The sequence below is a fragment of the Lynx canadensis genome, chromosome C2 (assembly GCF_007474595.2).
Source record: "Lynx canadensis isolate LIC74 chromosome C2, mLynCan4.pri.v2, whole genome shotgun sequence".
NCBI lineage: Eukaryota > Metazoa > Chordata > Mammalia > Carnivora > Felidae > Lynx > Lynx canadensis.
The window spans coordinates 99,601,844-99,662,791 of NC_044311.2; the positions used below are offsets into that span (position 1 = coordinate 99,601,844).

The 60,948-nt window shown below is 37.8% G+C and overlaps 2 protein-coding genes across 3 annotated transcripts in view; one reads left to right on the forward strand and one right to left on the reverse strand.

Annotated features, from left to right (window-relative positions):
- GTPBP8 (GTP binding protein 8 (putative)) overlaps positions 1–446 on the reverse strand; it is a 13,849-nt gene extending 13,403 nt beyond the window's left edge. For both annotated transcript variants that reach the window (XM_030329588.1, XM_030329587.1), the window contains exon 1: positions 51–446. In XM_030329588.1, the coding sequence (XP_030185448.1) occupies positions 51–386 (336 nt within the window). In that variant the 5' untranslated portion in view covers positions 387–446. The remainder of the gene's footprint in view (positions 1–50) is intronic.
- A 20,283-nt stretch (positions 447–20,729) lies between these two features.
- Positions 20,730–47,664, forward strand: CD200R1 (CD200 receptor 1). The gene is made up of 8 exons (XM_030330645.1): positions 20,730–21,090; positions 37,168–37,236; positions 40,450–40,509; positions 43,483–43,803; positions 43,922–44,170; positions 45,781–45,886; positions 46,424–46,469; positions 47,135–47,664. Exons 1-8 carry the CDS (start codon positions 21,024–21,026, stop codon positions 47,273–47,275), a joined length of 1,059 nt encoding a protein of 352 aa, XP_030186505.1. The 5' UTR covers positions 20,730–21,023; the 3' UTR covers positions 47,276–47,664.
- The last annotated feature ends 13,284 nt before the right edge of the window (positions 47,665–60,948 follow it).

Genomic DNA, 60,948 nt, shown 5'->3' on the forward strand with positions numbered 1-60,948 from the left:
CAATATGCCTGTCCAAGTCTTCACGACCAGAGGGCGGCGGTGGCTCTCACCTCAGGGCTGGGGAGGTCTGGGGCGTGGTCGAGACGCACCGCGGAGCTGAGGTAGCTGATGCGGTTCCGGGACGTGGCCGTGAAGACGGCCTCCGCCTTGGAGATGTCCTCCAGGCTCGGGTCGAAGATCTTCACGTGAAGGTCCAACCTCGAGTCTGGTGTGAGCTGCCGCTCGAGTTCCTGCAGTGGGAACACGAGCTTCGTCATTTGTCTCTTAGGCAGCCTGAGCACGTCCGTGAAGGCGTGGAACGTGCTGCAAGCTCGGCTCAAGAGCCGCAGCGCCGCTGGCACCTCAAATAGCGTCCTCACGGCGTGCCGCAGCCTCGGTATTGCCATTTTCTTCTCCAAGAAGCCCCGCGGCTGGGCAACAGGGCCAGGGTCTGGTCTGCGCGTGCGTGATCCCGCTCCCGCTACGCCTGATGGGAATTGTAGTCTCATCTGGACTCACCCGTTTCCTTCTGAGCTTTGATTCCAGGGAGAAGGGGGCTGGGGTTTCCTGGCGCAGGGCAGGCAGGTGGGGGCGGGGGATTGGAGGCTGGTGGTTGACTTTCACACGCAGGCCCGCTGACTACTGTGCCTTTGACTTGTGTATCACTGTGGGGAGGCCGTTTAACGGTTTACAGAGGTGAAAAGATACCTGGGCTGTGTGCCCCTTGAGTGTCAAACGAAGGAGCAAACGTGTGAAGCTCTGGTGGATTCCGGGCCCATTTACTCCTCGCGGTATCTGATAGTCTCACGGATCATTGGCGTTGATGTTGATGTAGACATCACCAGGCAAAACTAATTCCCTTGTAGAGCTGTAATGGGAATTATATATAGAGTCCAAGAGGGAACTGTCAAAGTCCAGGAAAATCCGCCAAATCAGTACTAAAGGGGATTCAGTCCGGTGGATGGGATGTTGCAATAGTACTTTCTGTGTTCTTATAATATTCTGACTGACATCATGTTTCCAGGTGATCTGGGTGAAGTAGCATTCTCTCCAAAGGATCTAGCTTCCTGCTAGGCAGCGTGTCAGGGTTTAGATTCAGAATAGGATTTAAATCCCAGTGGAGAAAAGGAATGTGGATTGGGGAACCAAGCAGCTACTTAGTCTTGCAGATTGCGCAAACAGAACATGGAAGTGAGACAGGACTTGAATTGATCCAAGGGCATCGCTCCTCCCAGAGAACTGTGGAAATCCCACCCTTGGTCTAGTTGCACAGCAAGGAGGTTAGGATGTATTTTGCTAAACTGTAGAAGCCAGGGGAGGCCAATAAATGAGGACTGTATTCATATACTGTACTATTATCTACCCTCCTGTATAATACTGTAGTGTATGTTATCCAATAGATGATAAGGCATCCCTGCTAGATTCCATCATTTGTTAATTCATCAAATATGTAATGAGCACCTATTATATGCCAGGCACTGCACTAGGTGCTGGAGATATGATCAGTGAGTAAATAAAAAGAGTTTCTGTCCTCATGTTATTGTCTTGATAATAATATGATAAATACTAATTAATTTACAATAAATAAGTAAAAGACTATATTAGATAACAAATACTTAGGAAATAGCTAAAGCTGAGTCACATGGGTGTTGTGTGTGTGTGTGTGTGTGTGTGTGTGTGTGTGTGTGTAGAGTTGTCAGGGTGTTGCATTTTAGTGTGATCCTCACCGAACAGGTATTATTTGAGTGCAGACTGATGGAGATGAGAGAAACATTCCAGATGTAAATGCAAAGGCTCAGAGGCAAGAGTGTGTATGGCTTATTTGAAGAACAGCAAGGAGGCCAATGCGGCCAGAATGGAGTAAACGAGGATGGATGTTGGCAGTGACTCTAGCTATCCCTATCAACTTAGTCTGTATATAAACATTTGAAGTGAATTATGTTGTTTTTCACTGTTCGGCATCCCTTGCACATAGAGGAACCATCTGCTCCCACTCTATGTAGTTCTGTTGGGACTATCGATAATAGAACTCCTCCTGATTACAGGAGATCGGGTTTGGCCATATATTGTATGTATTATGAGAATAATGACTATGTGAGTAATGTGCAAGTGACCCCAACCGAACCAGTCATTATGTTGAAGTTGGATGGGCAGCTGGCTCTGCTATTGAGTCAGAGCTGAAATGTGAGTCCAGCACTCATGATGGCCATTCTCCCTAGCTATGTGGAGGACACCCACAGTGCTTTAAGAGACAATGACACAAACATACAAAGAAAAACAATATTGAGAGGCAGCGTGACTCCTGATGAACTACGTTGAATATCATGTTCTGTCCCTCAGCTCTTCAATCACACAAGTCAATATGTTCCTCTCCTTGCTTTTACTGGACCTGATTTGACATGGATTTGACTGCAACCAAGACTCCTGATGAATACAGTATTATAAAATGCTGTGTGGTTCCTCATGTAAATCCACAGCCATCAGACTACAATGTGGGATAGTTGGACGGTCCTATGTAAATTTCAACCCTATTAAAGAGGAGACATGGTAAAGCTTTAGGGCTGCTGGTTCGGCAGGCCAAAGTGTTATTTTCCTGGGGTTCCTGGGTGGCTCAGTTGGTTAAGCATCCGACTCTTGATCTCCTCTGGGGTCATGATCTCATGGTTCTTGGGATCGGGCCCTGAGTCAGGTGCTGTGCTAGCAGTGCAGAGTCTGCTTGGGATTCTTTCTCTGCTCCCCCCCTCCTCTTTCTCAAAATAAACAAATAAACTTAAAAACAAATGTTACTCTCCCTAATGTAATGGCTGGACTTCAGGGAGTTCAAGTCTCCCTTCCACTTAGGATATTTCCTCATTCAGTGGGTATTTATGATCTTCGGTAAACATCAGTAATCAAGTACACTGTAAAAATTAACTGAGTTATCCTCCTGAGAAAAACTACCTTCTGTTTGACAGCTTAGGAGATAGTTACCGCAAAGTTAACAAGATTTTACTATTTAGTATGACTTGAAGAGGTATTACATACTTTGCATACATTCCTTAGCATCAGCTTTTATTGCTACAGTCTATCCGGCCTAAATGCCATACTGTTACTCTGCCATGTTCATCTAATGAGGATGAGAGGAACAGAAGTAGAACAGTGGCAAGATCTTATCATTAGGACAGGGTTATCTCAAGTGTTCCATCAGTGACATCTGTCTCTATAATGATTGGCCATTAGTTCCAGAGTGATCTCAATTTATGTTCAAATTCTATAGGTGTCAAGTTTAGGGAATTCATCTAAGATGCCAAGAAGGCAAACAATGTATGCCTAAATAGAATCAACGACATCAGAGAGTCAGCAAGTCATACACATAGATTAACTCTTATCTTGGACTAAAGTGATTTGGGTGCTCTGACAGAAGCCAAGGCAGGGATTCTAGGAAAACTGACTTCTAGATGCAATATTCTAGGTAATAGATACAGTTAATCTAGGTAATAGATTAGGTCTCAGTGCCCAGTTTACACAATACATTTTCCTACCATACTCTCCCCTTGCTTTAACAACAGTAATTAACATGTATTAAGTGCCTGCTATGCATTTACCCAGAATACCCAGAATTGATCTAGGTGCCAGGAATAAAATATAAGAACAACATGGGCACAACCTAATTGGGACTCAAACTCTTGTATTAGGAGGAAAATACTGGGGGGAAGGAAGAAAGAAGAGGCATTAAATGAATGAGAGTAACATGAAAGAACTTATCACCTGTATCTTAAGTTGCTTAAATTGTAATAACTACCATCTGAATGAATGCTATAAATTAAAAAAAATTTTTTTAACATTTTTTTTATTTTTGAGGGACAAAGAGACAAAGCATGAGCAGGAAAGGGGCAGAGAAAGAGGAAGACACAGAGGAAAGAGGAAGACACAGAGGAAAGAGGAAGACAAAGCAGGTTCCAGGCTTCGAGTTGTCAACACAGAGCCCAATGCAGGGCTCGAACCCATGAACCATAAGATCATGACCTGAGCTGAAGTTGAACACTCGACCGACTGAGCCACCCAGGTACCCTGAATGCCATAAATTTAAAATGCATTTAATTATGTTTTTCTCAAGTTTTCTGTGCAACAGCTCATTTCATTTAAAAAAAATGTACATTAGATATCCCTTAACATGTTGACCCAAATTCATGGTGCACACATGCAACATGATGTATGATTTATTTCTCTAATTTTCTGACTGGATTATAAATTATTATTCATGAAATTTATTATTTTGCCATTACTCAAAAACCAGCAGAGATGTATTTCCTGTGATCCTCTTCTTTGGGAACTCAACAAATAATTTAGTTTCACTTTATATTTCATTAATGTATCTTTAGAGAATATCTCTAACTTCAGAAAGGGTATTTCCTTCAGAGAAGCCTTTTGAGCTTTCTTTTAAGGTTGTGCCTGCTGTACCACCAGATTTCTTTAAAGCGATGTGGAGATTAAATAGCAGACAGTGCTCATGTGTAGGAGGTGAGTTCTTAGAATGATTTGGGTTTGGAGGAAGGGTAGTGTAGAGCTTCACTTCCTTCAGGGTTGTTTTTCTCAATAGAAAAAAATTGTTTTAGGTAGTCAATTTTTCTCATTGGTAATTGTGTTTGATCTTCCTGCCATATTACTGCTATTAAAATATTTTTGAACACTCTTCAACTTGTGTTTTTATATTATTCAGGGCGTTTTTTTTTTTTTTTTTTTTTTTGCCAGAAAAAAGAAAAAAAACACATGGATTTTCCTGTTCTCACGGATAACTTCCTTAACATTTAAATTATTATTGCCTAAGAGACAAGGTTATTTTAATGGGTAAATTTACCTTATAGTATATCTCTAATCTATATCTTCATTGCTTTATTGTGAATGAATGGTTTGTCCTCTGGCACCCTGGGTAGATCAGATGGCTTTCCAGAGGCAGAGATGTTGACATGCATTCAGACTGTTTAATCCACTTACAGATAGATTTTGTTAGGGGTCCTCAAGACTACTACTCCCCAGATTTGGTGATTCACTAGGACTCCCAGGACTCAGCATGTGATTGTACTTGTGGCTATGACTCGTCATAGTGAAAGTATACAAAGCAAAACTGTTAAAGGGAAAGGTACTCAAGGTAAAGTCTGGAAGAAATGAGCCACAAACTTCTATGAGTCCTCTCCCAGTGAGTTGCATAGGATCCACCTGGTTCTTCCAGTATTGTGTGAAATGTCTACCAGGAATGCTTGCTTGAGCCTAGACTCCAGCATTTGTATCACAGGCTGGTCATGTAGGCACACAGTGCCTGTGAAACTGACTGTACTCACTGAAATTCCAGATTCTCAGAAGGAATGCCAGTGCACGGCGTAAACCTTATTGTTTGTACAAACAACAGAGGTACAGTGAGCCACTGTTATCACTTAGGGAAAGTTTTCTAATCATGTTCCCAGACACCGGCCAAGCACCAATCTGTAAACAAGCCTTTCTGGGGACTACAGTCACAAGCCTGCTATGTTAACTCTTTTCCGTACGTAGATTAAAAGGTAAACAATTTAAAAACGAGAAGTTTCTCATCTACACTTACGATGAGACTGTTTACTCGCAGGGTAAGTTATATTCCGGGTTCTGCTCTAAATACAAATGATTTCTCTGGAAATTTTCGAGAAAAGTGAGACAAACCTGCTCTAGTCTTTTTAGCGGAACATGGAAAAACTAGAGCTTTGTGGGAGGTAGTTGCATCAGCTCCCTGTAATGAAGTATGGGACCTCTAAACAGCAGTTTGCACTAAACATTGGTGGTTGACTTGGTAGGAACAGCAGATCCTAGGTTGACTAGGTATTTCCTGGTGTATTTAGCTGGAGTTGAGTGCACCTAGGTCCTTGAACATTCCCTCCAATCTGCTTACTCACCCCCTTCATGGGTTGGATAATACATTATAAAAGATTTTTTATGATTACTTTTAGAAAACAGTAACACCTAGGGTAGAGATACCACACAGTTAGTTACCTGATAGGCAGGGTCTCATGGGTGGAGGGCAAAGAAGGAGTGGTTAAGCATAGAATGTAATGCTAGATAGTCTTCATGCTGTGATGTACCCTTCTATTGCCTAAACCAGTACAAACCAGGGCCCAGACTTTTACTCTTCTCCCTAGATATTTGTTATTTGCTAGGGTAGCTAACTGATTTTACCACTATCATATGAACTCACAGACTCACTTTATGAACGCAGAAGGAAAAAAAAATCATTCTAGATGTAGTAGAGTGCACAGACCTGGTGCACAAAGAATTTAAAATAAAAGCAGTAAATATCCTCTGAGAGATATGGGAGAATATAGGAAATATGAAACAGAAAACTTCAAAGAAGAACCAATTAGAGATACTGGATATCAATATATTATTGTTGAAGTAAAGATATCAGTGGATGGGTTTAATTATTGGATAGCAGAGTGAATACAGCTAAAGAGCAAAATTGGTGGACAATCACATTGGAGAATCTTTTAAGGAAGAGATAAAATTAGGAAGCAGTAATAAGATAAAAAATAAAAAAGCTAAGAACTGCTGGGGATAGGAGAGGAAATGTTAATATTGGTATGATTGGAGTCACTGTAAAATAAATGGAGGGATGTTAGTATTTGAAAAATAATTATTGAAAATTTCTGGAATGGAAGATGTAAGAACCTTGGTTTGAAATGGTTCATACAGGGGCCCCTAGGTGGCTGGCTCTGTACAGGGGCCCCTGGATGGCTGGCTCAATCGGTTAAGCATCTGACTCGGTTTCGGCTCAGGCCATGATCTCATGGTTTTGTAAGTTTGAGTCCCTCATTGGGCTCCATGCTGACAGTGCCGAGCCTGCTTGGATTCTCTGTCTCCCTCTCTCTCTCTGCCCCTCTCCCACTCGCACTGTCTCTGTGTCTCTCTCAAAATAAATAAATAAACTTAAGAAATAAGAGCTCATACAACAGAATAGATGAGAAAACTTTATACCTAGATATATTAAAATTGACACTTCAGAGCACCAAAGCCAAAAAGCAACTTAAAAGTTTCTAGAGGATAAATACAGGTCAACTACTAAGCAACAAAAGTCAGCCTGAACTTTCTGAGTAGCAACACTGGATGCAAGAAAAGACTAAGTAGCATTTTTAAAGTGTTGAAGAAAACGAAAATCAAACTTAGTAAATTTCATTGACTAAGCAGTGACATCCAAAAACATATTCTAAAATCCAGAACTAAAACTCTAGTCTAGACCAACGCTACTTAAAGGGTCAATCCAAGAATAGTTTGTTATCCGTCTGGATGAGATAAGGGGCTTAGGCAGGAATGTAAATCAATATGTTGTTTCTTTTATTGAGAAAATCTTGCTAAGAAAAAAACAAAAGTCAGCAAGACTAAATTGTATGCTTGGTAATACAGTTGATTTACATCACTCGAAGCCTTTTTTTTTTTTTTTTTATCACAAAGTGGTATCAGTTTGTGGACCAGTGCTGGTTCATGGACCACATTTTCAGTAGCACTGCTCTGATGATATTAGCATAGGATGAGTGTGGATGGTTGTATACAAAACCATAAGGACAATAGAGTGAGCTTAGAGATTTGTCTTGGTTTTTTGGTGGAGAGATTTAGATACTGATAAACTCTAAAACTTCATAGGGAAAAAAATAATAAATATGAACTTATTAAGTTGGACTACCCACCATAAGACTATAAACAGGAAGTATTAGGAAAAGATAAGTAAATAAACTTAAAAAGTATGAGAAATAGATAATTAGAAATATCATGGCTGAAATAAGACCTAATATCACAGCAATATAATAAATATAGTCTAAACCAATAAAATGATGACTTTTATATTGATAAAAAAAACACGACAGCAAAATACCAGTTTCAAATTTACTGGACATATCCATATGTTGTCTTGGAGTCAAAGTTTAAAATAAAAATATGTAGACTTTTATCTTCTTTTAAACTATTTCATAAACATAAATAGGAGGCAGCTGAGGTGATTAATATCTAGAAAAAAAGGAAATTTACTATTTTATATATATGTATATATGTATATATATATACATATATATGTATATATTTGGGTTAAATATATATATATATACATATATATGTATATATATATATACACATATATATATGTGTATATATATACACATATATATGTGTATATATATACACATATATATATGTGTATATATATATATACATATATATGTATATATATATATATATATATATATATATATATATATATTTAACCCAAATAGAGAAGAAGCTAGGCAAAGCATATGAATGGTCAGTTCACTAAGGGGGAAACTAAATTGTGTAGAAATAAGAAAAGGATTTATGACATAATTATATAATGGCTTATGAGTTATATATGTTTTATGACTTCCAAACACAGACCATTAAGAGAACACCCAGCCTTACATAATAGTAATTAAATTTGTCTATCTTTGATTTCTTGCCAGCATATGTTCTTATACAAACCACAGGTTTACATTAGAAAAAATTTTGTTTCAAAGGTATATTTATTAAGGTAGGAGGATAGAACATATTTTATTTAACAATTTTTTACCTTGACTTATAACTTTAAAATACTCAGATATAGATATGTGGGCCTATACCTGCACTCTCACCTGACTCCACAAATATTAGGGGTGGGGCTGATAAAGGAAGTAGAATTATAAAAGAAAATCATAGCAGGCTTTTATAGACACTGTGGAGGCTATACAATTACCACAGTGTTAAATGATGTATTAATTTCCTATTGCTGCTGCAACAAAGTACCACAAACTTAGCGACTTATAACAACACAGATTTATTGTCTTACAGTTCTGGAAGTCAGAAGTCTGAAACGGCTTTAACTGGGTTACAATCAAGGTGCCAGCAAGGCTGTGTTCCTTCTGGAAGCTCTAGAGGAGAATCGGCTTCCTTGCCTTTACCGGCTTCTAGAGCAGCCTGAAGTCCCTGGCTCATGATTCCTTCTTTCATCTTCCTCCATGATGCCTACAGCATCTTCCATCTCTCTTTTTGACGCTGCCTTTCTGTCCTCCCCCTTTCCCTTATGAGGACCTTTATGGTTATATCGGACCCACCCAGATAAGACAAAATAATCTCCCCCTTTCAAACTCCTTAATTTAATCACATTTGCAAAATCCCTTTTGCCATGTCAGGTAACACATGCATGTGTTCTAGGGAATAGGACCTGTATGTCTTTCGTGAAGACATTACTATGTTCGCCACAAATGGAGTACGGAATGGGAAGGCAAGTGGAAATTGGAGACCTTAGAGGAATATTTTCACTTTTTACTTTAAAAAAAAATTTTTTTTTTAACGTTTATTTATTTTTTGAGACAGAGAGAGACAGAGCATGAACGGGGGAGGGTCAGAGAGAGGGAGACACAGAATCTGAAACAGGCTCCAGGCTCTGAGCTGTCAGCACAGAGCCCGACGCAGGGCTCGAACTCACGGACCCCGAGATCATGACCTGAGCAGAAGTCGGACGCTTAACTGACTGAGCCACCCAGGTGCCCCTTCACTTTTTACTTTATATCATTTTATACTACAGTTTAAATTGTTTTTGCCAAGAAGATGTTACTTTTATAATAATAGCTATTTAAACAATATTTGCGCCCTCAGTCATTTTTGTTTCTTTTTATAGAAAGTAAATTTTATATCATGCATCTCTTTGCTTTGTAGAAACATTATTTCTATGGACTCTTGAAGTCATCGGGCTGGAATAATCCCACTTAAGAGACACCCAAATTGGTGTATATAGAGCATAATTGAATTACTTAATATTTGTACTTCCAGGGAATATCTTTTGGAAGAAGAAAAATAGTAAGACATTAAAAAATGAAAAAGATGTTTAGGAAATATTTGAGCATGTTGCTTTCCCCAAACTAGTTCCAATGTGTGTATTGAATCTTATTCATTAATACTGATATCTCAGGAGACAAGGAGTTGTTATTTGCTTCCAAATAGGCCTAAAACAAGTATTAAGTTTTGTACTCAATGACATATTCCTAACGCCATCTTGGACAATTCTGCCTCGATGACTGCTCTGTGACCTGAAGCCTTCTTGGGTACAGGACTTCCACTCCCACATTCTTTCCTTTTGTTCAGCCACAACCTTAAGTATACCCTCCAGGCATAACACTGTGATCTGCTCTTAGCCGTCATTATAGTGTATTTTCCTCTTTTCCTGATCTTTTCTTATCATCAGCCAGATTTAAAAGTCATAAAACACATTATCTTGAAACAGAAAATTTTTAAAACATGTACAATGAACAAAGATAAGCAAAGCAGCCAGCTCTTCAGGTCATTACCTACTTCCTTTCTCGCAAAAGTAGCTCCCCAAAGTCAGGGAGTCCTCCATCTGGATGGAGGTGTCTTGAGATAGATATTGGGATAGTGATTGGCCTTTGAAGATAGAGGGATGATGGCTTGTGTTTCCGGTGCTGTTGTTTCTGGGGTTCTCATTTTGAAGAATTAGAGTTTATAGATCAGCTTGTGGTGTAAGCTCATCTTTTGGTTCATTCTCACCAGGGTTGCTGAAACCAGTAGGGGCTCAGTCATAATTGGTTGACTCACTTTTTGGACAAATATGTTAGAAACAGGGCCTGCTTCTCATTGGTCTGATTGCTTTATCACTGTCAGCCAACTAAAATATAGAAACACTAAATAATAATAATAAAAAAAGATCTTATCTACCTTTTCTCAGCACGGCAAATTCAACATGTGAACATTAAAAAAAAATTTTTTTTTACATTTATTTATTTTTGAGAGACAGAGAGAGACAGAAAGTGGGGGAGGGCAGGAAGAGAGAGGGAGACACAGAATCTGAAGCAGGCTCCAGGCTGTGAGCTGTCAGCACAGAGCCTGACACGGGGCTCGAACTCACAAACCTTGAGATCATGACCTGAGCTGAAGCTGGACGCTTAACCACCCAGGCACCCCAACATCTAAACCTTTTTAAGTCTCGTAACCTGTTTCTTTCCCCCCAAAGGTAAGATAATCTTAAGAGTATTCTTTAGAAAATTCCCCTAGACACACTTTCAAATCATGTTAAACCACTCCAAAACTATTGGCAGCATAGTAAATAAAAATAATTTAGGAAGAAGAAATGAAGCATACAAGAAAGATCGCTAGTAGGAAAGCAGTCAATGAAAAATAATTTAGAGAGATGTTAATGCAGCAAAAGCTATTCAAGGAAAAACATCTTAATGTAGGACTTCTGACTTTAAATTTTTTTACATTTGTTGAATGGAATAGCTGAGCTTTTACATTTCATTGACATAATCAATGCAACAGGTGACCAAAATAAACAAAGATTTGAATAGAGCAGACTGAGGGAAGTTGTATGAAATGCAGCTGATGCCAAACACAGGGTTATTCAGCTCCTGTTGTATATCTTTTTGCTGCTGTCCAAAAGTTAAGTGACATAGTGACTGATTTTTAAAAGCCATGCTTTTGAATTCATAATTTTATCCTCTTTTCCTTTCTTCCTTCTTTCTTCTTTCTTTCTTTCTTTCTTTCTTTCTTTCTTTCTTTCTTTCTTTCTTTCTCTTTCTTTCTTTCTTTCTTTCTTTTTCTTTCTTTCTTTTCTTTCTAATCCAATATAGTGGAGACTGGTAAAGTGTTCAAGTTCAGGAAATATTTAGATGCATAATCAAAAAGAGTTGTTGAGGGGCTTTGAGAGATGAGGAATAGTAAAGAAGCAAGGGATGAGACTTCTATATCTGGAAATGGCAGACAGAAATTTAGACCAACTTTCCCAGTGAAGAAATGTAGAAAATAATAATAATTATTATGAGTATAATTCCGCTGGAATTTATCTGGGAACCTGCAAGCTAACAAAGAATTACCTGGTCACAATCGAGAAAAAAAAAATACGGATTGGGGCAGATGGCATTTGGAACTGCTTTTACTTTGGGATATTTCTTGATATAGACAAACTGACTAAAAGATTAAGGAGTGTTTTGACAGCTTCTTGGGGCAAGAGAGAGGAGGGAAGAAGGGGGAGAAAATAAAACCATTCCTCACATAGACTGCAATCTAGCTTTGAGACATCTGGTGGTTTATAAAATCCATCTTTAAAATTGGATTAAGACAGGGACGCCTGGGTGGCTCAGTCAGTTGAGAGTCCAACTTCGGCTCAGGTCATGATCTCACAGTCTGTGAGTTCGAGCCCTGCCTTGGGCTCTGTGCTGACAGTTCAGAACCTGGAGCCTGCTTCAGATTCTGTGTCTCCCTCTCTCTCTACCCTTCTCCTGCTCGTGCTCTGTCTCTGTCAAAAATAAATAAACATTAAAAAAATTTTTTTAAATAAAAAAAAATTGGATTAAGATGATCCCAGGTTGCTAAATTCACAGATAACTGGCAGAAATAAATGAAATTTGTCTCTGGAGGAAGATAAAATCATTATGGGGCCTCAAATTATTTCCACGGTTTGAAAAACAAAACTCATTAACCGGCACATGAGGAGATCAACTTCACAGAAGGAACCAGAAGAAACAATGGATAATATTTATCCACACCCACTCTCAATATTGGAATTATCAGCAACTTTAAAATATCCTTTTAGTGTTCAAAGAGACAAAAAGTAAAATTAAAAGGTTTGGTGGAGAACTAGAAATTATGACAATGACAGCAGATTTGAAAAAAAAAATCAAATAAACATAGATAGAACAGGAAAAAAAAAGTGATAGTAACCAAAAACTAAGTGGCAAAACTGAAGTGTGAATTGGAGTTCAACTTCAGGGGCCATATCTTAACAGCTACTTTCAAAACTAGGAAAAAATTTCTAACATTTTTTAAACTTCCAAATTTAACTCCTTAAAGTTCAACCGACTTAGACTGCTTTCTAGTTATTCATTGAAAACATGACATCATCTTATAAAAGATAGGCAGCATGGTGAAAATGTAATTTGGAAACAAAAATTTTAGGTTGCTGATATAGTAAAAACATGACAGTTCAACAAAACATTTGTTATTCTCCTGAAAAAGGTCCATTATAAATTAAGTGAAATCACAGACAGGTATCAGCTTTTCATGTTTCACATTATTTTACTAGAAAGACAAAAATCATTTATTATTAACTTAATACTGTCTGAGATATTTAAGGTGATCCCATTTGACTCATTCTGGAGTATTTCTTTCTCAAATTTCCTGTCCCTTCTTGACTCTAGTAATTGGGGCATTTTAGAGATCAGATGATACCTGTCTTTTTTTAGAATAATTTGCCTGAATGTTAGTTTTTAGCTAAGGTATATGACTTAGCTTTTCATTCTTTTCAGTTCATTTTTGTATTCTTCTGGACTTCCCCTTCCCAGTTGTCACTCATAGATGAAAATAACATAACTGCCTCTGAAGTCCACCCTCATCCCCCACTGTGAGAATTGCCATCTGTTCCTGAAGTTGCCAAAATCATCACTGAAGATTCACCCAAGGGTGCCCAAAGGGAATGAAGAGTCTCAAACACTTGATTGAGGGGCTGGCTGGGAATGTTTAGAAAGGGGTAATGGTGGAGGGACTCCCAGCTATCCTTCCTTCTAATGCCATGGGAAAGTCCTCCTCTGGCCAACTCCCCTCCCCATCCCGCATGTCTAGTTTCTCTTTGGGGAGGTGGAATGTGGGGACATGGGAAGAAGCTGTAGTGTGAGTAGCCCCTGGGAAGGGGAGGGTCTTGGGATCAGGTGGAATCACTTTTTCCTCTGCATCTTAATGCAGAGCTCTCCAAGCTCACATTTTCAAGATTTCTATTCAGTAATTTGGTTTCTTGGGAATGAAAGACAATTTGTTGAGTGGCATACTACTGTACTTGAGACCAGAGTTAGATTACATTATTTTCCAACATTTATCCACATGGCAGATGTTGTGAGGTACCACCCGATTCCTTCAGTGAAGGATTTTTTGCTCCAGTGTTGGTAGTATTGTCAGTTAAAGTCAGCCCCTTCATGGATTGCCTCAGCCAAGGCCATGCTCTTTCTTAGAGCTATATCTAATGACTGATTAATGTGGTAGTATAAAAATAGGCCCGTTTTAGCATAACAGAGGGCAACTCTAAAGGGCAGTTCAAGCTCCAAAGCTCCCCATGGGGTTAGCTGAACTTGTTGTGGGCCTACCTTATAGTTTTATTTCTGGCTCTGCCCACCCCAATTTCTGTTCCTTCATTTTCACAAGTGATGAGTTCAAAGTTATTCCTTAATAAACATCTTTCACACTAAACTCCGTTTTAGAGCTTGTTTTCCAGGATACTCGACCTATGACAATTTTACTTCGAATTTTCATGGAATGAGGCATGGAATCTATATTCCATCCACCCATCCATCCATGCATCCATCCACCTAACCATCCATCTATTCACCAATCCATCCATTTCTTTACACTACTGTTTTTATTAAGCCATCCTGACATCTCAGAAGATTATTATTCTTTTCAATAATATTTCTTTAGGTCATAATATCTATACTACTCATCAAATAGTCATTTGTTATGTTTAACTAGCTTCCAAAATATGTAAATAAATATGCAGTGTGAGGTATGCAATCAAAATCACATCAAAACATTACCAAAATCTCAAAGTGCTGCTGTTACTCAATTTATGAAGTTTATGAAAACATCAGCACCAAATTATCTCCAGGGGGCAGCAGAGTAATCTATATGCAAATAAAGGATTATAGACTGAGCAGTTTCTTTTTTCTCTTTTCTTCCTCCCTTGCTTCTTCTTTTCCTCCTTCTGTCTCCCCATTTTTCCCCACTCTTCTCTTTCTCTCTCTCTCTCTCCCTCTCTTTCTCTCTCTCTTCAAAATAGACGACTATGAAGTTATAAGAGTGCCCAACTGGGAAAAGGAATGAGTGAATAGATGAATAGATTTAGGAGAGGTGAGAAGTGTAGGAGATGTATTGGAGACAAGGCAGAGAGTTAAAAGAAAAAAAAAAAGGTAGTAAATAAATTAGTTACATACCTAAGGGGTAGACTTTGGAGCGAAATTTCCTGGGCTGAATCCTGTCTCGATCACTCATTAGCTGTGTGACTGGACAATTTACTTAACCCCTCTGGGTTCAGTTTCCTCAACTGTAAAATGGGGATAATAAGGGGATAATAGTATGTACTTCACAAGGTTGTAAGAGGATTAAGTGAGGACATATTTATGAAGTGTTTAGAACTAGGGCTTAGATGCTAAGCCAGAGGTTGCACATATGTTGTTTACTATGGATATAATAAGTGAAGTCTAGAGTTAATATTTAGAAAAATATAAAATGTGGTTACTGATTTCTCTGGTCTGGTTTTAAATTTTTTTTTTTTTTCCAACGTTTATTTATTTTTGGGACAGAGAGAGACAGAGCATGAACGGGGGAGGGGCAGAGAGAGAGGGAGACACAGAATCGGAAACAGGCTCCAGGCTCCGAGCCATCAGCCCAGAGCCTGACGCGGGGCTCGAACTCACGGACCGCGAGATCGTGACCTGGCTGAAGTCGGACGCTTAACCGACTGCGCCACCCAGGCGCCCCTCTCTGGTCTGGTTTTATTTGCTGATGTTGCATACATTTTATTTTTGAACATTTCCAAATTTTGCTTTTTATATAATCTGTGAATTTGTATTAAAAAATAATGATTTTTTTTGAGAGAGAAAGAAAGCACAAGTGAGTGAGGGACAGAGAGAGAGGGAATACCATGAGGGGCAAAGAGAGAGAGAAAGAGAGAGAAGCAGGGGTCCCCTGAAGCGGGGCTTGAGCTCACCCAAAATGGGGCTTGAATGTACCAACTTTGAGATCATGACCTGAGCTGAAGTCAGATCCTTAACTGACTGAGCCACCCAGGGGCCCTCAAAAAATAATGCTTAACTCTCATGTGATATATTTTATGTCAAACTCTTTAAGAAGAATTATAGAAGTGACATAGCATTGGATGTCAAATTGGAAGTGAAAAATTTCAAGGTAAATATCAATGTAATAGTAGAATGTAAAAAAAAATACAAATAACATTTTGTAAGACTCTTTTAAGTTTCTCAGCAGTACATTAAATGACCGTGCATTGAAGAAGATCCAGGATTTCAGATGAGTTTGAATCCTTAGAGTTTGAATCAATGAAAACTGCAGAGAGATGAATTGAAGAATGTGAAATAGGGTATGGCCAAGAGAGCAGCCATTTCATGCAATCATATATTGAATCATCAAGCCTCAATGATAGTGGTAATTCACTAGCTTCAAATCTCTAACCTTTGTGCCATGAGGGCAGGGTGAATGTAAAATAAACACTGGAATGTTGTGGAGTTTGAGTTCCTTGAAATTCTTTACACTTCTAGGCATTCTGAAATGTCTTTCACCTCTGTGAAATCATTACATTGGTACTTGGGGGGTAATAGTAGGACAGGGTAGATTGAGGGATTTGGGACTGTTTAGTAGTGTGTTTATGTGAAGGGGTGTGTGTGTGTGTGTGTGTGTGTGTGCGCGCGCGCGCGTGCATGTGTATATGGAAGGGTAAGTTAAGCCATGTGTAGAAGCCAGAGAGCTCACAGAAAGTAAAAATGATAAGGCAAGTACATATTGGTCCATTTTTGCAAGCATACACATCCAGAAAATTCAGCTAAGAAAGGAGAAGCAGGTAGGTACTTGAGTTCTAGGCAGTCAAGACTCAAATCCAGGAGGTGAAAGGACAGACAATGGAGAAAGGGGTCAGGGGTAAAAGACCATTAGAGTCTGTGCAGTAAGCATTCAAGATCCATGCAAACTTCTACATAACGGACAAGGGAGCAACATCTTCCTAACTGACTTCGGTTGTTGCTAAGTATAAATCTGACATTGGAGACAACTGACTGGAAAACGTTTACTTCAAAAGCATTTATAGGCAGGTAAACGAATTTTTGAGTAAATCAACAGAGCAAATTTGAGGGCATTATATCTTAAAGCTGCTCTAACTTACTGAAACTTACTAAACCTTTTTGTTTTGGCTACCACAACATTAATCAGTATAATGTTGTTTTCTTTGTCTCTCATGTGCTTGATTCTTTTTCTTAAAATTTTAGTTCCAGTATAGTTAATACAATGTTACATTAGTTTCAGTGTACAATATAGTGACCCAACATTTCTATATATTTCTCAGTGCTCATCATGGTAAGTGCACTTTTTAATCCCCATCATCTCTTTTACCCTCCCCTCCCTACTCCCATTTAGTAACCATCAGTTTGTTCTCTATAGTTAAGAGTCTGTTTCTTGGTTTGTCTCTCTCTCTCTTTTTTCCCTTTGCTCATTTGTTTTGTTTCTTAAATTCCACATATGAGTGAGATCATATGGTATTTGTCTTTTTCTGACTGACTTATTTCATTTAGTGTTATACTCTTTAGCTCTATTCATGTTGCGAATGTCAAGATATCATTCTTTTTTATGACTGACTAATATTCTATTATATATATGGACACTTGGGCTGCTTCCACATGTTGGCTATTGTAAATAATGCTGCAGTACACATAGGGGTGCATATATCCCTTTAAATTAGTGGGTTTTATTATTTTGGGAGTAAATATTTATTATTTATTATTTTGGGGGTAAATACCCAGTAGTTCAATTACTGGATCATAGGGTAGTTCCATTTTTAACTTTTTGAGGAACCTCCATACTGTTTTCCACAGTGGCTGCACCAGCTGGCATTCCCACCAACAGTGCATGGAGTTCCCATTTCTTCACATTTTCTCCAACACTTTTGTTTATTGTGTTGTTGATTTTAGCCATTCTGACAGGTGTGAGGTGCTATTTCATTGTAGTTTTTTTTTTTTTTTGTAGTTTTGACTTGCATTTCCCTGATGATGTTGAGCATTTTTTCATGTGTCCGTTGGCCATGTGTATGTCTTCTTTTGAGAAACATCTGTTCATGTCTTCTGCCTATTTTTAAATTGGTTTATTTGGGGTTTTTTTTTGGCATTGAGTTCTATAAGTTCTTTTTATATTTTGTATACTAACCCTTTCTTGCTTATGTCATTTGTAAATATCCTCTCCCATTCAGTAGGTTGCCTTTTAGTTTTGTTGATTGTTTCTTCTAAAAATTTTTTTTAAACGTTTATTTATTTTTGAGAAACAGAGAGACAGTGTGAGTGGGGAAGGGCAGAGAGAGAGAGGGAGACACAGATTCCAAAGCAGGCTCCAGGCTCTGAGCTGTCAGCACAGGGCCCAATGCGGGGCTCAAACCCACAAACTATGAAATGACCTGAGCTGAAGTTGGAAGCTCAACCGACTGAGCCACCCAGGTGTGCCCCAACTTTGTTGATTGTTTCTTTAGCTGTGCTTTTTGTTTTGATGTAGTTCTCATGTGCACTGATTCTTTTTTTTTTAAATTTTTTTTACATTTATTTATAAACAGAGTGAGACAAAGCGTGAGCGGAGGAGGAGCAGAGAGAGAAGGAGATACAGAATCTGAAGCAGGCTCCATGCAGGCAGTTAGCACAGAGCCTGATGTGGGGCTCGAACCCACAAACTGTGAGATCATGACCTGAGCCGAAGTTGGATGCTCAACCGACTGAGCCACCCACGTGCCCCCATGTGCATTGATTCTTAGGTGGCAGTATTGAAGAGGCATTAGAAGGCTGAGGGGGTAAAAGGTTTGGGTTTCTGGTTTGAGCAACACCTTTCTCTTGATTCTGTCTTGCTCTTCTGCCCTGCTTTTGTGTTCCTGTGCCAAGGGGCACAGCTAAGGAGAATCTGGGGACTTGAGATTTTTTTTCAAAGAGGTGCATTTACTAGACAAGCACATTTTTCTCTTATTATATTGATTTTCATGGCATATCTTTGGTGGATGATTATGCTAGCAATCTCTTGGTCCCTTCATTGTTTTTCCAAGTACTTGCTCTCATTGAGAGGTAAGGGTGAGAGTTGGCAGGTTAGGGAGTGGGGTTTGGGGTGAAGGAGGTAAAGGAATGGGGAAGAAAGTCTCATCTTCCCTATCTGCTTTGAGAATTCTGTTTTTTGACACCATTCTCTTGACTCTTAAACTGCAAATTTATAGATGTGGTCTGACTGAGATGAGAATGTGAGACTTGTCTATGAAAGTTGTTGCCCTGGAAGTGAAACCAAAGGAGTTGAGTGGAGGGAACACAGGGCTAAGCCAACATGAAACTCGAGTTTTACTCCTCACTATGTCACCGGGTCACTTTGAGATCTTAGGCAGGCCAGTTAGCCTTTCTGTGCTTTAGTTGGGACTGTTGGCATTGAATTGGCATTAAAATATATGATCATCACACTTTTTTGATGATATGAGAAAATGCGCATGTGAACGTAATATTAAGTGGAAAGAATAGGTTACAGAATTGAGTAAGAAACTTGCCTAGTATCATCGGACTACTAATTGCCCAGCAGAGGTTCAGCCCTAGATCTGTTATCAAAGCCCATGATCTTAACCTCTGAACCTGAGCCACTATGTGGTAGAAACCAGAATGCTTTATTTTAAATGACATTTCATCACTGATTTTCCAACACCTGGTGAAATATTAGACAGCAGGGAAGTTGTTTTTGCTATAGTCCACCATTGTTAGACAGCACATATGTTCAAATACTCCATGCCCTCAGTGCCTAATTTCACTGTCTCAGTCACATTGGTTCACAGGAAGGAAAGGTTGAGAAAGGGAAGGGAAAGGGAAGTGTGTGTATATATATATATATATATATATATATATATACACACACACTTTAATGTTTGGCAAGAGGGAATATGAAACTGCTAACCTAAAAGAAAAAAGTGCATGTTGTTTAATCTTTTTCCTGTTTGCAACATTTTCTTCCCCTTCCTGGGGAATTTTGCCTTGGGGTAGAAAATTCTTAGCATGTAGAGGATTTCTTTCCTCCCAAACATAATCTAAATGAATATGAACTGACCACATTAAAGCAGGTTTTTTTTTGATAAGTCTGAATTCCAGATATGTGATAGCTAACAGTGGGTGTTTATTTGTAATTTGGTTCAAATGATCAGTCTGGCTCTTCAAAGGTGAAAGTAAATGGGAGCAAGTACACAATTGTGAGTGGCAGAGTAATGGCCCCCCAAGGTGTCCATGTCCTAAACTCTGAAACTTGTAAATAGGTAAGCTTACAGGGGACAAGGGACTTTGCAGATGTGATTAAGTTGAGGATTTTGAGATGGGGAGATTATCCTGGATTATCTGGGTAGTCAGTCCAATGTACTCACAAGGGTCTTTATAAGAAGGAGACAGGAGGGTTACCAACCGAGGAGATGTGACAAGGGAACAGAGGTGGGGATGATGTAACCACAAGCCAAGGAATGCTGGTGACCCCTGGAAGTGGGAAAAGGCAATGAACTAGTTCTCTCCATGTGTCCAGAAAGAACAGAGCCCTGCTGACACCTTACTTTTAGCCCCATAAAATCCATTTTGGACTTCTGACCTTTGCAACTGTATGATAAATTCATGTTCTCTTAAGCCACGAGGTTTGTGGGAATTAGTTACAGTACCAGTAGGAAACTAAGACAATTCCAATTCTTCTAGAGTTGTTGACATTATAGACAGTGATTTCACCCAAGAATATTCAAGGGAGGGTGTTTTATTCCAAACTTTATTACTGAGGCCGTACCCCTCTTCATTTGGAGAAAGTTACTGTGACTAGGAAATTTAAAGGGATGGGTCAGAACAGATAAATAATCCTGAGTTGCTTTGCAATCCAGGCTTAGACAAATCTGTTTATCTTGGGCGCATGCAGTGCCTTACTGTAAAGTTGATCTGTGTAGAGCAGAAGTAAGAGAGGGACCAATGAGCTGACAGAGTCAATCAATCTGCTTCCTCCGTCTCTGCTTCAGTGCTTCATACAGGAAATCTATTGCTGTGTCAAGTTCCAGAGAAGAGTTTCTTTCATTCCAAGTTGCCAACCAGTCTCAGACACAGAGTTGAAGCAAGAGGCCAGAAGAAAAGGAGTGTCCTGCTGCAGATGGGCTAAGACGATCCAGCACAGAGCAGCTGACCAGAGAGAGCCTCGCCATGTCTGCAGTTCCTCTTATACCTGTGTGGAGGCAAAGTACCAAGTAAAGGGCAGAAAGCAAGACATCAGAAATGCCCTGCACTTTGGGGACTTTTGGCCTATGGCTTCTACTGATTTTGACTGTCTCCTTAGTGGCTGGTAAGTCTGAATTCTGTTTGAAGAGCGAGAGGAGAACGACTGGTGAGAAACCTGGCTCAGCTTTTGCTGAGTTTTCTTTGCCTTTCTTGTGGAGCAATGCAAGATACTGCAATGACAAGAGATGGGAGAGGGTGTTACTTGTGGATTTCACTTTGTTGTCCTTACTTTGCTCTTTGTCTTACTTATTTTACTTCGTATCCTATTGCCTTTTAAGTATCTCTATAATTTGCCTCACTGTCCACTTCCTTATTTCCCCATGCTCCCTCCCCCCCTTTTCTGAACGAGGGAGAATACATGAAATGTATTCTAGTAGCAACCCAGGTCATCTAGGTTCTTTTGACCCTCTTCTCTCTCTCTCTCTCTCTCTCAAAAAAAAAAAAATTGAATAATAATCCCACCCCCACTTGGGTCAATGTTGTTAACAGTATAAATTAGGAAAGTTTATTGCTTTTGCTAACCGTCTATGGCCAGGTGCCTTTTAAAAATATAACACAGTTTAGTGGTGCATCTGGGATGGGTGTCTGTATTTATCTTTAAGATGTGTAGGCTGTAAAAGACACTTTCTGGATGAAAGGACACACTCTTCAACATCTAGGTTCCTGTAGGAGTTTGTAAAACACTTGGGGGCAATTGTGGGGGTGTCCGGGTTTCATTACAGAGGGTTGGTAGGAGTTGATGTGGGAGGGAGTTTTCAGGTTTCACTTTTAGTAAATGGGAGCAGCTGCAAGGGAGCAGTGTAGTTGGCTTTAAATTTTATAATTTTATAATCGAAAAAAGAAAAGACTGAAGTATTGCCTACGTTCCAGCAAAAGAAAAAAAGTCTGTTTTCCACATGATAACTTAGTGACGAACACAAGAAAAATAACCATATAGTATTCCTGTACTTTTCTACATTTGATCTTAGCTAAAAGGCCGAGAAGCGATTATTCCTCTACTTTTCTAGGCAACATTTTCACATACTTTTTGTCCTTTGATCTGTAAAGCAAACCAGTGAAGTAGGCATGGAAGACACTTTTCCATTTTATAAAGGTGAATTGATTTATCCAACACTTAGTTTGTGGCAGAGTCACACCCGGTCAGGTCTGGAACCGTCGCTAGACATTTGAAGAAGCATTATGCTTTTCACTAAAAAGTACCACTATTTATAACACCACTGAAAACAGTTATGCCTCGACTTAGTTATAAGCTTAATAGACTACTCACTTAAAAACACATCTGGTGTTCTAAATCTTTCACTAGTTGAGATCTAATAGTAGAAAGCTCTTAGGGAAACCATGCAGGACCCAACTTGGCAAGGAAGGCAGCTAGGCAAGGAGCTATTTATCACTCATGTCAAATTGCGTTACGGCTCTTGGGTAAAAGAAAAAAAAAACAGGATGAAAACGTAATTGATCATTTTGAATTCTAATGGTTTAAAGGTGTGAATTTTAAAACTATTTCCGAATACAACTAGAAGATTTACTGCATAAATCAAATCTCTGAAAGCTGTGCTCGTATAATTATAAAGTTATCCAAATATTTGGAATCAAGATACCAAAGACCAAATTATATTAGATGCAGAAATGTGCATGATAAATTCACCGTGAAATAATTTAGTATAATGAGAAGCAAACTACTCGGCGCATGACTTTATGTCTTTATTACTAATACTGTATTGTTATTAATACTGCTGAACGGTATTTTGGCAAACATAACTCACTTTATTGTGCAAGATAAATTCACAAAGGTGCGTAAGAGCAGACTCAATGTAAAACATGGCATTTAAAAAATCTATTTATTTTTCTGTTGACTTATTTGTTTATAAAATTCAAGCAACGTGGTTGTTAGTAGACAAAGTTTATTAAGAAAGCTCCTGAGGGCAGGGAACGAATACAATCTAAATCATCCACTGTACAGCAAGGCTTTCCAACTGGTCTTCTGGTCTTCTTCCCTCATCTGTATTCTACATTTTTTTCTTGCTTTAAAATTATATTTTGCTATTCTAATCAATGTGATTCTACCTTTTATAAGTCACTGTTATTAAGGACATGGTTACTAAAAAGGACTCCCTCTCCACCTTTTTCTCTTCGTCGGGCTAATTTTGATCACTTATCATTATCTTCCACGAGGGGGCAGGCAGTAATAAGAAAAGGAAATAAAAATCAAAACAGGGCTGTTGGTAGATTCGATGGCTTGCAGATGAAAGAAAAAAAGATTAAAAGTAATTGCAAAAAAAGAAGGGGTTTGTCTTCATAAATTTCAGTCCTCTATTCCTTTTCTATCTTGTGATAGTTGTGAATTTACATAATGTTTTCCCCTAACCCTCCATGCTTAATTAAAAAAGTAATAAAAAGTCTTTATTAAGGACACTGAATTATTTATGGAGGGTGTGTGTGCAAGCTTGTAAAGAATGCCTAAAAGTTATTCGCAATATAAACTAGGGAGATGAAGCTGAGATGAAATAATTGGAGAACATTTTAAATCCGTCAGTCTTGAAATTAACTATGAATCTAGTAAAAACCCAAAGATGGGAGAAATTACAGTAGGTTGGAGATGTTAAAGTTTTAATGGAGGTCTTGAATGATAGGCTTGGATAGATGGGGGAAGGCAGATATACACATTGGGAGGAAGAGATGTGCGGCATGAACAAAGGCAAGGTGCTTCAGGGACAGAAAGAACTCTACCTTGACGGAACAGAGATTGTGTGCTACATGATAGTGGGAAATAAGACTGAATTCCAGTGGTACTTGATAGCTCAGCAGAGGAACTTGGATACTGTGCAGTAAGCATTGAGGACCATCTGTTGTTTTGTGAAGCAGGCTCCAGGCTCTAAGCTGTCAGCACAGAGCTTGACGCAGGGTTCGAACTCACAAACCCTGAGATCATGACCTCAGCCGAAGTCAGAGGCTTAAATGACTGAGCCATCAGGCGTCCCAGATATATTATATTATTAAATGCTCTTTGCTTCCAAATTTGATTAATGAATTGAATATTTTGGTGCTTTTCATTTTCTCAATAAGATCTCAATCTCCTTTCCCCAAATTTCTAAATTCTTACATATCTCTCTGTGAGTAAGAAATTGCTTACTCTCTTTAGACAATAATTTCCTCATTTGTGAAATGAAGGAGATGTATGACAGCTTTTGAGAAGTGTTTTTAGACGGGAAGGACTTTAGAAACCTTCAAATTAAATTCTTACATTTTATACAGGGGCAAATCAAGTCCAGCATCGGTCAAGGAATTACTAAAGATATCACCCAACTTTTTTGTAAATGAACTATGCTTGAAACTCATCTGTAGTACCAAAAATATAGGGTAAAAGAGATGTGGCAAGTGTGTGGGGGAAAATCTATGATTTTTAGATGTGATGCACTTGAAATGACAGGAGGCATTTGCGTGGGGGAGAGATAGCATCTAAAGGGTTGAGATTCTTGTTCAGGAAAAATAAGTCAAGGCTAAAATGTGGGTCAGTTTTTCTGTCAGTTAATAAGTAAGGGTGTGTCTGACATGTGTCAGACACTGTGCTTAATGCTGGGGATACCTGAACAAGATAGAAAAATCATGCTCTCACAAAGCTTAGAGTCTCCTAGGAAATGTAGGCATGAAATAAATCAGTGCCCAAGATTAAATAATGCATAGGTGCATAAGAAGAAAGAGAAGGTAGAATTGGTAAGTCTAGTCTGGTCTGTGAGGGGCAGGGAGGACTTCCCTTTGGAAGGTGATGTGTAAGATGAAGATGAGCAGAAAAGAGCTAGGCAGGAAGAGTTGATGGATGAGCATTCTAGGCAAGTCAAATAGCTTGTAGGAAGGGCAGAGGGAGCTGAACTATGACTGCAGAGCTAAAACAAGGAGAAGTCAACTGTCTAGAGGCCTCGTTGGGGCTCTGGGGATGATAAGAAAAGGTGCAGAGAGAAAGATGGGCTGATGAGACTTCGGGCAATGCCCGCATTAACGTAGCTAAAGAGAAAGACAGGCTTGCAGAGAAGACAGAGAGGGAGACGCAGACAGGCAAAACACAGGAGTAGTGGTACAGGCTAAGAAGAGGGTTTTACAAGGAAAGGAAAGTGGTTAATAGCATCAACATCTTCCAAATAACCCAGGAGCATGAGCACTGAAGAAAGGCCACAAGTCTGACTGTAAGGTAGCTGGTGACCTTCAAAATTGTGTTCTGAATAGAAAGGTGTAGGAACCACAAGGTTGCTGGTATTGAGGAGAGAGTGGGTGTGGAGGAAATTGAGCCTGTGGTCACAGACCACTCAATTCTAGACACTTGGCAGTAACAAAAGGAGAAAGGATCATAGCTAGAAGGAGAAAGCAGCATCATTTTTTTTTTCTTTCAATCAACATGGGGGAAACCTGTGTGTGTTCAAAGGGTATCATTTGAGAATATTCAGTGATTCAGTAAAGGCACTTCTCCAAACTGGGTGTGTGCACATGTGAGCAGTTAGTTGTTTAATGATTTATTTTCTTTTTCCTTGCCATTTTGTTAGTTTGCCCTGAAATACTACCCTTTCCCAAAGGTTTAACTATTGTATGAGAATATCTGGCTATAGAATCCATTTTATGGTATTGATAATTTTTTGGAAAAAATGCCCAGGTCAACATAATGAAACCTAGTGATTTTTCTTCTCCAAAAAAATCACTCAATCTATCGTTCATTGGCTCCCTCCTAGATGTTCCCCAAGGATTATCCTGAACCAGTACATGAACTGGTTGACAGAATCACCTGTATAGCCTAAATTATTAAAGATGCTGTGATGCCATCTCAGACCTACTTAATTGGAATTATTAGGGTACAGAGTCTGAGATCTTGGCTTTCACAAATCTTTGCAAGTAGTTCTGCTGGGAGCCTGGATTTAAACACTGTCTTAGGTAATTTTCTTTTTTCAACGTTTATTTATTTTTGGGACAGAGAGAGACAGAGCATGAACGGGGGAGGGGCAGAGAGAGAGGGAGACACAGAATCAGAAACAGGCTCCAGGCTCTGAGCCATCAGCCCAGAGCCCGACGCGGGGCTCGAACTCACGGACCGCGAGATCGTGACCTGGCTGAAGTCGGACGCTTAACCGACTGCGCCACCCAGGCGCCGCCCCATGTCTTAGGTAATTTTCACCCAAACTCTTCCCGTTGTCTCTCATATTCAGCAGATGGCTGCTCACTTCTGACTTACCTATCATCCAATGTGGACTTCTTTAACTTCCCCAAATGATGACCCTTCTGAGAGTGGAGACCTTACCCTTTGCATTGCCAGAGCTCTGCACAGCTACCTGACGCTAAGTAGTTACTCTCCGAAAACGTTTGTCAACATGAGCTTCCTCAAAATGTCTCTCGTGTCTGTAACTTCTTTTGCCCTTTCTGCTTCTGTCTTAGAGACTAAGTGTCAGTCTTTTCAAAAGCACTGCCCCCCACCCCCCGACCCTTCTTTGGCCTCATGTCCTGCCGGTACTTCTAGGATCCTGCTTTACTGTCTGCCTTGTAAGTTCTAGCTCTCCCTCTTTCTATCTTCAAATATGCTATGCTCTTCTCTATCAGATAGCTTCTTGGTTCTCAGTTCCGAATATCATCCCGCGCTCTCTCTCAGGTTTGACACGAAAAGAGAAAGCCACTTGTCATTCTCCCATACTTCCAAGGCTGAAATTCTTGAAAGAATAAGTCTACCTTTGTTGAGAGTTTCTTTTGCTTGGCTCCTTTCAATCTTGCATTCATCCCTCTGTACTAACACTACTCTCTTACAGCTCCTAAAGGTCTCTGACCACCTTCTTGTTAGAAAATCACACTCCTAGTCCTTACTTTAAGACGTTTCCTGAATGATTTGATTTTGATGATTCCTTTCTTGAAATCTCCTCCCTGGTGTAAGGCATTGCATTTCTTTTCTCTTCATTGTTTTTGCTACCTTTGCTTCCTCCAACAGCTTCCTCATTATGAATGTTTCCCACTCTGGCTTAGGCCTCTTCTCTAATTTCCACCTCAGAGACTGCAATTTGGCAGCCCATGGGCGAGACCTGGCTTGCAGGCACGTTCAGTTGGCTCATGTAACATTTTTAAAAATCTGAATTAGTTGCCAATACTTTAAAATTGGGAGATTTTACCCAACACCCCTGATCTAGTGTCTAGGGTTGTTGTGAGGATTAAGTTAAATTTTGTGTATAAAACACTTAAACCTGGGTCTGAATTTTATATTCAATAGATGGTATCTTAATTATAATTTTGCAGTTTTCAAGTATCTTTCATAGATACTATTTTTGAAACTTATTTAATTAGGCCTTACAGATCAACAACTTTCTTGTTGTTTTCAGTTTTTTTTTGGAATTAAGAACTATGCTGGAATTAATATCCTAGTAAATATATCTCTGTATATCAATATGCACGGATATTCACTATCCACTCAGCACATTGTCCCTTGTGATCACTAATACACATTTGTACAACATCTGCCCTGGGGCAGGGACCAAATCTGTTTCTATTAACTGGTTTAAGGCTATGTGATGGTAACTGCTGGAAAAAAAATTACCCCAACAATATGCGATTTATTAGCATGGTGTCCTAACCCACTGATACAGGCTTTGTGATGATATCATTGTGGAAACTAGGGTCAAATTTATTATTTACCACAATTCTTTTTTCTTTCTAAATTTTATTTATCCATTGAATTCATTATTGAATTCTTATGTTTTAGAGCTTGTTACTTAAACTTTTCTCACTCTTCCTTTTTGTAAACCGTCTGGGTGTTGTATTTCTCTCTCTCTATTGTATCTGAAGAGCATAATTATAGTTACCAGCTAAGCCAATTTTCAACATATGACTTAACTTTATCTTTTGTTGTCCTGTTCATATCTTTTGCCCATTTTTCATTTGGGATGTCCATCTCTTTTTTTATTGGTTTATGTGTTTTCTGTATATTTTTTTGAGGATATTAGCCTTTTTTAACATCAATGTTCACAATATTCCATAGGTGTTTGTTAATGTTAGCTTACACATTGTTTTTCTTTTTTGCCATATAGAAGTTTTAAATTATTTCTATAGTCATCTTTCTCACTATTTTCTTTTATAGTTTCTATTTTGTACCAGGGTTAAAAAAGGTTTCTTTACTTACAGCGACAACTGTCCCAGTCTGCCTGGAACTTTCCTGGTTTTAGCACTGAATGTCCTTTGTCCCAGGAAACCCCTCATTCCCTGGCAAACCGAGATGTTACTCACTCCATGTCCCATTTAAGATAAAAAAAAATATATTATCTGTGTTTTCTTCTAGTCTATTTATCTATCTATCTATCTATCTATCTATGTATCTATCTTCTATCTATTATCTATTATTTAAATCTTTTGTTCTATTTATATTTGTGTGAGAAGTGAGATAGGAATCTGTTTTTTTCCTAAATGAAAAGCTAGTTTTCCTAATACCATTTATCAATGATATAAATAATTATCCTTCCCTTTATGAATTGAATGACTACTGTTATCAGATACTACATTCTTATATGTATAGATGAAGCACTGAGGTTCAGGGAGTAATCTGTGCAAGACTGCAGAGGTAATAAATGGAAGAACCAAAATATTAGTTGATTTTCTTACTCTAATTTTGGTGCTTTTCTGAATTTGTCTTTGTTAGAACTTTGGGTTTCCACGCATTATTTTGTTTATTGAACACTTAATTAGGTGTTGTCTGCTACCACATTAATACCTTTGAAAATGTAAATCACTTTCATAAATTAAAGCATAAGAACACAGCATCCTTGATGCTATGATACAAGGATCAATTGCTCACATTGTTATGTCAAAAAAAATGTAAGTACTAATTATACTTTTTGTGTTTTTTGAACTTACTATTTTAATTTTCTTTTATATTAATGTATATATTGCAGAGTGCATTACATACGTTCATTTCAAAGAACAGTTGTACGGTGAATGTTAACGTAAGTTAAGAGATAGACTATTGCCCGTTCTTTCCCAATTATACCCCTCAACCTTTGCTGTAAGGGTAGCCATATTTTTTGGAATGATCATTCCCCTGCCTTTCTTTATATTTTGCCATATATATATATATCTGGCCCCAAACAATGACATCTATTTTGCTTTTTTTTGTATTGTCATAGATGATATCATACTGTGTATATTATTTTATAGCTGCTTTCATTTGCTGAATATTATGTTTGAGATTTACTCATGTTTAAGTTTGTAGTTATAGCACATTAACATAAATAATTTTTATCCTAAAATTTTTTTTTTTAACATTTATTTATTTTTGAGACAGAGAGAGACAGAGCATGAACAGGGGAGGGTCAGAGAGAGAGGGAGACACAGAATCTGAAATAGGCTCCAGGCTCTGAGCTGTCAGCACAGAGCCCAACGCGGGGCTCGAACTCACGGACCGCGAGATCATGACTTGAGCTGAAGTCCGCCGCTTAACCGACTGAGCCACCCAGGTGCCCCTATCCTAAAATTTCAAATGCTTTCAAAATAGTTTTTTTCCTTGGAAAAACTCCAAGTGCAGAAATAACAAATATGACTTTAAAATAAGAAATCTCTTATTTTTCATTTCAGTTTCTTTCTTTTTCAGAAGGAAGGATTCATGATCATTGAAATATTAAGCTTTAATACAAATGAAGAAGAAAGTTTCATTTTAAAAACATGTTACATTTCACATTGCTAAAATGGCAAACTTCTGTTTTTCTTTTCTGTTCTCTTTCCGCAGGAAGATACATTTGTCCCAGGAAAAAAAGTTCAGAAATCATGATATGAAATAGCATAATAGCAAAAGATGAGATTCCCTTTTTTTTGATCCTGGTCTTTCTTCAGATCCTAGTTGTCTATAGGCCATCCAGGCACATGTTGTCTGCACATAATAGTACTTTTATTTAGGGTATTCTTCTCTCTCTGTCTCTGTCTCTTTCTCTCTTTCAATCGGCTTCTTGTCTATTGGATCTTGTATTAATTACCTATTGTTCCATTATAAATTATCCCCAAATATTTATTTTCTCACAGAAACCCAAGAATGTGAGAGAGAGAGAGGGAGGGGGGGAGAGAGAGAGAGAAAGAGCACATAAGGACAGAAACCACAGTCTTTTTATAAGTAACTCTCAACAGTGACATCTATCACTTTGCTATATTCTATTTGTTAAGTGAATGAGTGAGTCTAATCCACAGTCAAGAACTTTCTTGTTGTTTTCAAGGAGAAAGTTTTACAGACATGAACACTAAGAAGAGAGAACACTGGGAACCATCTTGGGCGCCGCCCACCACCTCAATACTAGGATAAGTTGCTCATGATACATTTTTCACACTTCATTTATCGCTATTGCAATTTCACATAATTATTTATTTGGTTGATGTCTATTGTCCCCAGCAGATTGAAATTCCATGATAAATAGGGATTCATTAAGTGCCTAACCATTGTAATTGAATAAATAATTAAGGAATATTATTGTAGCTTCCAATTTCCCTCTACCAGTCCAAAAGCTCTAATATAGGGGTTCACTCAGGTGCCATTTGAACGAAAACTGCTGTGATCATAATCTGATCCTTATCTTAGTAGGCAGAAAAGAAAACATTTCCTTTATTTCCAAAATTTATCATAACATTAACACATTTGTCTTCAGGTACTATTAGTAGAGAAAAGGTTCACATGAGCTTTTATTCCAAGCGTTCCTTGTTTGCTATTTATAAATAACAGAATTTTGGGGAAAATTGGTGATGCTTGCAATTATTCCTACAGGATGATACTGCTTTTTAATTATATATCGGAAATAAAATTATAATTTAGGCTCCCTTCTCCAAAAGTTATGAAGTTCATGGATTTTTTTGTTGAATATCATGGACTTTCCCTAGTTCCTAGATCACAATGTGAAAACCACTTCATCAGAGCAGAAATACAGTTAGCCTATTTGGGTGACAATTCATTCTCAGGACCTCTGAGAAAGGACACAATTTAATTCCACAACTTCTCATTGAATCCATTTGTAACTGTTGGGAAATAATACTTTTAGGTCTAACCTACATCCACAATATGCATTTTTATAAAATACAACACAAACATTTACTAACTAAAATTTTAGGGTTGGTATTTTAAGCTTTCTGGAGCCAGAAGATTGAAAGTTAAGGTTTCTGTATTGTACTGACTTTACTGTACTGCTGATTAGAAAAAGTTATGTGCTTAGTGTAGCTAAATAAAGGTTGTTCTGGCAATGTAATTTGAATTTCTGAGTCTTTGTATGATTAAGGTCTCAGCCTCAAAGTTACATTTATTTTAGTTTATCTTATTTTATTTTTCAGGCTCAGTAATGAAAATAGTTATTTATTTATGTATTTATTTATTTATTTATTATTTTTTCCCTTGAAAACTCCTGTAATGTTTAATTTTTTCTCTTTTTAAAATTTTTAAAATTTTATTTAGATCCAAGTTAGCTAACATATAGTGATTTCGTGAATAGAATTTAGTGATTCATCACTTACATATAACACCCAGTGCTTCTCCCAGCAGGTGCCCTCCTTAATGCCCATCACCAGTTTAGCCCATCCCCCCACCCAATACCCCTCCAGCAACCCTCAGTTTGTTCTCTGTATTTAAGAGTCTCTTATGGTTTACCTCCCAGTCTCTTTTTATCTTATTTTTTCAAAGTTGCATTTATTTTAAATGAAACCTTGAATCTTTGGTGAAGTATACTCAGCGTTTAATACCCTGAGGATTTAATACCTGTTTGCAATGTGCTTTGAATCCCTTTCATCAGTTATTCTTTACTTATTAATTAAGAATGATAGTCTGTTTTGTGGAGGGGAAAACTAGAGCATATGCATTTATTCAGTTACCTAAAATGATTCAGGAAAGCAGAGTAAGAAGTAAAACTCATGTCCTTCCTGTTTTGCAGCCAATGCTTGACCCACGATGGTCCAGCACTGTATTTGTTATAATAACTTGCAGAGTTTTGAAGTTTGAAAGCTTGAAACATCAAATGAAGAATGAAATAACTCTATTATTTGGTTTTCCTTGAGTAAGATATCAGAATATTCCCACAGATTTCATTGTATTGAAATATATTTCAATGTATTCTGTGTTATATTTTTTAAAGTAGTAAATTAATTAAATATTAATATCAATAAAATTTACAAAGGCCATAATAAGCAATAAGAATGACTTCTAATTAGTTAGTACTGGCTTTGAGGCCCCAAGTCCTAGAAAGAAATGTCAAAAGAAATGTAAAAATAAAACTATACCACATGATTTTTTTTTGCACAGATATGAGTATCTTATTAGAGCATAGCCAAATATTTTAGGCTCCAGTTTTGCCCTCATTAAAGCATTCTTTTAGCTTAAAACTCATTGTATTAGCCTCCTCACTGCTTTGTTTGCATTCTCCCTGAAAAACCTCCAAATGAATGAAAAGGCAAGAAATCTTTAACTTTTTTTGTTTCCCATTTCCACACCTTAGAGATAATACACTAATCTTAGCAACTGTAGAAACTTTTTGAGTATCACACAGTCCACGTTCTATTTAGGTTACTAACAGTTACTCACACAAGAGTTTTTATTGGGAGTGGAGATTTATCAACAATGCCTATCTCTCACTTTTTTAGTCAGGAGAACACAGCCAACCACAGGATTTTAGAATAGTTAAAAACTGTTTAACCTCACACACAAAAAAACCTGTGCTCTTTCTGAGAGCTTTTTTCTTTTTCCCCCTGAGAGCCTTTTTCCCCCCCTCACTGGAGGAAGCCTTTAGAGTATGGCTTTGCACAGTCATGCCCATACAATGTCTGCTATGTGGGTGGATGGTGTATGCTTTCTCAGGCATATGACAATGACGATTTGGGAAAGGAAACTTCTGGTGCTCAAAGTGAGTAAGAGGTTTCATTTGTACTAAAATCACAAAACAATCTTATTTCTACTGATGCTTTTGACTTAGATGGAAAAGTTTTGTTTTTTTTTTTTTAAACATTGTTTTCAGTGTCAAGGGTTTTTCCACCTGCATTTTGTTTTGTGTTTGTTTGTGTGGGTGGATGCATCTTCTAATGTTACATGTGTTAAAATCTCATGTTTCTGATACTGTATTTAATTAAACTGAGGGGCAATTTGTGTACAATTAAGTGCATCTATTCAAAAGTTATAGTTTGTGAGTCATCACAAACAAGATACAGAACATTTTCATTGTTCCCCAGATATTCTTCCATGTATGTTTGCAGTCCATCCTTGCCTTTGTCTTCATCTGCAGGCAACCACTGATGTGTTGTTTGGCACCACAGATGAGTTAGCATTTTACGTTAGTAGCATTCTTTTGTGTGGTGTACACTGTATTCTCTTTGTGTCTGCTTGTTTCATTCAACAGAATGAGTTTCAGAATCATCAATGTTGTGTGTTCCTTTTGTTACTGAATACTATTCCAGTGTATGGACAATTTCTCCGTATACATGTTGATTGGTATTTAGGTCGTGTCCAGGTTTGGCTATTATGATTGAAGGTGCTATGAACATTCATGCACAAGTCTTTGTGGGGACGTATATTTTCGTTTCTTTTGAGTAAATATCTAGGATTGAAATGGTCAGGTTATATGGTGGCCACGTGTTTGACTTTTTAAAAAACTGCCAGATATTTTCCAGTGTAGTTTCTACTATCACCAACAATATGATTATTGGAGATAATTAAAGATTTTTTTTTTTGCAATTTATCCTTAAGTTAAAATCTATTAGAGGCACACAGTCAAATTGCTGTGTTTTGAAAGTCAGTTGGAATAGCTGCTCTCTATGTGGTCATGCAACCAATTCTAACAAATGCAGTTGGGTATATTTGTTTCACTTTGCTTTATAATCTTAGTGCTTACAAATAGCTTGGTTATGCTTTCTTTAAAAAAGTTTTTTTAATGTTGATTTATTTTTGAAAGAGAGAGAGAAAGAGAGAGACAGAGCGTGAATGGGAGAGGGTCAGAGAGAGAGGGAGACACAGAATCTAAAGTAGGCTCCAGGCTCTGAGCTGTCAGCACAAAGCCCAACGCAGGGCTCAAACCCATGAACTGGGAGATCATGACCTGAGCCAAAGTCAGATGCTTAACTGACTGAGCCACCCAGATGCCCCAAATATTTGGTAACACTTTCTAATTATGTAAAATGGCTACCTGATTCCAAAGTCAAATCTATTAAACCAGGTATATTCAGAGACATATTATTTCTATTCCTGTTCCCATTTTATCCATTTAGTTTTGAAATTATAAGCAAGGAAAGAAAGAACACACATGTATCCCTCCCATGGGATTAATGGTAGTGTAATATATACAATTTTATGTATCCTGCTTTTCTTACTTAACAATACTTCTTGGAGATCACGCCATAATAGTTTATAGAGCTTTCTTTTGTTCTTTTTTTTTTAAACATAAGAAAAACTTTATTTGTTTATTTTTGAGAGAGAGAGGGTGTGTGAGTGGGGAAGAGACAGAGAAACAGGGAAAGAGAGAATCCCAAGCAGGCTCCACATTGATCAGCATGCTCCATGAGCATCAGCATGGAGCCCAATTAACTATGAGATCATGACCTGAGCTGAAATCAAGAGTCAGATGCCTAACTGACTGAGCTATCCACGAGCCCCTAGCTACCCCTCATTCTTTTTAAAAGTTTCATTATGCTTCATTTTCTGGATGTACCATAGTTTAGAACACTAATCCCCAATGAATAGCCATTGAGTTACTTCTAAAAATCTTCCAATTACAATGTTGTAATGAAGAGTCTTGTGCATATATTCTTTTCATACTTTTGCCTGTGTATCTTTAGGATAGATCCTGACAATTGGTATTGCTGGGTTAAAAGAAAAAATCATATGTAATTTTGCTATATTTTTCCAAATTTTCCTCTGTTGAAGTTGTAACATTTTACATTCCCATGAGCCTATCGACATGCCTATCTCACTATAGCTCCAAAGTATTGTCAAATTTTTAGACTTTGGCAGCATAATAGGCGAGAAATGGTATTTCTGTATAGTTTTAATTTGCATTTCTTTTGCTATGAATAATGTTTAGTATCTTTCTATATGACTAAGAGACTTTTGTACTTTTTTTCTGCAAACTAACTGTCCATATCTTGTTACAGTTTGCTATAAAGTTGTGTTGACTTTTATGTTTTTAATGCAGCTTGAGCTAGCTACATGCCAGGTAGCTGTGCAAAGCACTCATCTAAGCATGTGGAAAGAAAAACATAGATGAAACTCTCTACCTTCCTGGAGCTTACAGTCTACTGAGGGAGTGATGGCCCACGAATTTCGACCCTCCTGCTTAGTTTAACGATTTCCATTCAGATCCAGAATTCATAATGGTTGTGTTCGTATGCCATTATAATCTTAATTCCATGGACTTGTCGTTTGATGTGCTCTTTCAGATCTTTGTCTCTCAGTGTTTCCCCCACAACATGATTTGGGCTTGCTTCTTCAACTCTCTTAATTTGGATTGATTTGGGTAGTGTATTTATCCTAGCGCATTTCTTAGGATCCAGCCTTTGCTTTCTATACACTGAGGTAGGACCTAGTTGCATAAGAATAATTGGGCAATCAGAGCAGCTGACAAGCTGGGTGGGTGGCCTTGGCCAAACTGCTTCATTACTGTTGAGTCTGCATTTCTTTATCTGTAAAATGAGGTTAAAAATACCTGTCAGCATGGAGAGGCTGTAATAAATAACATCTGCTAGTTATCCCAAGTTTCTTCCTAGTGTAAGTGTTCAAAAATTGTTATTTTAAAACAATGTTTTATTGAAGAAAATGGTTGTTAATGGGAGCAGTGGATTCAAAATTTCTCCAGAAAAACACTGTGCATTAAATTTTACTCTAAAATGTGTCTCTTTGCCGATCAGGTACATTTACTGTAGATGTACTAGAAGTGTATCATTTCCTTGTGAACACTTTCTAGGCATTTTGTGCCTTCCACAGTGAGAACCTGCCCCTATCTCACCTCAACTCTAATTATACATCTGTTTTTTTCTCACTTCATGGCAATTCTGAACTATTTGTAATTCCTTGAAAATCCCATGTGGCTTCATATCTTCTTCTAAATGACTTTCTTTCTGTGTGCAAAAAGATTTCCTTTTATCTTCCTGCATAACTCTTCATCTACTGAGATGCAGTTCAAATATCATCTGTTGTAGGGAGTCTTACCTAATCTCCTACCCTTGCTCTCTTAAACATTTCTTCTTTTTAACTCCTGGATGTTATGTATACTTCTGTCACCACTCTGAAAACTTTACCTTATAATTATGTACATCGCTGCTTCCTCATCTGGATCTTAAGCTCTTGGAGAGTAGAGGGCATTGTTTACCATGATGTCTCTATGCATGGTGAATAATTTGCCAGGAGTTGCCACTCAAAAAAATGTTTATTGGCAATTCCCACTTAGAGCTTGCCTTGCAAAATTTGAACTTAACAGTCAGTTGTCTTTATGATGTAATTTCAACAATGCTTAGAAAAATCCTTTTTTGATACATACTAGAACCCAATGAATATATCACTACTAAACTTTCTTGAACTACTCAATCGTGCCTAAACAGTCTGTAATACATAGTACCCTCCCCCACCCCTTTTCTTCACAATTGGAGGTAGACTAAATGCACATAAGCCAGAATGAAGAAATACTTTGACTTGAGGGGTGCCTGGGTGGCTCAGTCAGTTAAGTGACTGACTTCGGCTCAGATCATGATCTCATGGTTCATGAGTTCGAGCCCCACATCAGGCTCTGTGCTGACAGCTCGGAGCCTGGAGCCTGCTTCGGATTTTGTGTCTCCCTCTCTCTCTGCCCCTCCCCTGTTCTCTCTCTATCTCTCTCAGAAAGTAAAATAAACATTAAACAAAATTAAAAAAAAAAAAGAAATACTTTGACTTGAATGTAAAGACAGGAGGGTGCAGACACTCTGGATCTAAAGTAGGGGTATGCCAAACAGGTAGGAAGTTCAGGTCAAAAATTCATCCTGGGGCAAATTGTTCTGAGACTTGTTTGCCTGTCATAATTTATATTTTTATTGGTAACTGCAATCCAAACATGGCCTGAAGAACGTGAAAAAAAGTGTGATTTTAAGTAGGAGTCAGAAATACTAATGTGTATTCCTCTGATTACCCCATCTGTCTTTTTGGAATGTGTAAATGCAGAAACGAGAACTCTGGTTACACCAAGCAACGGATTAAGGCCAAAAATGAGCAAGGACAATGACAGTGCAGGTAATGATCATCTTTTAATGACAATTCTACTAGACATGAGCTTGATGCTGGCATAATTTTAATGTTTTAGGATCTTGAATTCTTGTACATATTTATGGACTGTATTGTCTAAAATTGTCTAAATAAAATATTTATTTTATTATTTAAGAGTGCTCCTAAATTTTTCATTCTAAAATTATTTCTGTGCTTCTTTAATACAGAATATGCTTTATTAGTCAAGAATGTGATCCCTAAATGGACCAATGGCATATCAAAAATTTTTTCATTTAATTTTTAAAACATAAGTTATTATGTTTCAAACATGGATTTAAAAAATTAGGTCTTAGCAGATATTAGTAATTTATTTTCTGTGTTCCTCACCCAGGTCTACTGTCTCCCAAAGTTGCCATTACAGTTAGTTTTTTAATTTTTACTTTAAAATTTTATTTTTGTTATATATCTTACTTCATTGAAAAATAATGCCAGCCTTTCCTGGAAATGCATTCCTGGACTTATAAATATACTTTCTAATTTCATTCAATTACTCATTATCTAGAAAATTTCAGTTTCAGGTCAACTACAGAGTAAAATATATTTAAAAAAGTATAAGTAAAATAATTCTATAAACTATAAATCTAAGGGTTGGGGACAATGCATAGATAGTGCCCCCTCCCCAAAATGGTAGGTTGAATGGCATCCTTCTTCCCCCAAAGAAATATCCAGTTAGCACCTGTGAGTGTGGCCGTATTTGGAAAAAGGGTCTTTGAAGATGTTATGAAGCTAAAGCTCTTGAGATGAGATCACCCTGGATGAGAGTTGGGCCCTAAAGCCATGACAAGAGTCCTCAGATGGGAAGAGAAAAGACATAGGAAGAAGGCAGTGTGAAGAAGGAGGCAGAGATTGAAATGATACATCTACAAGCCAACAAACACCAAGGATTGCTAGCAGCCCCCGAAAGCTGGAAGAAGCAAGAAAGGATGCTTCCCTAGAGCTGTTGGAAGAAACACAGCTCTGCTGACCCCTTGAATCAGACTTCTGGCTTCCAGAAATATAAGGGGGAACATTTCTATTGTATTATGTGACCACATTGGTTATTATATGTTAAGGCAGCCTGAAGGGACTAACATAATGAGTAATTAAGTTACTTTTGTACTATAGGTATATTTAAAAAAACACAATTCACATTTCTATATCTCTACACACACACACACACACACACACACACACACACACCACATTGTGAAAGAGTTAAATTGGACTTCTGACATTAACAATGTGAATTTATAATCTTTTTTTAATGTATATTTATTTTTGAGACATAGAGAGACAGAGCATGAGGAGGGGGAGGGGCAGAGAAAGAGGCAGACGCATCATCTGAAGCAAGTTCCAGGCTCTGAGCTGTCAGCATAGAGCCTGATGTGGGGCTCGAATGCATGAACTGTGAGATCATGACCTGAGCCGAAGTTGGACACTTAACCAATTGAGCCACCCGGGTGCCCGAAAACTATAACTTTTCTGAACTTCCAGGAAAAATTTGGTTTCAGATAAAGAAATTAAAGAAAGAAATCACAGGACTATTCATTGATCAGAAGTTTGACACATTTATTTTGCTACTTTGATGTATACAGAGCTTCAAGGAAGACTGCGTAAGAATGGTTTCTATTTTCAGTGAAGATGTGATACTTGATATGAAATCAGCCTTCTATGGCAACTAGCTGCCAGTCGAGATAATAAAACTAAAGGATTCTATATCAACAATTAATGAAACTTAAAAAGTATTTCCAACATCATAAAAATAATCAGGAATATTTGTGAAAACAAGTATTTTTTTCCCTCTTCTGAAAATAATTATTTTGCACACTTAAGAGTACCTTAGAACATGTGGGTTTTATCTTTGGTATGAGAAGTTCAGGGGTAATTGACTGGTATTTCTTCTCAGGGCATTCTTTGGAAGGAGGCATATTTTGCTCAGTTGTAGGAGAATTTGGTATCTGATTCTAGAGGCAGATTTCTCCATGTACCTCCACTCACTGGAATACCTTTATTAACCAGAAGGTCTCTTTCTTTCTTGTTTTCTTTTAATTTACTTTAAGTTTTTTATTTATTTTGAGAGAAAGAGGCAGAGAGAGAGATGCAAGGAGGGACAGAGAGAGAGGGAGAAAGAGAATGCCAAGCAACCTCCACACTGTCAGTGCAGAGCCAGCTGTGGGGCTCAAACTCATGAACCGTGAGATCATGACCTGAGCTGAAATGGAGAGTCAGATGCTCAACTGACTGAGCCACCCAGGCGCCCCAGCAGAGGTCTCTTTCACACTCCAGCCTACTGGGAGATCATTCAACACAATGCTTGAAAACTTCTCTCAAATCAGTTATGAAAACATCACTTAATGCAAGACCAGGCTCTTCTAACAGAATCCCATACGATCCAGACATGGATTTAGTTACATCTGCTAAGAACTAACTTGCTAATATTCCCACATGAGATGGCTAAAATGAGAAGCCGGTGAAATGGTAAAAAGATAACAGTTTGTAGCATGAACATTATGTACTTTACCACTAAAAGTAACAATGTCTACAGGGCATATGAAGTAAAATCCAAAGGATACAAGAAAACCCTTTAAAGGTATCGATCACGACTAAATTCTTTGAACTTTCCATAGACAACAGTCTGTATCTTTAAAATAGGAGCAGTTCTCACGGCTGTAGAGGCCAAAACGCCCATGAGAGAAATCCCTCATATACTGAACTAACCTTTGTCTGTCATGGTGGCCTTAATCACCAGACAGTTCCCTTAGCTAGGGATGGAGGGGGGGGGGGCGCTCATTGCAGTTTTCTTATTCTTATCAGTCCTATTAGTTGCCCTCAACACTTCACTTGAGTCAAGGAAAAAGGAAGGAAAGAAGGAAAGGATGAGAAGGAAGGAAAGAAGGAATGATGGGAAGGAAGGAAGGCAAGAGGGAAAGAAGGAAAGAGTTACCATTTATGGTAAAAATAAAATGGGAAATTTACTTCACTTGAGGGAGAACTTGGAGTTGTCAGTGGAGATTTGGTTTATTTTTTACACATAATGATGGGATAACTTCTAATTTCTTCTTTGTAAAGCTTTTTGTGGAATTAGGTTACAGTTTACAAATTTTCTGTCATGTTGTATGTATGATGTGGATAAACAGTGGCTTGCACTCCATTTAAGTCTCTAAAATTGCTTTCATGTACTTTTCTCTCAACCTTTTCTAGTTTCAACAAACAGTTCACTTATGGACAGACAACAGAGTAATTTCATACTTCCTGTGGAAGGTAATATGTTTTTAATTTTTTTCTAGAGGCCAGAACTAAAGGGAAAAAGTGTTGAACTTCCTTAGAAACACAGTTGGTGGGCTGGTCAGGGGCCATCCTGAGCCCGGTTGAAGAGTATGGTGGTCTGAGTGCTGAGGTGTGAGGGACCCTGAATGACCCCGGGCCTCCTCCCCGCACGCAGTGCACATTCCGTCTGAGGATTATGGAGCTCTCCCTGTCAGGCACTGTGCTAGGCCATGTGGGGAACACGGGGACAAACAAGAGTAGCTAGAGCACCACAGTGCCCTAAGGGGCTCATTTCGCGGGGGAGCCCAGATGTCAGCACAGATGGCATTTGACGGAGGAGATGAGCACTCTCATCAAGTGTGCTGGGAGTGTAGAGGAGAAGGCGAAGTAGCAAGGCTCTGAGAAGGCTTCACGGCAGGTGCAGCATGTGAAATGGCTCTTAGGGGAAGAGGAGCATTTTCTTGGACAAAGAGTGGTCTGTAGGCCACCCCAGTCTGCAGGAACGATGTGAGAGGAAAGACCCAGATATGCAGTGGTGCTTGGTGTTTTCTTTGTGAAGTGTGGGGGCGGCTGAGGGGTGATAAGATGGCAAAGGTGAGTCCATCTGCAAAAGAGGGCTTTCAAAGGCAACACAAGGACATGTAAGTGCTGTCTTCGGGCAGGGAGAGGTCTCTGAGGGGTGTTAGATGGAGGGGATCACACCCGTGTCCCAGAATCCTGGACCTGCTGCAAGGTCAGGTGTGAACCGAAGAGGGGAGAGATTTGAGACGGACACAGATGTCAGGAGACTTCTGCAGGAATCTGGGTGTGTGGTGATGGGGTTGTAATCTAAGATCTGGCAGTGAGGACACAAAGCAACAGCCCCAAATCTCATAGGGATTGGTCTGTGTGCAGAAGGGCTGGAGGAGCCTGGGGGAGAGTCATAGACACAGGATGCAGAGAAGCTGGAAGGTGACTGCTGGTTCTGGAGCCAATAGGAGAATCCACCCGCTATCCCCCTGTGATGCAGGAGGTGAAATGACGGTAGCTAATCACAGGGCTGTGAGATCATATTTGTTAGACAGGTGGCAACCCCACTGAGTTTGGGGGAGTGACTGGTCACTGGCAAATTATCGCAACAGGTGTGAATAGAGAAAGAGAAGAATTAAGAAAGGGTGACTAACAGCAATCACAGAAGTCCCATCACAGGTGAAGGGGGATTGCTGGAGGGTCCTAGAGCAGAGGAAGGTGAAAGAACAGAGATTGTCCATGGTGCTTGGGATCCTCACCCTGGGAGCTACTTCTCTGGAGACAGCGCCCCTGTTAAAACACGTATGATTATTTGATTATCTAGTAATTTCCTTTAAAAGAATAGAGTCTGATCGTGAGGCTCAATAGCGGGCAAAATATTAAAACCTTAGACTGTTCACAAGCAGAAGTGAAAACCCCTGAGAACACAAAAGAAAATTCACACGTGTTCTTCAGCCTTTTCCCTTTCTGGTTTCATCTTCAGCATCCTGCCCTTGAGCACCTGAATATTCACCCACACCCACCTCTAGCTGCTCTCCAAGCAGCCACCTTCGTGCTTATTTATAACCTTGGCGAAGGTGCATTTTCCCTGTGCATGCGGGTTGCCACTTAAATCATGGATTTAACTGCTCTCTTAGACCTGCTTTCAAATCCTCCCCCTTGCTTCACATAGTTATGGGATTGTGATTTGTTTGCAAAATGCAAGGGCATGAGTCCGTCACGCAAGAAGCAAGTGACACCAGAAGAGGAGAGGAGAGATTTCAACTGCAGGGTTTAGCACTCACAAGCGGCGTCTGGATAGCAGCTTTGCCCTCTCACAGCTGGTTTTGCTCATGTGAGAGTGATGAGCTCCCTGCCACTCACCTGCGTCACTGGTGCGTCCCAAGCGATGCCCCCAATCTGCTCTCAGCAAACCCCTCCCAGCCATGGACACATTATGTCGGTTTGTGGGAGAGCCAGAGCTTATATGTTGCAGAATACTTGTAGGTTGCAGGGCTTAATTTTTACTTCAAAAGATGGACAGAAGGAGTGAACTTCTCCATTTATTCCTCGTAATTAGGTAGAAAGTCAGACACAATCTGTGAGCTAAATTCTCAGGCGAACTGTTTGGCAGGATACATGTGATTCAAAGGGAAGGAAGGATGGAAGATCTTGTTGATTTTATGACTGTGTGATTCTCCAAATAAAAACAACTCAAAAACTGTGCAGCTTGGTCAACCGGAATACCATGCTATTTATAATGAAAGTACCACATGCTTCTTATATTTATGTTTGTCTGAATTCCCACCTTTGGGGATAGGCATTTCATTCTGATATTAAGTGATTTATTGTCTCGCACTGAAACTTAGGAGAGAAAATTTTTCTCTTGGGTCAACTTTTCCACTTTTTATCCCAAGAAGCTTGAGTTATTAGATAAATCTAATAGTCTCTATGGCCGAAATATTAGATATAATGATTTTGTCCATTAATTTTATATTGTGTCTTTTTTTGTTTCATACATATCAAAACTTCTGAATCAAATTTAAGCCCTTAAAAATTTCTTTAATTTTTTTTTACGTTTATTTATTTGGAGAGAGAGAGACCAGGGAAGGGGCAGAGAGAGAGGGAGAGAGAATCCCAAACAGGCTCTGTTCTGTGAGTGCAGAGCCTGATGTGGGGTGCAAACTCACAAACTGTGAGCTCTTGACCTGATCTGAAATAGAGTCACTCAGCTGACTGAGCCACCAGGGGCCCCAGGCCTTAAAATATTTCTAACACATATAATAAATATAGATTATCTAAAATCACACAATATAGGGGAAAATGGGTTTATCTTTGGAATACTTTTAATATGTTATATACATTTTGTGCGTAGCAAAAGCATGTTCTAGTATACTTTATGGAATATGTTGTAGAAAATTTAACATGGATTTCTTTTTCAACCTTTTCTTTCATCATTCGCTTTGTGCGTGTGTTCAGCTAACACTTCCCTGTCTGTACCTGTGGATACAAAGGCTGTGCTCTCTTGCCCTCCGATCACCCAGAAAGCTGTGCTGGTAACAATAAGATGGGAAATAATCCTCAGAGACAAGCCTTCCTGCACCAGAGCCTACAGGAGAGATACAAATGAGACCAGGACCATAAACTGTAGTGACGAGACAATATCCTGGGACCCCAGACCTGATCGGAATCCCGCCCTTCAGATCGATCCAGTGGCCATCACTCATGATGGATATTACAAGTGTGAAGTGGTCACAACTCATGGGCATTTCTATCATGGATATCACCTGAAAGTGTTAGGTAAGGAGCATCGTATATTGTGGGATGTCAGATAACCAGATTTGGACTGAAACAGATGTCTCTCTCTATTCCATATCCGTGTGTTAAGACTGACGCATTTTCCCCTGCATCTCTGCAGTGCCCCCCGAGGTGACCCTGTTTCAACTTGAGAATGGAACTATCCTGTGTAGGGCAGCTGCAGGGAAGCCAGCGGCGCAGATCTCCTGGACCCCAGGGGGAGATTGTCACACTGTGGAAGAGCCACTGGGCAATGACACAGTGACCGTCCAGAGTTCGTGCTGCTGGGAGGACCACCGGGTGTCTAATGTGTCCTGCTCTGTGTCCCATCTGACTGGCAACAGGAGTCTGTCCATTGAGAGGAATTCAGGTTAGTAATTCCAGCTTTTGTATGATGATTTCATTCCTTCAGAGAAGCTATGGAAGAATGAAAAAGGAGTGTATGGTCAATTTCACTCAAGGATAATTTCTCCAGCCCCTCTTTTATGTCCTTCTTCTCCACCATTCAGAATTATGTCCAGAAGACTAATGCAGAAGTTTGTTTTAAGAAGCCATATTTTAAATTATGTTTACTTTTTAATAATTATAATAAAAATAATTTAATAATTTAAATTATTAAATGTAATTATTTCTGTTCTGTGCAAGTAGTAACTTGCCTTGAGTAGTGAATGTACTATTAAAATAATACTTATGGTTTTAGGAGAAGAATAAAGTGTATTTTTAAATGAATATTTATGCTTTTTAAGAAGGATCCAGTCACTCATATGGCAGGCTGCTTAGTCTCCTCTCACCTCCCTCTGCTGGGGGACCCATTCAGGGAACAGCAGGAGCCAGGTCTTAAAATCACTGCCTCTCAGAGCTGGCAATTCCTTTGGTGACTTCTTCTGTTGTCAGACTGAGTTTTGTATGGCTGACAGCGTTTAATACATGATGGAAATTTGCCTCCATGCCTTCAGTCAGTTTCAAGGCCCTGGAAGAACAGTGACCTCAGAATTAGGTTATTTTTCCAACTACCGCCATTACAACTCCCCATTTATTTCTGAATTGTGGAGATGAGAAACACTCTGCTATTACTATTGCCAAGAAATCTACTTTCCATATCTGTCCTGTATGAATTCACCAGTCATGAATCCTTAAAGCCACAAAATCCTGACTTAGGATGATGTCTTACCAGAAACCTTAGGATCAGAACAGATAAAGCAACTTTATTATAACCATTATTTGGACTCTTAATGGCTCAGAAATGTTTACAATAAAATCACAGAAGTGAGTTTCATGAACTATGAGACATCTTTGAAACATTATATATGTACATATATATGTGTGTATATATATATATATACACACACACATATATATTATACTTTTATGTATATATATATATATATTTATTTTCAATAAACTTTAGTGGTTAGTGCAGTATTAGGTTCATAGCAAAATTGAGTGGAAATCACAGAGTTCCCATATAACCTCTGCCCCACTACATTCACACCCTCCTCCCCTGCCTCCATCACTTACGCCACCCAGGTACACCTGGGATAGTCAATGAGCCAATGGTAATACAACATTATCACTCAAAGTATATAGTTTAATTAAGGGTCACTCTAGGTGTACATTCTGTGAGTTTTGGTAACTGTGCAGATGGCAGGGATCCCCCCCATTGTAGTTTCACACAGAGTAGTTTCATTGTCCTAAAAGTCCTCCAGGCTTCACCTATTCCTCCCTCTCTCCACCCTAACCTCTAACAACCCCTGATCTTTTCACTGTCTCCATAGTTTTGCCTTTTCCAGAATGTCATGTACTTGGAATCATACAGAACGTAGCATTCTCAGACTGGCTTCTTTCACTTAGTAAGATGCATTTAATTTCTTCTGTGTCTTTTCATGTCTTGGCAGCTCATTTCTTGGTAGTGCTCAATAATATTCCCTTGTCTGGATGCACCACAGATAAACCATATATTTTTTGTGTCTATTTTTACAGGAGTCCAGTCAGCAGTATATGTCAAAACTGTATATATCATCTTGCCTGTTTTGATTATCTTGGTCATTGTGGTATCCATTTGCCTTTGGAAAATCGGTGTCTGCAGGTATTGACTGATGTTTTTTCTTCCTCGGCTTTATTGGGCTAGAAGGGGTCAGAAATTGGGAACTGATAGGTGAGATTAATATGCTAACACCAACCTCCCATAATCAAGAAGCACATCCTAAATATGTTAGATTTGGACTACTCTAAATGACAGGGGGGATTTTGCTTGGTCACTTAGGCATGCAAGCACAGTGAATTAGGCCCTTTAGGACAGGATCTTGGGAGAGATAGCATATGCTAAATTTTTACATCAGTAAAGGATTATAATAATATATGTAATAAAATGGAGGTATCACATTTATTCCAGTATATCAAGCTCTGCTGCATAATTTCATCCTCATCCCAGCATCCAGAATTATCTTGTCTACATGTATTAACTAAAAGCAGCATTCTTAATTCTGGTAGTTTAGTTCTGATTTATTTTGAATTCTATCAAAAAATGAATCACACTTGTCCATAGTATACTTTTTTGTTTTCCCATTTTCAATCTAAATAATGATGTTTCCTTCATTGACTCCAGCTTATTATTTTTTTATAGAAAATGCAAATTAAAAAAAAGAGAAGCTAATTCAGTTGCTGAGGAGGTAAGATAATATTAAAAGAATATTTTCAAACTTGTACATCACATGGTCTGAAAATATAGCCACATAGTTTGTAATCTGCATCGTTAGTATTTTAATTGGAAAGTAAAAATTCTAGGTTTATGATGCTCATAGTCAGGCATACTTATTTCGTTAATTATCTACCATGTTACTATTTATATGCACCCTAAACCATTTTTTCATTTCAAGAACTATATCTTATAAAACACAGAATGTTTTCCTCATTTAGCCTGTAATTCTAGAAAAACTGAATCGTTCTTTCCTCCCCCATGAAACCATCTCTAATCCTTGACTTCCCTTTCTCAATATCATCATCATTTTCCTCTTACCTGGTCTTAAATCCTATCCTGCTCCAGATTTCACAACTAGTAGCTTACCAAGTCTTTGACCTTCGCCTTTGAAATATCTCTTGTATTACTTCAATTTCTCTCCGTTCCTACTTTCACGCAATCTTTTTCATCTGACACTGAGACCTACATAATCAACACAGTTTTTGATAAAATAATAGAAAAAAGTCTTTCTCTTATGTCCATGTAAGCCCAGAGATACAAATACAAGCACTATTGGTAGAAACTAAAGCTGTGGGGAGCAGTTAGGAAATGATTCTGGCTTTTTTGAATTGATTTTGACTTTGAGTTCTTTCTTAGGATGAAATGCAGCCCTATGCCAGCTACACAGAGAAGAACAATCCACTTTATGATACTGTGAGCCAGGTGAAGAGGTCTGAGGTGTTACAAAATGAAGCTGATGGGCTGTGTCTCCATACTTCATACATTACTGGAATCTAGCACTAGGCCAAAGGAAGAAAGTACAGTACAGCTACCATGTTTATTTTCTTGGTGTTCTACAATGCAAAACCTATTTTGAGATTAGCTTTTCAAAGATTCTGAGAAGATAGAGACTTTTAAAGTGTGTGCTTCCATATCCTTACTTATACAATTGATATTTTAGAATGTGAGCTGCTATTAACTAGTTCTTTCAAGAACTGATATCATTACAAAGAAAGCAAATGCTCATGATAAAATATTCTAATTGCTTAGTACAGTAGATAATGAAAACTGAGTTTCCTCAAGAAAGAACTCTGCAGAAGGAACAACCATCAACAGCTTTTATGTGTCCTCCAGAAAATTTTGTGTACATACATATGCTGAAGGTATGTATGTGTGTACATTTATAAGACTTTACATATATACCCATATCCTTGTCAAGATACATATGGGAACATACCGTGATGCTCTTCTGTACTGATAGAAAGCTATAATATAATAGGTCTTGGAGATCTTTTCCATGAATACAAGCAGAGCTACCTCATTCTTTTTAATAGCTATAAAACATTCCATTGTATGGTTATGTCATAATTTAAATAGCCACTGTCCTAGTGATAGACATTTAGATTGCTTTAAGCTTTGTTTGTATGTTTTGCTGTTATAACCAATACCACATAGAATGTTTCTTATGGATATATCTCTTTATATTTGTTTCAGTATATTTATAGAGTAATTTCTCTCAGTGGAATTACCAGGTCAAAAGGGTTTGTGCTATAAACATTGGGGTGCATATGCCCCTTCAAAATAGCATACCTGTATCCCATGGATAAATACCTAGTAGTGCAATTGCTGGGTCGTAGGGTAGTTTTGTTTTCAATTTTTTGAGGAACCTCCCTACTGTTTTCCAGAGTGGCTGCACCAGCCTGCATTCCCACCAGCAGTACAAAAGAGATCCTCTTTCTCCACATCCTCGCCAACATCTGTTGTTGCCTGAGTTAACGTTAGCCATTCTGACAGGTGTGAGGTGGTATCTCATTGTGGTTTTGATTTGTATTTCCCTGATGATGAGTGATGTTAAGCATTTTTTCATGTGTCGGTTGGCCATCTAGCCAAGGTATGGAAAGAGCCCAAATGTCCATCGATGGATGAATGGATAAAGAAGACGTGGTGTATGTATATATACAATGGAGTATTACTCGGCAATCAAAAAGAATGAAATCTTGCCATTTGCAACTACGTGGATGGAACGGGAAGGTATTATGCTAAGTGAAGTTAGTCAGAGAAAGACAAATATCATGTGACTTCACTCATATGAGGACTTTAAGATACAAAACACATGAACATAAGGGAAAGAAGGCAAAATAATATAAAAACAGGGAGAGGGATGAAAACATAAGAGACTCGTAAATATGGAGAACAAACAGAGGGTTACTGGAGGGGTTGTGGGAGGGGGGATGGGCTAAATGGGTAAGGGGCATTAAGGAATCTATTCCTGAAATCATTGTTGCACTATATGCTAACTAACTTGGATGTAAATTAAAAAATAAATTAAATACAACTCAAAACAAAACAAAATAAAACAAACCAAAAAAAAAGGGTTTGTGCATTTTTTATTGACTGATACGTCAAATTGTATCAATTTACTTTCCCCTCAACCGTGTTTGAATGTCTTTCCATATACTGTCATTTCCAAGTATGCAAGATTACCACTTCTTGTTTTCAATCAACCAGTTAACTAATGTGATGTAAGATTATAATAAAAATTACACTATTTAACAAAACTGGATTTATGTTTTTCTGTCATGTTTATGAGAAAGAGCATGAATGAGAGCGAACACATGATGAATTAGCTTTCTGAACTCATTTGACGTCAGTAGAGATTTTGATAGCTAATGCCTAATAGTTTTGCAGATGTAGTAAATCTAAATTGACTAGTTTAATGAAGTACATTTTATTGTGAAGTATTTAGCAAATAACGGATGTTCATTGATTATATAAGCAGCTAAATTTACATTTTGAAGAACTTGGGTATCCATAATATTGGTTCATATGCTAAGAGAATACCTAATGGATGACATGACCCTTCCCCTCAATTTTTCTGTGGAACATAGTATTAAGAATGTATATATTTATGGTTTTTAATATTACGAAAAACATTTTTTACTTATGAAAATTTATGAAAAAATCAGTCTGCTTCTCCATAGTAGGAAAAACATTAAAAATTTTCATCATGGTAAAAACTGAAACAAAATTCATCCATTCTTCAGTTATGCTATTTGAAACACTTATAACAGCTCTTCTGTCACTGTTTTTCTCCCTCCAGACATTTTGGCTACACTAGGCTTTATACTTAAAAAGATTTTTACTTTATTTTAGAGGTACAACTAATGTAACGACATTTGTCACATGATTTTGACCAAACCATTTTGACACCATTTGACTATGCCAAAAACAAAAACAAAAACAAAAACAAAACCAGTCCATTAAGTTTCCCCATATAAGTATTACCAAGTAGTGCACACAACAGACACCATGACGCTGTCCTTGACCTTTTCTTAATTCTTCATCCATCCCTGGTTGGGAGGAGACTCACAGTTAAATGGGTTCAAAAATATCTCTTTTAATATTACTAAAAAACAAAGCAAAGCAAAATTGTATTTACATCTTAACTTGCTAATGTCAAAACAGTCATGTAAATGACACTTTAAAGACTTCAAGATAGTGTATAATGCTAAATTACATTGTACAGGAAATGATTGTATTAAAGTCTTCCATTACAGGGGTGCTAAATGTGGTTGAACATCAGAATCATGTGAGGAAATACAAAATTATATAGATCACCCAAATGCAGTTTAGATCCGCTGAATCAGAAAAACATGGAAACTAAAACAGGCTCTCCAGGAAGCAGAGGCTGAGATGGAGTTAGGAGCAGTAAAGGTTAATTGGGAGAGAGGGCTTATACCTGTGAAAGATGAAAGGGGCAGGAAGTAGGAGAGGGGAGGCAAAGCCTTAGCCCCTGCTGCTGATCTGAATCAAACCTGTGAAAGGAAAGGAGAGGGAGCAGGATACAAGGGCCTCAGATCACATACAGAACTGCCAAATTCTTCGCCAAACCCATGAGAAGCCCTGGAGCAAAGATGACTTGTATGAAGTATCTTAAAAGAGCAGGAATGGCCAAACCCTGATGTGCCTTCATGCATAGTCATTGTCTGCGAAGAATATGGCCTCAACTCAAAAGTTGAAATGGAGGAGCGCCTGGGTGGCTCAGTCAGTTGAGCATCAGACTTCGGCTCCTGGTTCAGGAGTTCCAGACCTGCATCAGGCTCTGTGCTGATGGCTCAGAGGCTGGAGCCTGCTTCGGATTCTATGTCTCCCTCTCTATCTGACCCTCCCCCACTCATACTCTGTCTCTCTCTTTCTCAAAAATAAATTAAAACATTAAAAAAAAAGCTGAAATGGATCCTGAAGCCATTAACCGCTGGAGACCATCAGCTCATTGCATTCCTTGTGTTTGAATGGTGAGTTCTCTATTGATGGGAAATGTGAACCACTTACCTCCCTGGCTGCCCAGTCCATCTTTTCCAGCTTTCACTGGTTAGTATTTGCCTGGTATGCCATTGACTCTGTATCTTCAACTTCTCTGTGACATTTTATTTTAGGTATACCTGTTACAAAGAACTACAGCTTTTTAATAAAGCAGATATGGCTGCTTTTTATTAACTCTGAAATTTTAACTTTTAAGACAAGAATGTAAACCATACACATTTGTTGTAGTTACTTACATATTTGGTCATATTTCTACAGTCTTATATGTCTTATTTAGTATGTTTTTCCCCCTGCCTTGTTTTATTTTTTTCTCTTACTCTGCCTTGCTGGATTGGCTAATATTTTTCCTCCTTTCATTCTTTTCCCTTGGTAGTTTAAAAGATATCCATTGTAGTATATGTATTAGTGTTTTTGCTTTATTTTAGAACATCTAAAAACAGCTTTATTGTGGTATAATTGATATAACAATTTGTTAAATTCTGCACATCTTTCAAGGGTACAGTTTGTTCAAATTTGACATAGTTTTACATTTGTGAGCCATCAGCACAATCAAGATAACTTATCCATCACCCCTGAGTTTTCTTATTCTTTGTAATCCTACCCATACTATTTCCCTCTTTCCTCCCTAAACAACCACAGACCTGCTTTCTATAACTATATATTAGTTTGAATTTTATATAAATGTGATCATACAATGTGTACTCCTTTTTTGGGGGGACAGTCCTGGCTTCTTTCACTTATCATAATTATTTGAGAGAAGTTGACACATTAATAATTCTTTTTTTATTGCTAAAAATTATGTTTATTACTATTTCATTGTCTGGACATACCACAGTTTATCCATTTACCTGTTGATGGGCATTTGAGTTTTTTCCAGTTTTAGTCTATTACAAATAAAGCTGCAAACATTCTTGTGCAAGTATTTTTGTGGACCTGTACTTCTATTTTCCTGGGTAAAAAGCTGTGAAGGGTTTAGTTTTATCATACAGTATGCAGATGTTTAACTTTTAAGGAAATTACCAAATTGGGGCATCTGGATGGCTCAGTTGGTTAAGCATCCAACTCTTAGTTTCAGCATAGGTCATGATCTCATGGTTTGTGAGTATGAGCCCCTCATTAGGCTCTGTGCTGACAGTGCAGAGCCCTATTGGTCTTCCTCCCCCCTCTGCCCTTCCCCTGCTCATGCATTCTTTCTCTCTCTCAAAGTAAATAAACTAACTAACTAACTAACTAAATAAATAAATAACCAAACTGTTTTCAAAATGATCATACGATTTTACAATCTATGCACCAATGTCCGAGATTTCTAGTTCTTGCATATTTTATCAATACATGGTATGGTCAGTCATTTTAACTTTAGACATGACAGTACATGTGTATTTCTCTCTCATGACTTTAAAAATGTTTTATTAATGGGGTGCCTGCATGACTCAGTTGGTTAAGTGTCTGAATCTTGATTTTGGCTCATGTCACGATCTCACTGTTGTGAGATCGAACCCTTGTTGGGCTCATGCTGAGTGTGAAGCCTGCTTAAGATTGTCTCTCCCTCTGCCCCCTCCCGTTCTCATGCTCTCTCTCAAAAAAAAAAAAATGGGGCGCCTGGGCAACTCAATCAGTTAAGCATTTGACTTCGGCTCAGGTCATGCTCTCGCAGTTCATGAGTTCAAGGCCCACGTCGAGCTCTATGCTGACAGCTCAGAGCCTGGAGTCTGCTTCAGATTCTGTGTCTCCCTCTCTCTCCGCCCCTTCCCTGCTCTTGTTCTGTCTCTCTTTCTCGCAAAAATAAATAAACATTAAAAAAACTTAAAAATTAAAAAAAGAAAGAAAGAAAAGATTTATTATCAAAGTATAGTTGACATGCAATGTTATTTTAATCTGTGGTTTTAATGTATATATCCCTAAGCACTAATGATGACTGTCTTACCATATACCTATGTATCACTCATATATTTTATTTTGTAAGTGCTGAAATGTTTTTCTCATTAAAAAAAACAGAGTAGTTTGTTTATTGATATTTCTTTGTATTTTCTGAGTAAAAGTCCTTTCATTCTCTTTGCAGTGTTCACTGTCTTTTGAAGAGATGTTTTTGTTGTTGTTTGTTTGTTTTGTTTTTAAGAGAAGACTTTTTGCTGAATAATTTATTGAGTTTTTCCTTTATGGAATATAGTTTCGGTATTGCATCTAAGAAATTTTTTTTCTAATTCATAGGTTAAAAGTATTATATTCTAGAAGTTTTGCAGTCTTACATTATACATTTAGGTCTATAATCCATTTTAATGGAATTTTTATATATGGTGTGAGATACAGGCTGGAGTTTTTGTTTTGTTTTGTTTTGTTTTTTTGCATAGTGATATTCATGTGCATATTCCAGCACCACCAAATTACCTTTTATCTTTGTCAAAATCATTTGTGCCCATAAATATGTCTCTATTTATGGACTTTTTATTCTGTTTTGTTGAATAGTGTGTTTATTGTTGTGCCAACATCACACTGTCTTCTAGCTTTGTAGGTCTTAAAATCAGGTAGTGTTAGCTCTCTGACTTTGTTCTTTTGCAAAACTGTTTTGGCTATACTAGGTACTTTTGTTTGTAAATTTCTGCAAAAAAAGACTTTTTGGATTTTCACTGGATTATGTTGAAGTAAATGTCATTTTGAGGAGAATTGATGTGTCCGCAATAATGAGTCTTCCAATCTGCAAACATTGTAGAACTCCCATTTCTTTAGACCGTCTTTCATTTCTCTCTGCAATGTTTTATACTTCAGAGCTTTTATACATCTTGGTCAGGCTTATCCCTAAATACTGTATTTCATACTCTTGGATGCTACTGTAAAGGGTACTAGTTTTTAAATGACAATTTCTTATTGTTCCTCGATATTATATAAAAATACAATTGAGTTTTGTATATTGGCCTTATATAGTCTACAACCTAGATAAATATACTTAGTGGTTCCAATAGTTTTTGAAGGTTCTATCAGATTTACTGCAGAGATGATCATGATCACGACTTATGCAAATGCAGACAGTTTCATTTCTTCCTTTCTCATCGGGATGACTTTTATTTGTTTTCACTTACTGAATAAGAACTGTTTCTTTACTCATGACATTTCTGATACAAAATATGTGGATTTTCTATACCAAGTAATTCTCCAGTTCTCTGTGGACACCAAATGGGTGATCTACAATTCCATTCAATTTTGACACTAATTGTCTAGAATTAGCCCAGACCCCATAGATACAGGCTCGGTACCAAAAGACATTCCCCTACTTCAGATACCAATTGCAAGTGGTGGGTCTCCAGGTTACTCACACTTCTCTCCAACATGGCTACAAATTGAGGGTTCCCATGAGGCCCCTTCCTCCAAGTTTGATAATTTGCTATAATGGCTCACAGAACTCAAGGCAACACTTTATAATTATTGCTGGTTTATTATAAAGAATATTAAAAAGGATACAAAGGAAAGGCCAGATGAAGATGTATACAGTCTGGATCTGAAAAGTTCCCAAGCATAGGGGCTCTGTTGTCCCCACGCTGTCTGGGGTGCTTTGACCAAATCAGAAGCCTTCTGAACCCTTTTGTTTAGGATTTTTATACAGGTTCTATTGTGTAGGCATGGTGATTAAATCATTGGTTCTGGAGGTCATGGGATAGGCCTGATGTTGCCAACCCAGTAATCATGTGGTTGCTTCCCCTGGCAAGCAGCCACCATCCTGAAGCTATTCAGAGGCATGTCAAAGTCACTTCAGTAGCATAAACTCAGTTGTGTTTGAAAGGGACTTGTTATGAATAATGAAAGGCACTCCTCTCACCTCCATCATTCAGGAAGTTGCAAGGATTTTAGGAGCTCTGTGCAAGCAACCAATTGTATATTTCTTATTATCACCCAAGATCGTGCTTACCTATTGCACTGGCTAAACCCTTTGGTGGAAGGTTGGTTAGGAGTAGTGAAAAGTGGACATCCTTTTCTTATTCATGGTCTTAGGGGAAATCATGCAGACTTTCACCATGAAATACAATGTTAGCTGCTGGATTTTGTTTTGTAGATGCCCTTTATTGGGTAGAAGAGTGTTTCTTCTATTCCTAGTTTCTCAGAGTTTTAAATAGGAATAGATGTTTGATTTTGTAAAAAAGCTTTTTTGTGTGTGTGCCAATTGAGATGATAAATTTTTTTTTAGCTTTTAATATGGTAATATTGATTTTTTTGAACATTAAATTCAGCTGGCATTTTTGGATAAACCCCACTTGGATATATGTATCATCCTTGAATATATATTGTTAGGTTCTATGTACTACAATTTTCTCTAGTATTTTTGCATCTATGTTCATGAGAGATACTAATTTGTAGTTTTCTAGTAATATTTTCCCTTGTTTTATCTGGTCCCAGGGTCATGCTGGTGGTATTGAATGAGTTGGCATAGGGATATGGGCTGATGTTTGTGTCCTTTTGAAATTCAATTCAACCCCCCAATGTAATGTATAGGAAGTTAGGGTTTGGGGTTGTAATTAAATTTAGATGAGATTCTGAGGGTTCCATGATGGGAAAAGTGTCCTTATAAAAAAAGGAGGAGAGAGATGGAGCACTCTCTCTACCACTAAGGACACAGTAAAAAGGTAGCTGTCTACAAGCCAGGAGGAGAGCTTACCAGGAACCAAATTGGCCAGCATCTTGATGTAGGACCTCCCAGCCTCTATAATTTTGAGAAATAAATAACTGTTGCCTAAGCCATCCAGTATATGGTATTTTGTTATAGTAGCCTGAGCTGATTATTATCAGAAGTAATCTATGTATTTTAATTATTTTAGAAGAATTTGTGGATAATTGGGAATATTTTTTGAAATATTGGTTTCGGGGGGGGGTCATTGTACTTTACTGATAGTATTGTTGAAGTTGACTGTAGGGAATCCTTTGGAAGTAAGTCTTTTGTTCTATGTGGTAGCTTTTTAAATTTTTTTTAATTTAATTTTTTTAAATTTACATCCAAATTAGTTAGTGTATAGAGCAACAATGATTTCAGGAGTAGATTCCTTAGTGCCCCTTACCCATTTAGCCCATCCCCCCTCCCACAATCCCTCCAGTAACCCTCAGTTTGTTCTCCATATTTATGAGTCTCTTCTGTTTTGTCCCCTTCCCTGTTGTTATATTATTTTTGTTTCCCTTCCCTTATGTTCATCTGTTTTGTCTCTTAAAGTCCTCATATGAGTGATGTCATGTGATTTTTGTCTTTCTCTGACTAATTTCACTTAGCATAATTTCCTCCAGTTCCATCCACGTAGTTGTAAATGGCAAGATTTCATTCTTTTTGATTGCCAAGTAATACTCCATTATATATATATATATATATATATATATATATATATATATATTATTTGTTTTTTGGGTGTTGAGCTTGATAACTTCTTTATAGATTTTGGATACTAACCCTTTATCTGATGTGTCATTTGCAAATATCTTCTCCCATTCTGTCGGTTGCCTTTTAGTTTTGCTGATTGTTTCCTTCGCTGTGCAGAAACTTTTTATTTTGATGATGTCACAGTAGTTCATTGTTGCTTTTGTTTCCCTTGCCTCCGGAGATGTATTGAGAAACAAGTTGCTGTGGGCAAGATCAAAGAGGTTTTTGCCTGCTTTCTCCTTGAGGATTTTGATGGCTTCCTGTCTTACATTGAGGTCTTTCATCCATTTTGAGTTTATTTTTGGGTATGGTGTAAGAAAGTGGTCCAGGTTCATTCTTCTGCATGTTGCTGTCCAGTTTCCCAGCAGCATTTGCTGAAGAGAGTGTCTTTATTCCATTGGATATTCTTTCCTGTTTTGTCAAAGATTAGTTGGTCCTAAGTTTGTGGGTCCATTTCTGGGTTCTCTATTCTGTTCCATTGATCTGAGTGTTCTTATGCCAATACCATACTATCTTGATGATTACATCTTTGTAGTATGTCTTGAAGTCCAGGAATGTGACGCCTCCAGCTTCGGTTTCATTTTTCAAGATTGCTTTGGCTATTCGGGTTCTTTTCTGGTTCCATACAAATTTTAGAATTATTTGTTCTAGCTCTGTGAAGAATGCTGGTGTTACTTTGATAGGGATAGCATTGAATATGTAGATTGTTTTGGGTAGTATTGACACTTTAACAATATTTTTTCTTCTTATCCAGGAGCATGGAATCTTTTTCCATTTCTTTGTGTCTTCTTCAATTTCTTTCATAAGCTTTCTATAGTTTTCAGTGTATAGATTTTTCACCTCTTTGGTTAGATTTATTCCTAGGTATTTTATGGGTTTTGGTGCAAATGTAAATGGGATCGATTCCTTGATTTCTCTTTCTGTCGCTTCATTGTTGGTGGATAGGAATGCAACCTATTTCTGTGTGTTGATTTTATATCCTGCAAGTTTGCTGAATTCATGGATCAGTTCTAGCAGTTTTTGGTGGAATCTTTTGGGTTTTCCATATAGAGAATCATGTCATCTGCGAAGAGTGAAAGTTTGACCTCCTCCTGCTCAATTTGGATGCCTTTTATTTCTTTGTGTTGTGTGATTGCAGAGGCTGACTTCCCATACTATGTTGAATAACAGTGGTGAGAGTGGACATCCCTGTCTTGTTCCTGACCTTAGGGGGGAAGCTCTCAGTTTTTCCCCATTGAGGATGATATTAGCGTTGGGTCGTTCATATATGGCTTTTATGAGCTTGAGATATGCTCCTTCTATCCCTACTTTCTCGAGGGTTTTTATCAAGAAAGGATGCAATATTTTGTCAAATGCTTTCTCTGCATCTATTGAGAGGATCATATAGTTCTTGTCCTTTCTTTTATTGATGTGATGAGTCACATTAATTGTTTTGTGGATATTGAACCAGCCCTTCATCCCAGGTATAAATCCCGCTTGGTCGTGGTGAATAATTTTTTTAATGTATTGTTGGGTCCGGTTGACTAATATCTTGTCGAGGATTTTGCATCCATGTTCACCAGGGAAATTGGTCTATAGTTCTCCTTTTTAGTGGAGTCTCTATTTGGTTTTGGAATCAAGATGATGCTGGTTTCATAGAATGAGTTTGGAAGTTTTCCTTCCAGTTCTATTTTTTGGAACAGCTTCAAGAGAATAGGTGTTAACTCTTCCTTAAATGTTTGTTAGAATTCCCCTGGAAAGCCATCTGGCCCTGGACTCTTGTTTTTTGGCAGATTTTTGATTACTAATTTGATCTCTTTACTGGTTATGGGTCTGTTCAAATGTTCTATTTCTTCCTGTTTCAGTTTGGTAGTGTATATGTTTCTAAGAATTTGTTCATGTCTTCCCGATTGCCCATTTTATTGGCATATAATTACTCGTAATATTCTCTTATTATTGTTTTTGTTTCTGCTGTGTTGGTTGTGATCTCTCCTCTTTCATTCTTGATTTTATTTATTTGGGTCCTTTCCTTTCTCTTTTTGATCAAACTGGCTAGTGGTTTATCAATTTTATTAATTCTTTCAAAGAACCAGCTTCTTGTTTCATTGATCTGTTCTACTGTTTTTTGTTTCTTGTTTTTTGGTTTTTTTTTTTTTTTTGGTTTTGATAGCATTAATTTCTGCTCTAATCTTTATTATTTCCTGTATTCTTCTGGTTTTGGGTTTTATTTGCTGTTCTTTATCCAGCTCCTTAAAGCGTAAGTTTGGGTTGTGTATCTGAGATCTTTCTTCCTTCTTTAGGAAGGCCTGGATTGCTATATACTTTCCTCTAATGACTGCCTTTGCTGTGTCCCAGAGGTTTTGGGTTGTGTTATCATTTTCATTGACTTCCATATACTTTTTAATTTCCCCTGTAACTGCTTGGTTAGCCCATTCATTCTTTAGTAGGATGTTCTTCAGTCTCCAAGTTATTTGTTACCTTTCCAAATTTTTTCCTGTGGTTGATTTCGAGTTTCATAGCATTGTGGTCTGAAAATATGCACGGTATGATCTTGACCTTTTTGTACTTACTTAGGGCTGATTTGTGTCCCAGTATAGGATCTATCCTGGAGAACATATCATGTGCACTGGAGAAGAATGTATATTCTGATGCTTTAGGATGAAATGTTCTGAATATCTGGTAAGTCCATCTGGTCCAGTGTGTCATTCAAGGCCATTGTTTCCTTGTTGATTTTTTGATTATATGATATGTCCATTGCTGTGAGTGGGGTGTTGAAGTCTCCTACTATTATGGCATTACTATCGATGAGTTTATGTTTGCAATTAATTGGTTTACATATGTGGTTGTTCTCACATTTGCAGCATAAATGTTTATAATTGTTATGTATTCTTGGTGGATAGACCCCTTGATTATGATATAATGCCCTTCTGCATCTTTTGATACAGTCTTTATTTTAAAGTCTAGATTATCTGATGTAAGTATGGCTACTCCGGCTTTCTTTTGTTGACCATTAGCATGATAGATGGTTCTCCATCCCCTTATTTTCAATGTGTTGGTGTCTTTAGGTCTAAAGTGGATCTCTGGTAATCAGCATATAGATGGATCTTGTTTTCTTATCCATTCTGTTACCCTGTGTCTTTTGATTGGATCATTGATTCCATTGATGTTTAGAGTGAATACTGAAAGATATGAATTTATTGCCATTATGATGCTTGTAGAGTTGCAGTTTCTGGTGGTGTTCTCTGGTCCTTTCTAATCTTTTGTTGCTTTTGGTATTTATTTGTATACATATATATATATATATATACATATGTATATATGCATGTATTTGTGTATATATATATTTGTATATATACATATACATTTGTGTATATATGTATACACATATGTATATGTATATGTATTTGTATATATATATACATTTGTATATATATACATATATATGTATTTGTGTGTATATATATATATATATATTTTTTTTTTTTTTTCATTTCTTCTCCCCTCAGAGAGTCCCCCTTAAAATTTCTTGCAGGGCTGATTTAGTGGTCACAAACTCCTTTAATTTTTGTTTGTCTGGGAAACTTTTTATCTCTCCTTCAATTTTGAATGACAACCTTGCTGGATAAAGAATTCTTGGCTGCATATTTTTCTGATTCAGCACACTGAATATATCCTGCCACTCCTTTCTGGCCTGCAAAGTTTCTGTGGATAGGTCTGCTGCAAACCTGATCTGTCTTCCCTTGTAGGTTAGGGACTTTTTTCCCTTGCTGCTTTCATGATTCTCTCCTTGCCTAAGTATTTTGTGAATTTGACTATGATATGCCTTGTTGATGGTCAGTTTTTGTTGAATCTAATGGGAGTCCTCTGTGCTTCCTGGATTTCGATGTCTGTGTCTTTCCCAGGTTAGGAAAGTTTTCTGCTATGATTTGCTCATGTAACCCTTCTACTGCTATTTCTCTCTCTTCCTCTTCTGGGACCCCTATGATTCTGATGTTGTTCCTTTTTAATGAGTCACTGATTTCTCTAATTCTTAAATTGTGCTCTTTTGCCTCCATCTCCCTCTTTTTTTCTGCTTCATTATTCTCTACAAGTTTGTCCTCTATATTGCTGATTCTCTGTTCTGCTTTATCCATCCTTGCTGCCGTGGCATCCATCCATGATCCGTGATTGCAGCTCAGTTATAGCATTTTTAATTTCATTATGGCTATTTTTTACTTCTTTTATCTCTGTAGAAAGGGATTCTAGTCTATTTTTTACTCCAGCTAGTATTTTTATTATCATGTTTCTAAATTCTGGTTCAGACGTCTTGCTTGTATCTGTGTTGGTTAAATCCCTGGCTGTCGTTTCTTCGTGCTCTTTCTTTTGAGGTGAATTCCTTCGTTTTATCATTTTGAAGGGAGAAAAGGCATTAATGAGGTAGAAAAATTAAAATTAAAAACTTAAAATTAAGAAAAATATTAAAATTAAAAAATTAAAAACACACACACTCAAAAATAGAATAAATGATGCTAGTTCCTGGGTGTGTTTTGGTCTGGGTGTTGAAATTGGTTTGACAGATCAGAGAAATAAGGGGGGGAAGGAAATCGTTTGAGATTTTGAGAAAATGAATACACTGAAGTAGACTAAAATGAGATGATGGGAGTAAAATAGAATTTGAAAAAAAATTTACACAAAAGTAAAGAATATAGTAGAAAAAAGTTAAAGAAAAATATTTTTAATAACAATTAAATACAAAAATGAATTTTTTTCTCTTTCTGTTCAAGAAAAAGAAAAGAAAAAA

Excerpts from the sequence above, each read along its gene's own strand:
- CD200R1 (XM_030330645.1), top strand. The coding sequence starts at position 21,024 with ATGCCCTGCACTTTGGGGACTTTTGGCCTATGGCTTCTACTGATTTTG. Across the intron at positions 44,171-45,780 it reads GTCCATTGAGAGGAATTCAG|GAGTCCAGTCAGCAGTATAT; the intron begins GTTAGTAATTCC and ends CTATTTTTACAG. Across the intron at positions 46,470-47,134 it reads CTAATTCAGTTGCTGAGGAG|GATGAAATGCAGCCCTATGC; the intron begins GTAAGATAATAT and ends GTTCTTTCTTAG.